This window comes from Juglans regia, chromosome 6 (assembly GCF_001411555.2).
Source record: "Juglans regia cultivar Chandler chromosome 6, Walnut 2.0, whole genome shotgun sequence".
NCBI lineage: Eukaryota > Viridiplantae > Streptophyta > Magnoliopsida > Fagales > Juglandaceae > Juglans > Juglans regia.
This window is the reverse complement of record NC_049906.1, coordinates 37,116,524-37,188,612: the sequence shown is the minus strand read 5'-3', so window position 1 is coordinate 37,188,612 and position 72,089 is coordinate 37,116,524. Positions and strand designations below refer to the sequence as shown.

At 33.5% G+C, this 72,089-nt stretch overlaps 3 protein-coding genes across 3 annotated transcripts; all 3 read right to left on the bottom strand.

The window, feature by feature from the left end:
• Positions 1-26,987: 26,987 nt before the first annotated feature.
• Positions 26,988-29,287, bottom strand: LOC109012919 (class V chitinase-like). The gene is made up of 2 exons (XM_018994822.2): positions 28,103-29,287; positions 26,988-27,310 (listed from the first exon to the last, which is right to left on the bottom strand). The coding sequence occupies exons 1-2, from the start codon at positions 29,205-29,207 to the stop codon at positions 27,273-27,275; spliced, it is 1,143 nt and encodes a 380-aa protein (XP_018850367.1). The 5' UTR covers positions 29,208-29,287; the 3' UTR covers positions 26,988-27,272.
• A 19,828-nt stretch (positions 29,288-49,115) lies between these two features.
• On the bottom strand, positions 49,116-51,223 carry LOC109012974 (class V chitinase-like). The gene is made up of 4 exons (XM_035690815.1): positions 50,467-51,223; positions 50,119-50,204; positions 49,794-49,976; positions 49,116-49,232 (listed from the first exon to the last, which is right to left on the bottom strand). The coding sequence occupies exons 1-4, from the start codon at positions 51,221-51,223 to the stop codon at positions 49,116-49,118; spliced, it is 1,143 nt and encodes a 380-aa protein (XP_035546708.1).
• A 5,045-nt stretch (positions 51,224-56,268) lies between these two features.
• On the bottom strand, positions 56,269-57,954 carry LOC109012920 (class V chitinase-like). The gene is made up of 2 exons (XM_018994823.1): positions 56,848-57,954; positions 56,269-56,610 (listed from the first exon to the last, which is right to left on the bottom strand). The coding sequence occupies exons 1-2, from the start codon at positions 57,893-57,895 to the stop codon at positions 56,570-56,572; spliced, it is 1,089 nt and encodes a 362-aa protein (XP_018850368.1). The 5' UTR covers positions 57,896-57,954; the 3' UTR covers positions 56,269-56,569.
• Between the last annotated feature and the right edge of the window lie 14,135 nt (positions 57,955-72,089).

Sequence of the window (72,089 nt, the reverse complement as noted above, 5' to 3'; positions counted from 1 at the left end):
TATAAATCTATTTTATATATTATATATATATATGAAAATTTATAAAAAAAAATATATGATATATATTATTATATATGAATATTAAAAAAAAAGCACCGAAATATTAATAATAAACTAATATACTTGATATATATATATATATATATATCTCTAATCTCTTATACTTGATATATATATTAATATATATAAATATTAGTTATACTAATAATTATATTAGTATTAGTTATTATTAATACTATATATTATAGTATTATACTAATAGTGATATTAATACTATATCACTATTATAGTGATTAGTATAACTATATTAGTATTAGTTATAGTGATTTAGTATAACTATATAATATATTAGTATAAGTTATAATACTATAAGTTATAACTATAGTCTATATTAGTATTAGTATTAGTTATAGCGATTAGCATAACTATATATTAATATTTGCTATAGTGATTTTAATTTAGTATAACTATATAATAGTATTAGTTATTATTAATACTATATATTATAGTATTATTCTAATAGTGATATTAATACTATATCACTATTATAGTGATTAGTATAACTATATTAGTATTAGTTATAGTGATTTAGTATAACTATATAATATATTAGTATAAGTTATAATACTATAAGTTATAACTATAGTCTATATTAGTATTAGTATTCGTTATAGCGATTAGCATAACTATATATTAATATTTGCTATAGTGATTTTAATTTAGTATAACTATATAATAGTATTAGTTATTATTAATACTATATATTATAGTATTATACTAATAGTGATATTAATACTATATCACTATTATAGTGATTAGTATAACTATATTAGTATTAGTTATAGTGATTTAGTATAACTATATAATATATTAGTATAGTAGTTATAATACTATAAGTTATAACTATAGTCTATATTAGTATTAGTATTAGTTATAGCGATTAGCATAACTATATATTAATATTTGCTATAGTGATTTTAATTTAGTATAACTATATAATAGTATTAGTATAAATATTATTATATTACACTAGCTATATCACTGATAGTATTAGTATACTAATGTCTAATACTAATATATCACTATAGTTAATAGTATCACATAGTAATATAGTATTAGTAATTAATACTATAGTGCTTTATATAGTAATTTATATATAGGCTTAAAGTGGTTTACTAATAGTATTAGTATTAGGCCATAAATCTAATTATTATACTAATGTATATTAGAATTACTAATATATTTATCAAAATGAATATGTTGAGAATTTATTAGGTCAAAAAATATAATTAATACAAGATATTGTTATATAAAATTGATATGAATAATACTTTAGTTATTATACATTAGTATTATATGTTATTATAAATTTATAGATTAGTGTTTATCCATTAGTATATGTATTACAATATTACATGTTGATGTTATTATGCATCTTAGTGTTTATAGTATATTATATATACATTAGTATTACATGCTATTATATTTATACATTAGTAATTTAGAACAACATGGTAGTAATATTGTAAATTTTTAGTAGTATGATATTTACATATAGGTATGTACTAAACTATTATTAGTAAATTTAGTCTATATATTATAGTATAAATATATTATTTAACTAGTATATTATTGAGTTTAACTAATTATATAAGATATAGTTGTATAAAATTTAAATAATTAATATATAGAAAAACACATATATAGTAATTTAGAAAAACACATATTTTGTGCATAATATATAAATTATATTATGCACAAAATACTATACAATGTAGTATATATATTATACTATAAGTTAAGTATAGTAGGAATCTTACGTTCGAACGTTTGAAGTTAACGTTCGAACGTTAAACTAAGAGGCGGGAATTTTCCCGCTCGATGTTTAATATCTGTGTGATTATTCAGACGTAAGGACGTTTATACTATACGTTCGAACATCAAATCCGTCAACGTTCGAACGTTAGTTAAATTAGTGCGGGAGATTTCCCGCTCAAATATGGTAACACTTTCATGAAATGTACGTTCGGACGTTTAAGTAGTATGTTCGAACGTTTATCTATAAATCTACGAACGTTCGAACGAAAAATTGTGATACATTCGAACATATATGAGGAAAGTGCGGGAACTTTCCCGCTAGATTTTATGTTATATCATAAGAAGGGTACGTTCGAACGTGTATTTTAAACGTCCGAACGTTCTGGGCGGGAATAATTTTAGAATTAACGTTCGGACGTTTGAAGTTAACGTTCGAACGTTTAAACTAATAATTTTAGAACTTAATCAGTACGCGCACGGGAGGATGCCCATTATTTCTTCTTCTCCCGTGCGCGCAACAGAAAGAGAGAGAGAGAGAGAGAGAGATTTCGACGAGAGAGAGAGAGAGAGAGAGAGTTAGAGTGAGAGAGAGTTGAGTTAGAGAGTGAGAGAGAGTTGAGTTTTGGTAAGATAATATTTTTATTTCTTGTCTTTATTTAAATTTTATGATATTTATAGAATGTGTTTTTGTTATAGAATATTTCTAATAAGTTTGTGTTGTATTTTTTTGAAGGATTGCTTGTTTTGGGAAGTTTGAAGATTTTGATTTGTAAGAGGATATTGTGAGTGCTAGGTATATTTCTAAACTTTATCAATATGTTGTTGTGATTTGATGCTTACTCTTTATCATATTGTGATTATTGTTTGTATAGTTTGTAAATAGTTTGTGAGTTATTCTAAATATGTTGTGATATAAATTTGAAATATTGTGTTTATTATTAAAAATATATTGTCATTAGGCTTTGTTTCCCTACATGTTTATTGCTTACTCAAGTTTAGAAATATGTTAATACATGTGGCATGTTATTTTGTGAATATATTGTGAGTTATTGTGATATGGACTTGAAATATTTAAATTATTATTTGTGAATGATATGAATGAATATGTTTACATTGTTACAAATATATTGTCCTTAAGCTTTGTTAATACATATGGCATGTTATTTTAAAGTAACTCTTTTTATCATATTGTGATTATTGTTTGTATAGTTTGTAAATAGTTTGTGAGTTATTTTAAATATGTTGTGATATAAATTTGAAATATTGTGTTTATTATTAGAAATATATTGTCATTAGGCTTTGTTAATACATGTTTATTGCTTACTCAAGTTTAGAAATATATTAATACATGTGGCATGTTATTTTGTGAATATATTGTGAGTTATTGTGAATATGTTGTGATATGGATTTGAAAAATTGTGATAATAATATTTGAAATTAAGTAATAACAAATAAAAGTAACTCTTTAAGAATTATAATAATTAAAATTATTGTATAACCATTGAAATTTAAGTATGATAATTAAATATTTATAATAATATTTGAAATTAAGTAATAACAAGCATAAAAGTAACTCTTTAAGAATTATAATAATTAAAATTATTGTATAACCATTGAAATTTAAGTATGATAATTAAATATTTATAATAATATTTGAAATTAAGTAATAACAAGCATAAAAGTAACTCTTTAAGAATTATAATAATTAAAATTATTGTATAACCTTTGAAATTTAAGTATGATAATTAAATATTTATAATAATATTTGAAATTAAGTAATAACAAGCATAAAAGTAACTCTTTAAGAATTATAATAATTAAAATTATTGTATAACCATTGAAATTTAAGTATGATAATTAAATATTTATAATAATATTTGAAATTAAGTAATAACAAGCATAAAAGTAACTCTTTAAGAATTATAATAATTAAAATTATAGTATAACCTTTGAAATTTAAGTATGATAATTAAATATTTATAATAATATTTGAAATTAAGTAATAACAAGCATAAAAGTAACTCTTTAAGAATTATAATAATTAAAATTATAGTATAACCTTTGAAATTAAGTATAACAATTAAAATTATACTTTAAGAATAATGATCTTGTACACAACGAGGGAATATAATCTTGAAGAAATGTTGAAATTTCAATTTAATTGCTTGACTGTCATAGTCTCTTCGGCCTTGAGAGTTGTCAAGGTCGGACAGTTTGTGACGGTTAAGTAATTAGACTAAAATTTAAACATTTCTTCAAGATTATTCTCTCTCGTTGTGTACAAGACACGAAACGTAGGGTCACATAATCTTCCATCCCTCTTTAGTTTAACAATATAACACTACTTGAAGGTGACATTGTTAATTTAAACAACATGGAGATATTGTTGTATGATTTTTTGCTAGATGCGTGTGACATTGCATAAATACCCTTAGACCCGTTTGGGAATCAGTGTACATTTATGTGTCCACTGATTCCTGAATTGTCCAGTGTGGACAGTTTGAGATTATATTATCTGTATTACACATTTTTGTTACTCGCTACTTTCCACGTTTAATATGAAGTTTCGGTATCTTCTTCTATTGTTCTTCGGGTATACTGTTCGTAGGGTCACAATCCCGATATTTGAACATGTATACTTGGAGAATTATGGGGAGGTGCTGCCGGAATTTCTACTAACGTGGAAATTAGTAGAGTGACGAGATTTGTGTAATATGGAGAATATAATCTCGAATGGGATAGGACCAACTACCTTATCAAAAAAGTAATGAGAATTGGAGGCAAGACATGCATGTGAATTTTCAATGTACGTGTTATTAATATCTGGATGTTTTTAGAAATGGACAAAAATTGGATGCGTCTGGACGATAGACTTGGAAAGGATTACGTACCCTATGCATGTGGAGTAAGAACTTTCATTAATTTTGCACGGGCCTCTGCTGATAGTCGTGGTTACATTAAGTGTCCATGTCGAGGGTGTAAAAATTTGTGTGCGATAGGATTGGATGAAGTAGAGCGTCATATATTTGTGAACGGTATGGATCTGGGGTATACGCGGGTACTGCATGGTGAGCCGTATGAAGGGTCAGCAGATGTATTGGTCGATCATCACAATTATTTACGGCACATGGATGATGATTATGAGCATGATGAGATGGAGGAGATGTTGGGTGACATTGGAGCTGGGATGTTTATGGATGAGGTTAACGACAATGCCTCAAGTGGTGGATCAGGGACTGATTGTGAAAATTTTCCTTCACTGTGGGAAGATGCAAAGCGCGAGCTTTACCCAGGTTGTACAAAACATTCCAAAATGTCGTTTATTGTGCGGTTGCTTCACATAAAATCATTGTGTGGGATGTCGACGAAAGCAATAAACATGGTATTGGACTTATTTAACGAGGTGCTTCCCGAAGGGTCTGCATTGCCTAAGAACTTTTATGAAGCGAAACAGTTGAGAAAGGGATTAGGATTTGAGTACAAGTCCATACATGCATGCAAGAATGATTGTGTATTGTTCTGGAAGGAGAACGAGGAGATACAAGCATGTCCTGTATGTGGAGAGTCGAGGTGGAAAGGTAAGAAAAACGTGCCGGTTAAGGTGTTGCGGTATTTTCCCTTGAAACCTAGGTTGCAAAGACTATATATGTGTAAGAAAACAGCTCATGATATGAGGTGGCACGAGGAGAAAAGAGTTAAGAATGACGGGTATATGAGGCATCCAGCTGATTCACTTGCGTGGCAGTCTTTCGATAATCAGTATCCAGAGTTCGGGTTAGAAGCTCGGAACGTGCGCCTGGGACTCACAACCGATGGATTCAACCCTTTTGGGAATATGAGTACAAGTTATAGCACTTGGCCCGTTGTATTGATTCCGTACAATCTTCCACCATGGAGGTGCATGAAGGCGCCAAACTTTTTGTTAACTTTACTCATCCCTGGCCCTAGATCACCTGGGAATGATATTGACGTATTCATGCAGCCGTTGATTGAAGAGCTGAAAGAGTTATGGGAAACAGGGGTTAGAACTTATGATGCATCTAAGTCGACATCTTTTCAGATGCATGCTGCGGTAATGTGGACCATAAATGATTTTCCGGCGTATGGGAATCTTTCCGGCTGGAGTACAAAAGGGAAGTTAGCGTGTCCGACGTGTAATAAAGAAACTGCTAGTGAGTGGCTAAAATTTTCTCAGAAGTTGTGTTTTATGGGTCATCGACGTTATTTACCAGCAGATCATGCATGGAGAAGAGAATGTGCCAAGTTTGATGGGAGAGTAGAGGATAGGATTGCACCAAAAGAGTTGTCTGGAGAAGAGATAGTGGAACAACTGCAACATGTTAGAGCGAACAATTTTGGCAAAGGTCGGGGAAAGAACAAGAGAAAACGAGCCGTATCAGAATTGAATTGGACAAAACGTAGTATTTTTTTTGATTTGCCGTATTGGTCGTCATGCAAGTTGCGACATAGTTTGGATGTAATGCACATAGAGAAGAATATTTGTGATAATATACTGGGTACATTGATGAGTATTAACAAAAAGACGAAAGACACGATCAAGACGAGGAAAGATCTTGAGAGAATGAGAATTAAACATAATCTGCATTTGCGGGTGGAAGGCAACAGGGTGGTCATGCCGCATGCATGTTTTACGATGACGAGGGAGGAGAGGATTGATTTCTGTAAATGGTTGCAAGGTGTGAAGTTGCCAGATGGTTATGCTTCAAATATTGGTAGATGCGTGAGTCCTGATGATTGGAAAATCAATGGATTGAAAAGTCATGATTGTCACGTATTTTTGCAGAAGTTATTACCTGTGGGAATTCGTGGGAAGCTGACATCTAATGTACGTGTCGCCATATCTGAACTATGTATGTTTTTCAAGGATTTGTGCGCTCGGGTAGTAAATCGAGATGTGTTGTCGAAATTGGAAGAAGACATTGCTACTATACTATGTAAATTCGAGCAGATCTTTCCACCATCATTTTTTGATGTCATGGTCCATTTAGCAATACATTTACCGCGAGAGGTACTTCTGGGTGGACCGGTGCAGTTCCGTTGGATGTATCCAGTTGAAAGATATTTGGGTCGATTAAAGCGCACTGTTGGGAATAAAGCCAAAGCTGAGGGTTCAATAGCAGAGGCTTATATACACGATGAATGGTTAACATTTTGCTCTCTATATCTTCGTGGTGTTGAGACACGATTTAGTCGTCAAGAGCGAAATGCTGATCTTGCTACTCCGCCTCCTCGTGAGCTATCAGTGTTTTCCCAGAATGTACGACCCTTGGGTGCACAAACAGGTTACGATTTAATTGATGGAGAGTTGGGTAAGGTTCGGTGGTATGTGCTAAATAACTGCCGAGAGATTGATGATTATCTTAGGTATGTCATTTAATTTATTTGAATAATTATAGTTGTCTTTAAATTAATTAGAATTGTTGTGCTCAAAATATACTTTTTTTGCAACATGTTATAACAGTGACCACATGGACAAACTTAGAACGGAAGGCGTAGAAAATATAGAGGCAAGACACGAGGAAGAATTTCCCGGATGGTTTGAAGAACGTGTATGAACTAAAATTATATATATGTTATATTGTGAAATTTTTAACTCTGGATAATAAAATAATAAATATATACTATTTCAATTTTTAGATTTTGGAACAACGTGCTCGTGATCCCGGATCAATTTCTTCTGAATTGTATGCATTGGCCCGTGGTCCCTCAAATAGAGCACTTCGATATACTGCATGCACGGTTCGAGGTTATAGATTCCATACTTTGGACCGTGAACGTAATAGAAAGACTCAAAACTGTGGTGTGTTGGTCGAGGGGAGTCATGGAACAGATGATATTGACTATTATGGTGTCATACGTGATATTATCGGATTGAAATATCTGGGTGGGTCTGTAACATATGTCTTCAAATGTGATTGGTGGGATCTAGGCGGTGGTCGGGTTTCGATACATAGGGATAATCACTTTACGAGTGTCAATACTGCATCTAAATGGTACGAAGATGATCCATTCGTATTGGCTTGTCAAGCTACCCAAGTCTATTACTTGATTGATCCAATGAAAAGTGCTGATGAAGATAGTGGGGAGATAACTTGGCGAGTCGTACAAAAATTTGTTCCTCGAAATATATATGAAGCAGGAACGAGTGCAGATTACGAGAATAGTGGAGATGAAGATGACAATCCGATTGTTGAGGCATACCAGGAAGATGGAGAGGGTATTAACTTGTTTGTTGACCTCGGTGCACTCGAGTTGCTCCCCTTGTGTAGAGATGATGTCCCACCCGTACATCTCGACCCGTCTGTATTAAATGATCATTCAATTCAAGTCAGTTTGGAGGAAGATGAAGAAGACGAGTCAGAAGATGAATACGAATCAGAATCCGGGCAGGAGGTGGATAAAGATGATGAAGAAGAGGTGCATGATGATGATGAAGATGTTATTGATGGAGATTCTGAAACAACTATGGAAAATTCATCTGAAGAGTAAAAGTACTAAATATTTTATTTATATAGGTGACTATAAAATATCTTAAATTTTCATAATTTCTTCTAATTAATTTTCTTTGATATAATTAATTATTTTAAAGAATGCCGCCAAAACGACAACGAAGAAATGTGCCTCCGCCAAGTCCAAGTCCTGAATCCATTGAGGACTCCCCACTCGAGGAATCCGTTCCTGAAGATCAAGCTAACACAGAAGAGAACAACAGCCAGTCGACACCTACCAGTAAGGAAATATTGTCGTTGATAATTATATATATAGTTAATACTTTTTTCTCAATAACTATATAATTATAATTATAGTATATCTATTATTATCATATAGTTGATGCATCTGCACGTCGCGGTCGTGGCTATACACGTGGAATCTCTCTTGAAAAAAATAGAAGGCACGGTAAACTGAAGGTCACAATTCCTGATAATTCCACTGGAGGAGTGGATGATAGTGCAGCAGCGCTTTCCTCCTATATTGGCACAGTAGTTCGAGCTTATGCTCCATTTTATGTGCGCTCATGGCGAGATGTTCCGAATGAGATTAAGGAGCACATTCGAAGTCGTGTGCTGGTGAGTTTACTTTTCAGTACATTTTTTTCACTTAGATTAATATATTATATTTTTTACCTGATTCCCTTGTTAGGATGAATTCGACCTCGACTTTGGCCGTAGCGAGGATTTGAGAACCGTGAATGAGTTGATGGCTACACTATTCCGACGTCACAAAGGACGATGTCATGACCACTTCAAGAAGTTTGAGACGTTGGAAGAGGCTGCGCAGTCTCCTTTTCAGCAGATGAAGTTAGATGATTGGAGAAAGTGTTGTGATCTTTTCGCATCTCCAGATTATCAGGTATTTTACATTTATATCTTTTAATTATTTACATTTATATTCGTTTTATACATTATATGTATACATATTACAATTAACATTTTTAATATATTTTGTAGCACTTGAGTTCTACAAATGCACAGAATAGATCCGTTCTGACTGTCCACCATCGTTTTATAATAATTATTTCTCGTGCTTCATAATTATTAAGTTTTAGTTGGGTTACTTTTATGATTTTTAGTTTGCAAAAATTATTCTTTGAGCGCTTTCTTAAATTAAATATTGTTGTTTGTTTAAGTTTCTACTCGAATTAAATTTAATTATTATCGGGTTTGAATAATTATTTTAATTATAATCATTGTGTTTGAAATATTTTATTTCACTAGCTGTTTTAAAACTGTTTCCGTTGCATCATTTTGGTGACCCAAGATTTGAAGATTGGACCTCATTTCTTTCCCTGTATTTTTCCTTTTCTTTTTTCTTTTTCTTTTCTTTTTTTTTTCTTTTTCCTTCTTCTTCTTTTCTTTTCTTTTCTTTTTTTTCTTCTTCCTTTTCTCTTCTTCCTCCCGCGCGCTACGGACCCTCTCTCTCTCCATTCCGCCGTTGTTTTTTCGTCCGCCCGTAGCGCCGCCGTCGTGCCGTCGTGTGAGACACCTCCCGGCCCATTCTCTTCCCCTCCCGCCGGTCATCAATCCCCACCAATCCCAGCCCCTAACTCGCTGCCGGTAGCCCCCACGAGTCCCTTGAAGCCGCGGCGTTCCTTGTGCTCGCGCGCCGCCGTCGCGCCACCACCGGCCACCATCTCTTCACTACTTCATCCCCGACCTCCCAGCTACCCAATGGACCCAACCCTAGCTCCGATCAGTCACCGGTGAAGCCCCACCAAGTCCATTTCCGATTTGTGCATCTTTGGCCTAAAACCACCCATTGCGCCGCCACCCACGGCAAACCACCACCACCATTGGCTTCACCGACCTCCCTAGGCCCTACTCTATCAAATTTGGGTCTTCGTTTGTCACTGTTGAAAATTGGGTATCTGTGACCCACGGCCACAGTGTATTTTACACTGTTCGACGGCTATTTTTCCACTTCAAGCGCACCCGTGATCCTTGAAAAATTATTTTATAGCACTGTAAGTATTTTCCAAAGATTTCTCGTGAATTTTATGTATTTTTACACTAACCAATTTCACTACATTTATTTGGCATGCCGGACTGAGTCCGAGGAGTTCGGGAGTCGGATGGATTTGTGATTGGAGTTGTTGGTTGATTTGGTTAAATTGGATATTGGTTGTTGATGGGTTTTTTTGGTTGAATTTGTTGGTATTGTTCATTGATGGTTGTTAGATCAGTGTTGGAATATGTTCATGTCATTATTTCATGCATAATCATGTTTGTAAAGAAAACTGGATTTTCGTGTATTGCATTCATGCTCATGTGTGATTTGAAAGGTCATGATTTTATGCGAGAATATTTTTGGGTGCGTGTGTATCATGAACCCCAAGTCGAGATGGGGTATTATCTCGGTGGAGCTTCTCTGGTCACTCGGGAGTGCAATATACTGAGTGACGTCCCCTGGATTGTCGCTGGGCGACAATGGGATCGGACGAGAGGGTCTCGTGCCGACTCCGTGGTCCTTCTGCTGGTGGGGACTAGAGGATGCTTGGCCACGTACGCGCTGGGTGCGGAACTGGGCATCGCTCGTTGTGTAGTGGATGTACCCACGAACGTGTTGGGCGCGTAAGTGGGCATCACTACGAAGCCAGAGTGTGCGGATGACCCATAGGGGAGATCATGGTGCATACACTAAAAATGAACTATTTTCTGGGAAAATAGTGTGTGTTGGATTTTGTGTAAACCATTTTCTGGGAAAATGTTTTACGGGTATGTTGGCCAACTGGGATTTTGGCGTGCGTTGGAATTATTCATTTTCGGGAAAAATGACATTTTTGAGAATATTGCATTTTTTATCATATGCATGCATGTTGGTTGTCTTAAATGCATTTTATTCCTGAGGTACTATCTGGGATCCCTCGCTCAACTACTTTATTTTTAATGCATTGTATTTTAATTTTGGGATGACTGTATAACTATTATTTAAATCTCTATTGATGTTTACATTGGACTTAAATTCTGGTACTTAGTTGACTATCCGCTGCGTTATTTTTGTTGTACACCGTTGCATGTACACACACTGGCACTTCGTTGGGATGTGTGACCGACCGTGTTGTCACCATCCGGGCGTCTCGATCCCCGTGTTTTTATTTAAAGGGGGTTGGGGGCGCCACAAGCTAGGTGAAATGCTCAATATTATATTTTCGGGTGACTTGGGAAAAAGTCTTTCGACAATATTTAAGTCTACAACTACCATCATGTCCATGTTCAGATCATATTATATTGTAAATGAATTAAAAGTTTACTTTAAAAATGAAGTAGTAGGGACTGTTTCCTTTGTCTTATAGCTGATCTAATTCCGCGTATGCTAGAATTAAGTCCAAGTAGTCGATCGTTGATAAGTCCAAATACTCCTTGTTATTTTTATTCCATGATGTCAATTATACTTACATGTTTAGCATTGATTTATGATGCATATATCATAAATGATATTGTAGACTTTTGCATGCATGCATGCATCATCATGTGGACAAGAAATTAAGCCTTGATGTTTATGAAATGGACTAATTCAAGAGTACCTCTCATATTATAAATTTTTGATATGCGACTACTCGTGAATTAGTTGTGTATACATTATAGCCCTTTTTCTCGGCAGACATTATGGTCGGAAAAAGTATGTATCATGTCATGAAAACATCATAAGCATTAATTCACAATTCATAAAAGTAGGTCTTATGTTGCAATCCATCCAACCACAATATTGCATGCATCATGAGGCCGATTGATCTAGATCATGATTTGTTAACTCTAAGTACTATATATATATATATACTGATCACATAAAACCCACGATTTCTTGGACATTAAATCGTTCTGGAATTAAGAGCAAGTTGCTAATTAAATAATTTCTTCAGAGAACTATATATATATATATATATATATATATATATATATATATATAAGGTGCAGTTCTTTAATTTCAACTTAAGTTGGATAAGAAAATTAATTATCTAGTTTTATTTAATTTTTGTAATATAATTGTAAACGAGATTTGCAGGTGTATCATCGAGAAATGATATTCTTCATCCTTGATTTTGTCACTCACAGTCATATATTTAATTACGTAGTGCGTTAATAAGTACTGATTTTATATGTCAACCACTTAAAATTAGAACAAGCAACTTAAAATCAAGGATATAAAGAGTAGCGTTACTCTTAATTTCTACACAAAAGAGCATTCTTTTTAAGTCACTATAAATTATATTAATACTAAATCAGGTATAGGGTATTTATTCAAAAAAATATAAATGTAATTGATTAATTATATAGAAAATAAGGGTATTCATTTATGTAATTTTAAGTTTGGACATAAAAATTTATGTACATTAATATAATTATCATGTCTACAACTGCCATGTCCATGTTCAGATCATTTAACAACGGACGTACGTACCCTTCGTAGCTAACGGTACGTGTTTTTACTTGCCATGCATTAAACCCCGACGTACAGTTTTGCATGGTAGATCGAGAGACGTCAGGCCAACATGCAGATAATTTGGCTGCTTCGACTGTGGCCGTGCGTTCTTGCTGGCTTGGACTCCCCGCCTAAATTAATTAGGTGATCCCTATCTTTTTGGAAAATAACCCAAGAAAATATCATCTTCAAATTCTTTTTTCTTTTCTTTTGTGCAAGGCTTCATTAAACTATATATGAATTTCTCTCAATTGATCATCATTTTCATTTACAGACGTACGTACGACGGCAATAGTTATATATCTTTGTATTAAAAGCCAATATATATGTATATATATATATATATATATATTGATATTCTAAGAATTTTGAGTGAACTAAAAATTGGAAAATGGAAGTTATAATTAGCTAGTCATGATCTAACAGTTTTGCATCGCTTTCTGCATTTATAGTAGTTGTGGGGAATTATTTATACCTTCGAAAGGGTTTGTCATGTTGTCTAGCTAGTTCGTGTATTTGTAACGTTCCTATTTAATATTATTGATGGGGGATTGATTTAATTTGATTGTCATGTCGACTTTATCATTAATAAGCATTGAATAAGTCTTAAATATTCGCTTAAATTCAACTTGTTTACACTCTAGTCGATCTCAATAATTGTATTTATTGATACAATGTTAGAATAATAGAAGATGATTGTAAAAGAATTTCTTCATTGATATTCTTGTACAGGAATGAGTGTATTTATACAAGATGAGTAACAAAATAAAATAATTGCTTTTATTACAAATAACCGTAGAGAGTTGTAAATAATTTTTCTACTGTTCCTTTCTAGACTTTTCTTGTTGTTGCGTGGTGTCCTGCTGTTGTATAAGGCAATGAGCTTGTAACTGATTGTCTTCATCCGTTGTGGTGCAGGGAGTGCACACCTACTGTTTGTGAAAAGGCACCATAAGGTCTTGTAGTCTAATACTCAAATCTCAATATATAGAGTCCATCATCCACGCGTGATGCACACTTTTTGTCAATGTTGAACCATCAATACAATCCCGGATTCTTCAAGCCTCTATAATTAATGTTCACACATGTGGTATTTATATAAAAGTCTTATATAATTTTTTTTTTTTATTTCATCTGATAGCCTATCTCGTTCTCTGTCAACCTTGTGAAATCTATATCCACGCAATACACGTGTTGAGTATTCAATGGTTTGCTTGGATGGTCCACGTGCCAAAGGATACAGTTCATTAGACGTAAACATCTTCTGCATTATCACCATATCTCGATACCAACCTATATTAATAAATTTAATAACATCAATTAACACAACCAGAAAAAAATCTATTCTAGTGATTATTACATTCATATAGACTAAGACATTATTTTAGTAATACCATTTGCTCAAACCAAGTGAAGAACTCTTCTTCGTACTTCTTTTTCTACATCAGTTTATTATACCCTCCCCTTGAAGTTAACGAATGCATTTGCTGCACATGTTCAAATATTGCATAACATTACATATTAGTTATATCTTTTGAGCTTTAACTTTTTTATATAAGCACATATCACTAAGCTCAAGTATGTCAATTTCTGTGCAGTTATTCAATTCATACTATCGACAGACTCTATCAAACTCTCGTCCACATAAACCATAGCCCTTTTGTGCACCTATGTGACGTACGTACACTTTCAGAAAACACTGAAAATAATGATGTAAATCCCACATATCTAACTTCATAATTTCGTTCCGAATGTGAGAATCTTGTATCAATCCCATGGAAATACATAAAACAAAATATATGTCATTACTTATCAATCAATCAAACCATCCAGATGAGCATTATTCTCCACAATTCGCTTAAGTTTCCACAAAAATCATTTAATTGGAAACATTCATTTATACTAGACCGGTTTGATAACTAAAGTCACACAAGGCAGTTGTGTAGCCAAATAAACCATTACATCAAAGAATGATATTAGTGGATATATACCTTCCAACTTACATAATATAACTACAATATCAGATTCCATCCTTACTAATATATCAACTTTCAACGTTCTTCTATATATAAATGTTCCTAAACACAATCGTGCAAACACACTAAATAATTTATGGATGTAAACGGCAGTACTTTTATGCAAGCTGGTGTTCCAATTAGGTCATTTCTTTTAATTTTATGCAAGTCATTAGTGCTTTTTTTTTTCTTGATAAGAAAAACTTTGGGGTTATTAGTAATTTATACAATTATTTCGTATATTTTCGGTTAAGGATTAATTGGTCATCTATTTAAATGGGTTATTTTGTCGATTGCAATTTATGCAAGATGTTCCTATTGGTCATTTCATTAAATCTTATGCAAGTCATTGGTGATTTTTTTTTTCTTGATACGAAAAAGTTTTGGGTTATTAGAGATTTATGTAATTATTTCATTTATTTTGGGTTAAGAATTAATTGGTAATTTATTTAAATAGGTTATTTTTTCCATTGTGATTTGTGGAAGGTATTCCTATTGGATCATTTCTTTAAATTTTATGCAATTAGTGATTTTTTCCCGTCACTTAAGAATCCCATCAGTTCAAAACAAATTGTCTTACCAAATAAATTATGCTACAAAACAAAATTGGTTTTTTTTTACCTCAATGTTTATGACATATAGAGTTTAATGGATTTTTATTTCTTGGTTTTTTTCTTATTAGTGATTTCTTATTGGAATTCTATTTTTTGGATTAAAAATTAATGGTTCATTTTAATGGATTATTTCTTATTAGTGATTTATGCTAGGTGTTCCTATTTTTTGGATTAAGAATTAATGGGTCATTTTTGTAAATGGGTTATTTCTTATTAGTGATTTATGCAAGGGTATCCTATTTTTTATTTCCAATTATTGAATGTTTTTATTTCTTGGTTATTTCTTAATAGTGATTTCTTATTGGATTTCTATATTAATGGGTCATTTTTTTTAAAATGGGTTATTATATATTAGTGATTTATGCAAGCGTTTCCTATTTTGGATTTCCAATTATTGGATCTTTTATTTCTTAGTAGTGCATGTTTTTTATAATGTGGGCTATGAGTACTTTTTAAATTGGCGTTTCTTTAAATGGGCTATAAGTTATATATTAAGTATCAAGATTCCTAACCTTCTCCGGCCCACAAATCACCAACTTCTCCCAACATTCTCAAATTTAATTCAAACAAACAACCAACTTATCCATGCAACTTCTCACATAAATAACCAACTTGACAAAAATGTTATTCACATAAACACATAATGAAATCTAGAGCATGCTAGAACATTCGTACAATAGTATCCCAACCTTCTTCATTCTAGTTCACAAATAAACAATCAAGTTCTCCAACTTTGTCACAAATAATAGTTATTTGTGACATCAGAAAGGTAATTCAAAAATGTCACAAAAATATTTTCTAAGCTACCCATTTGTGTAATCTTCAAACATATTGACACAAAACCAATGCATCATTCACATACAATGTGGCGCCCCCAATCCCCCTTATATAAAAACACAGGGATCGAGACGCCAGGATGGTGACAACACAGTCACACATCCCAACGAAGTGCCAGTGTCTGTACATGCAACAGTGTACAAAAAAATAACGCAGCGGATAGTTAACTAAGTACCAGAATTTATTTACAATCAAAACATCAATAAAATTTAAGTAGTAGTTATACAGTCATCCATAATAAAATATAATACAATAATTTCAAATAACTAAGCGAGTGATCCCAGATCACTCCTCGGGCGAAGCTGTCTCCTCAAACTCGCCCTCCTCCTCCTCATCTGCATCAAAATCTACCTTACCACAAAATGGTATCGCAGGTAAGTATAACCCAAAATAACCACGTAATATAAAATGCATTAAATGCAACTAACATACATGCACATGAAGAAATATGCATTTTTTCTCAACCCATTATTTTCCCCGAAAATGATTATTTTCAACACACGCCAAAATTCCATTTTGGCCCAAAATATCCGTAAAACATTTTTCCAAAAAATATTTTACACAGAAATCCAACTCACACTATTTTCCCAGAAAATAGTTCATTAATTCCATATGCACCATGGTCTCCCCTATGGACCATCCGCACGTCCTGGCTTCGTAGCGGTGCTCAGTTCCGCGCCCGACGCGTACATGGCCAAGTACCCACACTACGCAACGAGCGATGCCCAGTTCCGCGCTCAGCGCTTACGTGGCCAGACATCCTCTATTCTACGCCAGCAGAATGACTACGAAGTCGGCACGAGACCATCTCGTCCGATCCCATTGTCGCCCGGCGACAATCCAGGGGACGTTACTCAGTATATTCCGCTCCCGAGTAACCAGAAGAGCTCCACCGAGATAATACCCCATCTCGTTTTGGGGTATTGATACACACGCACCCACAATCCAATTTCACATGAAATCACAATTTTTTCCAAATCATGTATGAACATGAATGCAATACACGAAAACCCAGTTTTCTTTACAAACATGAACGTGCATGAAATAATGAGATGTACATGTACCAACACAAATCCACATCCCTCAATAACCAATAACCAATCCAATCAAACCAAACCAAACAACTCCAATCATAAATCCATCCGACCCCCCGAACTGCTCGGACTCAGTCCGGCATGTCAAACAAATACAGTGAAAAGAGTTAGTGCAAAAATACATTTAAATTACGAAAGTTTTTTGGAGAAATACTTACAGTGCAATATATCAATTTCTGAAGGATCACGAAGCTGCAAGAAGTGACGTCTGAGCAACGCAACAGTGTAAAATACACTGTGGTCGTGGGTCACAAATACCCACTTTCAAACGGAGCCAAACGAAGACCAAAGATTGATAGAGTAGAGCCTAGGGAGGTCGGTAGAGCTAGTGGTGGTGGTGGTGGTTGGCCGTGGTTGGCGGCGTGGGCGGCGGTAGAAGACTAAAAAGCCCAAAACGGAAATGTGGATAGTGGAGCTTCACTGGTGGCGGATTGGAGCTGGGGTTGGGTCCATTGGGTTGCTTGGAGGTCGAGGATGAAGTGGTGAAGAGATAGTGGCAGGTGGTGGCGCGACGGCGGCGCTAGAGCGAAAGTGACGCCGCGACTTTGAAGGGCTACTGGTGGTTAACGGCGGTACGAATGGAGGTGAGGTTGGTGGGGTGAGGTCGCTGGCGGCAGGGGAACCAAATGGGATGGGCGGTGAAGGCCACCGCCTGCTCACGGTGGCGCTAGCGGTGATGTAACGAACGGAAAGAGAGAGAGGAGAGCGATGTCGCGCGGGAGGGAAACCAGGGAGAGGAGAAAAAGAAAAAGAAAAGAAAAGAAGAAAAGAAAAAGAAAAGGAAAGGAAAACTAGAGGGAAAAGAAATGAGGTCCAATCCTCATAACTTGGGTCACGAAAATGATCAAACGGAAACGATTTTAAAACAGCTAGTGAAATAAAATATTTCAAAAACAGTGATTAACATGAAAATAAATAATTAAACCCAATAGTAAGTTAATTTAATTCGAGAAGAAATTTAAACACATCAAAATAATTAATTTAAAGAAAGCACTTCAAAAATAATTTTCGTAAATTAAAAATCATAAAAATACCCCAATTAAAAATCCAATAATTTTAAAATAAGAGAATAATTTTTTGAATCCATAAAAATAATTCCTTCAGTAAAAATACACTAAAATACGAAGTGTTACATTCTCCCCCCCTTAAATAAAATTTCGTCCTCGAAATTGGCAAGGTCAACATTAAGACTAAGATAGGAATAAGATTCAACTAAGAGCAGACTTAAGAACATACCTCCAAAATAGTCCGGTAAGGCCACTCTATAAGCAACAAGCCCAACCTTCTCTACGATCTGCAAAAGGGTCAACATATCTTGGGTTAAGTTTTCCTTTCTTACCAAAGCGCTTAACGCCTTTCATAGGAGAGACTTTGAAATAAATCCAGTCACCAACTTCAAAGGATAAGTCTTTTCTTCTCGTATCTGCATAACTCTTATGGCGACATTGTGCTTCCGCCATTTTAGTCCCTATAAACTGAACTTGATCATTCATTTCTTAAATTATCTCAGGCCCAAACAATTTGCTCTCGCCAACTTCATCCCGACACAAAGGCGATCTACTCTTCCTTCCATACCAAACTTCATATGGGGCCATCTGAATGGAGGAATGAAAATTGTCATTATAAGCAAACTCAAATAGTAGCAGATGATTCTCCCAACTTCCACGAATTTCCATGACACAAGACCGCAACATAACCTCAAGAGCTTGAATAGTATGCTCTGATTAACCGTCTGTGTAACACCCCATATTTTAGTGTATTTTTAATGAAGGAATTAATTTTATTTATGCAAAAAATTATTTCTCTTGCGTCATAATTATTAAATTTTAATTGGGTTATTTTTATGATTTTAGTTTGCGAAATTTATTTTTTGAGCGCTTTCTTAAATTAATTATTGTTGTGTGTTTAAATTTCTTCTCGAATTAAATTAAATTATTATCGGGTTTAATTGTTTATTTTAATTATAATCATTGTGTTTGAAATATTTTATTTCACTAGCTGTTTTAAAACCGTTTCCGTTAGATCATTTTTGTGATCCAAGATGTGAGGATTGGACCTCATTTCTTTCCCTACATTTTTTTCTTTTCCTTTTTCTTTTCTTTTCTTTTTCTTCTTTTTTTTTTTCTTTTTTCTTTCCTTTCTTTTTCTTTCCTCCCGCGCGATCTCTCTCTCTCCTCTCCCTTCCGTCGTTCTTTCGTCCCCTCCCAGCGCCGCCGTCCGCCAGCGGTGGTCGACACCGCCTGGCCCCTCCGCTTCCCCTGCCGCCGACGAAGCTACCCCTCCGATCTCAGCCTCCCTTGTGCCGCCGTTAACCACCACCATCCCTTCAAAGTCGCGGCGTCACTTTCGCTCCAGCACCGCCGTCACGCCACCTCCGGCCACCATCTTCTTACCACGTCATCCTCGTCCTCCCAGCAACCCATTGGACCCAACCCCAGCTCCGATCTGTCACCGGTGAAGCACATCCAACTCCATTTTCGTTTTGGACATTTTTGGCCTAAAAACACCCCTTGCGCCGCCACCCACGGCAAACCACCACCACCACTAGCTTCACCGACCTCCATAGGCCCTACCCTATCAATCTCGAGTCTTCGTTTGCACCCGTTGAAAAGTGGGTATCTGTGACCCATGGCCACAGTGTATTTCACACTGTTCTGCAGCTGTTTTTCCACTTTGGGCGCACCTGTGATCCTCCAGAAATTATTATATAGCGATTTAAGTATTTTCCAAATATTTCTCGTGAATTTTATGTATTTTTACACTAAACCATTTCACTGCATTATTTGGCATGCCGGACTAAGTCCGAGGAGTTCAGGGGTCGGATGGATTTGGGATTGGAGTTATTGGTTGAGTTTGTTGAATTGGATATTGGTTGTTGATGAGTTTTGGTTGGATTTGTTGTGATCGCTCATTGGTGGATGTTAGATCAGTGTTGGTGCATGTTCATGTCATTATTTCATGCGTAACCATGCTTGTAAAGAAAACTGAGTTTTCGTGTAATGCATTTATGCTCATGTGTGATTTGAAAGGGTCATGATTTTATGCAAGAATATTTTTGGGTGCGTGTGTATCACGAACCCCAAGCCGAAATGGGGTATTATCTCGGTGGAGCTCCTCTGGTTACTCGGGAGCGGAATAAACTGAGTAACGTCCCCTGGATTGTCGCCGGGCGACGATGGGATCGGACGAGAGATTCGTGCCGACTCCATGGTCCTTCTGCTGGCGAGGACTAGAGGATGCTTGGCTACGTACGCGCTGGGCGCGGAACTGGGCATCGCTCGTTGCGTAGTGGGTGCTTGGCTACGTACGCGCTAGGCACGGAACCGAGCATCGCTACGAAGCCAGGACGTGCAGATGGTCCCTAGGGGAGGCCATGGTGCATAGGTTAATAATGGATTAAATTGTCTATTTTCTGGAAAAATAGTGTGTGTTGGATTTTGTATAAATCATTTTTTGAGAAAATGTTTTACGGATATTTGGGCCAACGGGATTTTGGCGTGTGTTGGAAAATTATCATTTTCGGGAAAAAATTATGTTTTGAGAATATAGCATGTTTTATCATATGCATGCATGTTGGTTGTCATAAATGCATTTTATTCCTGAGAATTGTTTGGTTTGTACTTACCTGCGGTACCATGTTTGGTAACGCAGATTTTGATGCAGAGAAGGATGAGGGCGAGCCTGAGGAGACGGTTCCGCCCGACGAGTGATCTGGGATCACTCACTTAACTACTTTATTTTGATGCCTTGTATTTTAATTTTGGAATGACTGTATAACTGCTTTTAAACCTCTACTGATATTTAAATTGTATTTTAAATTCTGGTACTTAGTTGACTATCCGCTGCGTTATTTTTATTTGTACACCGTTGCATGTACACACACTGGCACTTCGTTGGGATGTTCGACCGTTTGTCACCATCCGGGCATCTCGATCCCCGTGTATTTATATAAGGGGGATTAGGGGCGCCACAGGTGGTATCAGAGCCGAACGGCTCTGGGTAAACCATATGTCTCTTAGGATAGTACCAGAAAATTATTTTATTATTTTAAAATAATAAATTTTTGTTGAAGTGGGGTAAGTTAAGTTATTTATTTTATATTATGAGTTTATTGTTATTTTATTTTATGTTAATTTACGTTATTTGATTTTATTTATGCTATTGGTTTAGTTGGTATTTACTTTTGGTTGAGTTTGGTTTTATCTAGATTTAAGCGGGATTGAGGATTGCTTTTGGCAGGAAATTGGTGAGGTACTAGAAAATTTTTCTAAGTTGTGATTTGACATTATTTAATTTAAAATATGTGGTTTTTATTGGGTTTATTTAGTATTGTATACTACTTGTTTATTTATTTATCTTATTGTTTTATTTTATGGTATGTTATTTTATTTGTTTTAATTATTTATTGTATATTATGAGTTTATGATTATTTTAATTTGTGTTAAATGAACGTATTTATGTTATTTCATGTTATTATATTTTTATTATGTTGCATTGGATCGTGTTTGAATTGTTTAATTTAGAGTATTGTTTTATTGGCTTATTTATTTTATTGTATAATAATAATTTTGTTGTTTATTTATTTTATTGTATAATAATTTTGTTGTTAATTGGTTTTATTGTATAATAATTTTATTGGCTTTATTTATTTTATGGTATAATAATTTTGTTGTTTATTTATTTTATTGTATAATAATAATTTTGTTGTTTATTTATTTTATTGTATATTAATAATTTTGTGGTTTATTTATTTTATTGCTTAATAATTTTATTGTTTATTTATTTTATTGTATAATAATTTTGTTGTTTATTTATTTTATTGTATGTCATTTTAATTTATTTGTTTTATTTTATGGCGGATTATTTTATTGTTTTATCTATTTTATTGTGAACTACTTCATTGGTTTTAGGCATTTCGTCGTATGTTATTTTTATTGTGTGACCGTTTGTCACCATCCGGGTGTCTCGATCCCCGTGTTTTTATTTAAAGGGGGTCAGGGGCACCACATATTTCATTTATTTTGGGTTAAGAATTAATTCGTAATTTATTTAAATTGGTTATTTTTTCCATTATGATTTGTGGAAGGTATTCCTATTGGGTCATTTCTTTAAATTTTATACAAGTCATTAGTGATTTTTTCCTGTCACCAAATAAATTATGCTACAAAACAAAATTGGTTCTTTTTTACCTCAATGTTTATGACATATAGAGTTTAATGGATTTTTATTTCTTGGTTTTTTCTTATTAGTGATTTCTTATTGGAATTCTATTTTTTGGATTAACAATTAATGGTTCATTTTAATGGATTATTTCTTATTAGTGATTTATGCTAGGTGTTCCTATTTTTGGATTAAGAATTAATGGGTCATTTTTGTAAGTGGGTTATGTCTTATTAGTGATTTACGCAAGGGTATCCTATTGTTGATTTCCAATTATTGAATGTTTTTATTTCTTGGCTATTTCTTATTAGTGATTTCTTATTGGATTTCTATATTAATGTGTCATGTTTTTTAAATGGGTTATTATATATTAGTGATTTATGCAAGCGTTTCCTATTTTGGATCTTTTTATTTCTTAGTAGTGCATGTCTTTTATAATGTGGGCTATGAGTACTTTTTAAATGGGCTGAGGAATGGTGGGTTAGGTAGCTGGGAGGTCGCCGGTGATATGGTGAAAAGATGGCGGCCAATGGCAGCGTGACGACGGCACTGGAGCACAAAAACCACTTGGCTTGAAGCCGTGCGTGGAGACTAACGGCGGCGAGGGAGGAGCTGAAAATGGAGGGGAACGATCGTCGACCAGAGGGGAAGAGAATGGGAGGGGTGGTTTTGCACACGGATGGCGCACGGCAATGCTGTGGGTGGTCGAAAAAATGGACGGGAAGAGATGGGAGGAGAGCTTCGCGTACTGGAGGAAAATGAAGGGGAAAAAGAAATGAAGAAGGAAAAGAAAAAAGAGGAAAAAGGGAAAAAGAGAAAAAGAAAAAGTGAGGGAAAGAAATGAGATCCAATATTCACAACTTCGATCATAAAAATGATCCATCGAAAATAATTTCAAAACAACGAGTTAAATAAAATAATTTAAATGTAGTGACTAAATAAAAATAAAATATTTAAATCTAACAATAAACTAATTTAAAATAAAGAGCAATTTAAATAATGAATAATAATGAATAATAAGAAAACACATTGAATTAACAATTAAAAATCTTAAAATAATACCACGTAAATCATCTAAAATTTAAAACAAAAAAGCTCATAATCTTAATAAATGCAGTAATTACTTAGTCAAAATACACGTAAATACGAGATATCACAAAATGTATATTTAAACAAGAAACACCCAAAAATCAGAACAAAAATCCTAGCAGCCATTTGGGCATTACTTATCACAATAGCGATTTCAGAATTTGAAAGTCATAGACAGCAAGAAACAGATTAAGACCCACAGAAACCAAAAATCCCACATCAGAAAAAACCCACAAAAACACCCAACTATCTTTACCTTCGAACCCAGTTTTTCGGTGCTTGTAGAGTGAGAGCTCCGACTTGTCACAGAGAGTGAGTTGTGAGAGTGAGTGAGAGTTGTGAGGGTGAGAGTAGCGAAGAAGAGTTTCTGAGTTTTTAGGTGAGAGAGGGGCCAAAGGGTTTTTGAGTTTTTAAAACGGGTAACGGGTAATACCTGTGGAAAAATAGAAAACGGGTCCCCAATTTCGATACTAGTTTTATTTTATTTTTTCTAAAACGGGTCAGTTTTCGAGTCGGGTCAGAAAATTGGACAGTCCAGGTTTGCATAATTTTCTTCACCCCTAATCAAAAGGACCTCTCTTTCCACAAATTATCACAATAGCTAAATCTCTCATATCAAGAAAATCTACAAGCATGGAAAGAAAAGACTAACACTAAAGTGGAAAAAGATCGGCAAAAACTACTCACAAATCAAATTTGCATATCTTTTGATGCAGCAGTCAGAAACTCCTTTTCTTTGGCCTCAGTAGTGAGCAGAAACTCAAAAGATGAAGTCATCGAAATCTGGATTGAGGAAAATTTTACTACAATCCCGGTGGTTGCAGAGGCACTAGAGGCAAAATTAGCTTTCAAAATGGTAGAACATCTCAACTATCCCTCCATCTCTTTAGCTGGAGACTCTCAGTTGGTGATTTCTTCTATTTATAAAGAGGCTGAAGAGATCTGGCAAATAGCACCAATCTTAGACGACATTGCAAACTCGTTGAAATCTCACAATGGCTGGAGATTTAATACGATAGATCGATCCCAAAATCAATTTGCGCATTCAGTTGCGCAATGGGCAGCTACAAACTTTGTTTGGTAATATTCCGTTAGACATTATTCCTACTACTATTCTATGTATTGATAGTGGAAAAGACCCCCCTTAGATATTTGTAACACTCTTTTAATTTATAATATGCAAGCTTGTTTAGAAGGAAGGTAGTTAGATAGAGATCACTCATGATCATGTATTAGGAAATTGGAAACCTGCTAGCATAATTGGGATGGTTTGCTTAATGGGGCTTGCAAAATTCTAACGAGTTTCATTTAATGTGCAACACATAAGTCCGTGTCTTACCATAGTACTACGACCAATTATAACTTTAAGAAAGAATAAAATTCCAATCATTTAATTTTAGTATATATAGCTGATGTGGAAATTAAGCTTAATTAAGATCTATATAACCAGTGGTATACTGTTGGGTGTGTAAAAAAAAAGGATTTATAAATAAATTTTCTTAATTTTAAAAGCATTTAAATTATAATCAGTAAAGAAATACGTGCCGGATATACTGACGTACTGATTATTTTTTTATTTTATACGAGATTGTAAAATTATTTTTTTTAATAAAATAAATTTAACATATCATATTTGGCCGCAATAATTTATAAGTTTTATTTGAATGAAATCACTACGTAAAACTTAGCACCTAGTACTCATAAAAATATTATTGAAGCCGTGCTGCTAATTACCTGCATTTGAGAGAGTCCATTGGTCGTCATCGGCCGCGGCCAGATGCCATGCAATGTAACCGCCCAAGCTTTTTCACCTAAACGCCTCCCCAACCTTAGTAGCGATGCTATAAATATCGTAATTAGAGTAATCATATACACACAATATATTGCATAATACATTGCACAATAAAGTTATAAAATAATAATATTTTTGTAAAATAATATTATTTTTATATGATGTTTTACAAAAATATCCATCATTTAAAATATAGTTATGTAAAGTATTGTATAAAATATTGTATGTAAATCATTTTCCTTAAAGATGATATAGTGCGCCTGGATTTTTCTGAACTCTAAGCTGGAGCCTTCATTTGCTGGATTAGCGTCTTCAAAGAAGTCATGTTGACGTTTGTCTGCCAGAATCCATTCATAGCCATAAAATGGAAGGCCGAGGACCAACTTATGGGTCTCAATTTTTACAGGATTAGGACCAATTCCATTAATCCAGTTATCAATGCCTGCACTTCCACACCTCAAGTCTACGTTTGCAGGATTACGTCACGCATGAACCGGTCCAGTCTGCTGGGGTGAGTTGGAGGGAGTATAGAAGTCAATGGCCAGTACGTACGTTGATCCAGTCCAAGTTGTCAGAAGGATCCTGAATGGGATAACTGAATATTGGGTCTGCAAGACCAGGAATGACCCGGTGGTGAAAGACCGCTGCAGTTAGAAGCAACTTTGTTTCTGTTTCCTTGGCCTCCTCGTCCAGGGTATGTCGCCAACTAGCGAGGAGTCGGCCAAGAAGGGTCGACAGCTGGTCGGGATTAATATTATTGGGGGCCCGCGGTTGCAGCCAGCAGAGGTCCAGGCCATCGTAATGGAACTTCCTGGCAAGTTTTATGGTGTCATTTATGAATCTTTTATGCCTATTTCGATCGCTAACCACGTAGGCAATGTCATCAGAACGGTCTTCACCACCGATGGATAAAAGGGCTTTCGAATTAAGCTTTTGATCATGGACGCGGTCTTGGGGAAGGTTTCGAATTTGTAAAATATTTTACGTTTCATTTGAACATTTATGTTCCTTTCAAACAGGTTTGAAAGAATCCCCGCAAATTTTAATTTAATTTCCTACCAAACTATCCGTTCAAACTTGTTCGAACGAAAAATATGTGTCATTTGAACAATCTTGCAACCTTCCCGTCAGATTTTCCTATCAAATCTCTCACATTCGAACAAACAAATTGTTGTTCAAAAGGTTTTGAAGTTTTCCCGACAAAATAAATTACTTACTCGACAAAATTATTATTCAAACAGATTATAAACCATTCGAACGGACATTAATTTCCTATTTGAACATATTTTGTGCCGTTTGAATGGTTTTAACTTTTTGAGATGACATAATTCTTCAGAAAAGATCTAGTTCAACGGATATTTAGCCGTTTGAACTAGTTTATAAAGTCATCCATATTTTGAGACATCTCCAATAATACTTTAAGGAATGAAATTTAGTTCGTCTCTAAAAAATTTCATACCTAAAACTAAAATTTGTTGTAGTGTCATGCATGGTGGATGGAATATAAGAAGAAGGGATCTAAAACAAAAAATTTAATAGCACAAAAGATTAATCTAAGAAAAAGGACAATGAGCGATCGAATTTCTTTAAAAAAAAAAAAAAAAAACTAAGACACCAACCATAAGGCTAATTATAGTAATACACGCTTCTATAATAATAATAATATAATTATTACACAGCGTACGTACACAGCATGATAGCCAGCTAGCCATTGGCCTTATTGTTGAGATAATACAAGCAGCTAATTATTGTAATATGTTACATGATATTGTACGTACATATCTGACATCATTGGCCTTAATTTATATTGGTAATACAAACATGACCTCTACATATTAATTTGTAACAAACACACCATATCTGATTGCTAGCTGACCATGCTGTTGATTATTCTTCCCATGCATAATACATGCCTTTACGGATTATTAATCGCATCATCCCATGCCTTGGAAGCTACGAAAAGAAAGAGAAATTATGTTCATTAGAACTAAATAGAAAATAAAATTTTCAGAAAAGAGAGCTAGCTAGCACATTCATGCGGACAGTACTAGAAAATTCAAGCATTAATTAATTAATATATATCATCATGTTATAATTAACGCTGTACGTAGGCGTTTATAATTAATGAAGATATGTAGGACTTATAAGTTGTATAGTAATGTTATATATAGTCGTGGAATGCACAAGTACCGTGCAGTCGCTTTGAAAAGTGAGATCTATTATTAAAAAATTAAATAATTTTTTATTTGAATCTCATTTTTATTCAATTTTTTAAAATGATTATGTAGTATTTATACAATTATAACTGTAACTATTATTTCTCTAAGATATAATATTAGATAGAGATCAGTCATCATGTATTAGGTAATTGGAAACCTGCAGCTAGTATAATTGTGATATATGCAGGTTTGCTTAATAAAATACCAATTATTTTTTAATATATCTATTATATATAGCTGATGTGGAAATTAAGCTTAATTCTATACCAGCGGTTACTGTTGGGTGTGTAAAAAATAGGATTTATAAATAAATTTTCTTAATTCTAAAAGCATTTATAATTATCATTAGTTATGAAATACGAGGCGGATATACTGAGGTACTGATCACTTTCTTATTTTATACGAGATTGTAACGACATATCATATTTGGCCGCAATAATTTATAAGTTTTACTTGAATGAAATCACTATGTAAACTTAGCAGCTAGTACTCATAAAAATATTATTGAAGCCATGCTGCTAATTACCTGCATTTGAGAGAGTCCATTGGTCGTCATCGGCGGTCAGATGCCATGCAATGTAACCGCCCAAGTGTTTTCCCCTAAACGCCTCCCCAACCTTAGTAGCGATGCTATAAACATCGTCATAACCAATCCAACTAGTCTCGTGACGCCAGTAGGAGGCACCATACGCGTCATCATTCACGCGACGGCCTGCATTAATGTTGATATAGTGCGCCTGGATGTTTCTGAACTCTAAGCTGAAGCCTTCATTTGCTGGATTAGCGTCTGCAAAGAAGTCATGTTGACGGTTGTCTGCCAGAGTCCATTCATAGCCATAAAATGGAAGGCCGAGGACCAACTTATTGGTCTCAATTTTTACAGTATTAGTACCAATTCCATTAATCCAGTTATCAATGCTTGCACTTCCACACCTCAAGTTCAGGTTTGCAGGATTACGCCACGCATGAACTGGTCCAGTATGATGGGGTGAGTTGGAGGGAATATAGAAGTCAATGGCCAGTACGTTGATCCAGTCCAAGTTGTCTGAAAGATCCTGAATGGGATAACTGAATATTGGATTTGGGTCTGCAAGACCAGGAATGACCCGGTGGTGAAAGACCGCTGCAGTTAGAAGCAACTTTGGCTTTGTTTCCTTGGCGTCCTCGTCCAGGGCTTCTCGCCACCTAGCGAGGAGTCGGCCAAGAAGGGTCGACAGCTGGTCGGGATTAATATTATTGGGGGCCCTCGGGTCCAGCCAGCAGAGGTCCAGGCCATCGTAATTGAACTTCCTGGCAAGTTTTATGGAGTCATCTATGAATCTTATATGCCTATTTCGATCGCTAACCACGTAGGCAATGTCATCAGACCGGCCTTTACCACCGATGGATAAAAGGGCTTTCGAATTAGGGTTTTGATCATGGACGGCGTTGGGGAAGGTTTCGAATTTTTTCCCGACGTTGCCAGGAGGGAAAACGATCACGCTCTGCTCGATGTTACCAGCAAACCCATCACGATTGACCAGGGCAAAGCCAGCATAGAGATGATTGAAGAGGCCGGCATTTATAGTTCCATCGAACTCGCGGTTGCCGGCCATTGCAGGAATCCAGTATCCGGCTTTCACGCCAGGCATTGGATGAAATTAATTAAGGAGAGTTCTTTTTTGTTGTTGTTGCTGGCCTGTGTCTTGGTGGAACTGGCAGTAGTACTGGTGGTTGCATATATGCCATCTATACCTCTATATATATTTAGAGAAATGATACTTGCAGTCGTGAGCGTGCAGTCGCCGTGCAGTCGCTTTGAAAAAAATGAATAAATAAGGGACCCACCTGAAAAGAAATTAATTTTTTAATAGTGGACCCCACTCTTTTTCAAAGCGACTGCACGGCATTTACGCATTCCACGACTGTATGTAGCATTACTCATATATTTATACCCTTTTCACTATCCCATATAAAATTAAACAAGGCACATTAATTAATTCACAAACCCCAACCACCACCATTAATTACTTCGAGCTGGGACGTACAGACACTTTTTTTATAAATTATTTAGACCAAGAGGATTAATATGCATTTTGTTGATGTGACGTCATGCTTCCACGTATGCATAACGTGGATGGGGCAGAATTTTTAAGTAGAAAAAGTTACTTTACCTCTTCATTTTGACCACTCTTAACTATTGGTCAATTTTTATTTTTTTTTATTTAATAATTAAAAAAATAATTTTAAATGTATTAATATATTCTTTTATATTATTTTAAAAATATTTAAATATATTAAAAAAAGTGAAAATAAAAACTAACGGGCGGTACGCTTTTTAAGTATGCATTTGAATTATCATTCAACAACATTGTTGTATATCATGACGGATCGAGGATTTAGATTCTATATAGTATATAGAAGGAAAACTTTATATACACTGTTATTTTATTTTTATCTCATTATATAAAATGTGATATATTTATCACTATTAAATAACATGGACCCTAGCTAGCTTGGATATCTAATTTGAGTAGTGTTAGGCTGCCGTGCTGCCTAGCACAAATTTATCTTTTCATTTTTTTTAATTTTTTTATTCATAATTTTTTATCATTTTAAAATATTTTTTCCTAATATAAAAAAATATCAATACACTAATAGTTACTTCCTTAACTATTAAGTAAAGAAAAAATTAAAAAAAAATTAAAATATATAAAGTGTCAAAGTAGCATTTTCCATCTAATTTAGCTAATTAGTAGTAAATAAATAAAAATATAAAGAATGCATTAACAATAAATAAAAAATTAGATATTCTGTGCAAACCCCTAAACAGACTCAAGAATCTATCCACGGTGCTCTTATTACATATTACCCCTTAAAGAAATGGTGCTGCATGGAGCAGCTTTCTTTCTCCAGACGCATTCGTATGTTTGTTTCTTTCCTTTTCTAAGTTCTCTTCCACATTTATGATCTAGATCTAATGTTTCTCTTATGCTAGGATCATGATGGTTTGATGGCATATGACCTGGTCCTCAAAATGGAAAATTAGGGGTGGAACTCCCCTCCCCCGGCCCTTTGTATAAAAGTAAAAAATAAAAAAATCTCTTATGCAATTATTTTTTTTATTGCACCTCATCATGTGTGAATGATACCTAGAAAATCAAGCTGTTAATTATAAATCCATGGCAAATCCTTAACGTGAAAATTAGAGCCCAAATCATGATCAACAAGAGGTTATCCGTTATCTTAGCTAGGATTGAAAATAAATAATTAGTAGGCTACCCAAGATTGGTTATAAAACTCGAGTTTTACTCAATTAATTTATTAATCATTAAAATTATAGATAAAGTTAGAATATATAATATAAAGAATTTATTATGTCAAAATTAAATATATAGTTCGTAAACAAGCAGCTTGAACTCTCAGCTTGTATACAAAAAATGGTTGTTCCTAAACATAAAATATAAGTTGACGGTAAATTAACTCGAATTCAATTCTTATTCATATAAGAATTAATTGAATAATTCTTAACTATAATTCGCTTAAATTCAAACTTGTTCCCAGTCTTGATATCTCAAATTACATAGAGTCTACTTCGTGCATGCATTAGTCAATTTGTAACTTTCCTAGCTATTTGAAGCTGATCTTCCAGCTCCCTTCAACCTGAACGATGCATTCTGTTTATGTACCGCATTATAAGGTAATAATTAAAACAACAAGCACTTAAAATTAGGGATGAAGAGGAGCATTACTCTTGCTACCCAAAAGAACATTCTTTTTTAAATCACCGAAATTATATCACTAAAGCAGTTTAAAGGTATTCATTTAAAAAAATATAAAAGATAATTGAGTAATTAAATAGAAGATCATGTTTGGGACACGAGACCTATCCATATATGGGGTTTGTACGCCGGCATGAAGCAATATTTTATTACTGTTCATTCATTGTTCCTAAATAGTAAATAAATAAAAATATGAACCATGCATTAACAATAACGAAACAAAATTATATACTCTGTGCAAACCCCTTATAAACATGACCAGAAAATCTACCCGTGGTGCTCTTATTACACATTACCCCTTAAAGAAATGAAGCTGTATGGAGCAGCTTTTGTTTCTCCAGACTCACCCGTATGTTTCGTTTCTTTTCTTTTTTAAGTTCTCTTCCACATTCATAATTTAGATCTAATGTTTCTCTTGTGCCAGGAGTTTGATGGTCTAGTGATAGCATATGACCCGGTCCTCAAAATGGAAAACTTGGGTTTAAAACTCTCCTCCTCCAACCCGTTGTATAAAAATAAAAATAAAAATAAAAATTCTCTTATGCTATTATTTATTTTTTATTGCACCTCATGTGTGAATGATACCTAGGAAATCAAACAGTTAATAAATCCATGGCAGATCCTTAACGTGCAAATTAGAGCCCAAATCATGATCAACAAGAGGTTATCCATTATCTTAGGATTGTGATCAATAAATAATTAGTAAGTTGACGATAAACTCGAATTCGGACTCAATTCTTATTCATATAAGAATTAATTAAAGAATAAGTCTTAAGTATAATTCGCTTAAATTCAAACGTGATGCACACTTTGTGTCACTGTCGAACCATGAATACAACAGCCACGGATTATTCATGCCTCTATAATTTATGTTGACAAATTTGGTATTTATCTAAAAGTTTTCTTATACTAAAATTAGTATATGCTTAATATATATAGATACATGATAAAGTGGTTTAAAAATTAGTCCAGATCATTAATTTAATGCTACGTACCAACCCACCTTCAGCTGCATGATAATATCTGCATTTATAATTGTGGGCCGGGAATTATACCTACGATTGAGTTTGTCATGTTGTCTACTTCGTGCATTCAATTTGTAACTCCCTTCAACCTGAACGGTGCATTCTGTTTATGTAGCGGTAATAATTAAAACAACATAATGCACTTAAAATTAGGCATGAAGAGTAGCATACTCAAAACAACATTCTTTTTTAAATTACCGAAATTATATCACTAAAGTAGTATAAAGGTATTTATTTAAAAAAATATAAAAGATAATTGAGTAATTAAATAGAAGATGTTCGGGACTCGAGATAAATTCATTGGGTTTGTACGGAATCAGAAAACGTTTTAATATTGCTATTCATTGCTCATAAATAATGCATAAATAAAAATAAGAACAATACATTAACCATAATGAAAAAAATTTATAGAATTTGTGCAAAACCAGAAACAGACCCGAGAACAAAAAAATTACATAAATTATATTATATATAATATTATAATTTGTGCAAAAATTATAATATTACAAGGCCCATTAAAAAAATAAAAATGATATTTACAATTATAGAATGTGCAAGCGTCGTGCAACTAATTTTTTCGAAAAAAGTGAATAATACAAAGTCCATATAAAAAATAATAATTTTTTAATAGTGAATCTCAATCTTTTTTAAAATGATTGTCATGCGGTGGCATTCAATGACTGTATCTAACATTATTCTTAACCAAATGAAGCAGATTGTGGCTTTTTTTTCTCTAGACTCTCCCGAATGTTTTTTAAATTCTTTTCAACATTTATCTAGATTTATATTTTTCGCATGCAATTTTTTTTTTTTTTTATTGCACCACATGTGTTAACGACACCTTGAAAATCCAAACTGTTAATAAATCCAAATTCTTAAGGTGCTTATTATTAGAGTCCAAATCATTCATTGATAAGTGAAAATCAACAACGTACACAGAAGAGGTTATCTTACGACTGTAAATAAATAAGGCTACTCAATAAATCGCTTGAGATTGATTTAATCAAACTCGAGTTTAACTCCAATTCATTTATTAATCATTAAAATTATAAATAAATTTAGAATATATAATACCAAGAACTTATTATGTCAAAATTAAATAATTCGTAAACAAGCTTGAACTCACTTGTATAAAAATAAATTATTGCTAAAAATAAATTAATACATAAGAATTAATTGAATAATGCTTAACTATAATTCGCTTAAATTCAGACTTGTTCACAGTCTTGTTATCTCAATACATAAGAGTTGCCATCATTCACGTGATGCACACTTTGTGGTACTGTCAAACCTACAAAAAAAAAAAAAAAAAAGGCCCATTGGTCTTGTCGGGTGCCATTCTCATGCTACACCCTCGGTCAGCTTGTCGGTGAGTGTAGCACGGCTGTAACCGTAAGATATGAATTATATCTCTTTTGCCTTCAGTTTTTTCAAATGTATATAATTTAATTATAAAGTGCTAGCTGGCTATCTAGCAAGGTGAAACGCTCAATATTATATTTTTGGGTGACTTAGGAAAAGTTTTTCATGTCCATCGTGTCCATGTTCAGATCATATTATATTGTAAATGAATTAAAAGTTTACTTTAAAAATGAAGTAGTAGGGAGTGTTTCCTTTGTCTTGTAGCTGATCTAATTCCGCATATGCTAGAATTAAGTCCAAGTAGTTGATCGTTGATAAGTCTAAATACTCGTTGTTATTTTTATTCCATGATGTATGTCAATTATACACTATAAAAAAAATAGATTTTTGCGACTAATTTATTACAATAAAAGACTATTCGCAATAAATTTTAGTTATAAATAGTCAATTTGTTAGATTTAACAGATCGCAAATAAGCTATTTTTTTGTAGTGATACTTACATGTTTAGCATTGATTTATGATGTGTATATCATAAATGCTATTGTAGACTTTGCATGCATGTATGCATCATCATGTGGACAAGAAATGAAGCCTTGATGTGCATGAAATGGACTAATTCAAGAGTACGTCTCATATTATAAATTTTTTATATGGGACTTACTCGTGAATTAGTTGTGCATACATTATAGCACATTTTCTTGGGAGACATTACGGTAGGAAAAAGTATGTATCATGTCATGACAACATTATAAGCATTAATTCACAATTCATAAAAGTAGGTCTTATGTCGCAATCCATCCAACCACAATATTGCATGCATCATGAGGCCGATCGATCTAGATCATGATTTGTTAACTCTAAGTACTATATATATACTGGTCACATAAAACCCACGATTTCTTAGCAATTAAATCGTTCTGGAATTAAGAGCAAGTTGCTAATTAATTAATTTTTTCAGAGAACTCTATATATATAAGGTGTAGTTCTTTAATCTTCAACTTAAGTTGGATAAGAAAACTAATTATCTAGTTTTATTTAATTTTTGTACTATAATTGTAAACGAGATTTGTAGGTGTATCATCGAGAAATAATATTCTTTATAATTTACGATTGTAAATATATTTTTTCTATAATTAATGATGACAAATTTGGCATTTATCTAAAAGTTTTCTTATACTAAAATTAGTATAGGCTTAATATAGATACATGATAAAGTGGTTTAAAAAATAGTCCAGATCATTTAATGCAACCAACCCGTGCCTTCAGCTGCATGATAATGATCTACTTCGATTGACTTTGACATGTTGTCTACTTCGTGCATTTAATTTGTAACAGCTTTCTTATTTGAAGCTGATCTTCCTCCCTTCAATTAACCTGAACCATATATAATGTCTATTAATTTTTTAATATTGTCGATGGGGGATTGATATTGGTTATCATCCACATTAGTCATTCTGTTTATGTAGCGCATTACAAGGTAATAATTAAAAAAACATCCGCTTGAAATAAGGGACGAAGAGTTGCATTTTTCTAAGGACTGATTTGAATTCAGGAATGAAATAAGATAATTTTAGATGAAAAATAAAAATTAAAAAAAATATTATTAAAATATTAATTTTTAATAATATTATTATTATTTTAAAATTTAAAAAAATTAAATGGTTTATGAGATGATATGAGATAAAAAATTTTCCAAGTCCATACGATGTCTTACTACTCAGAAGAACATTCTTTTTTAAATCGCCGAAATTATATTACTAAAGCAGTTTAAATATATTCATTTAAAAAAATATAAAAGATAATTGAGTAATTAGATAGAAGATGTTTGGGACACGATCGAGATAAATTCATTGGGTTTGTACGGAATCAGAAAACGTTTTAATATTGCAAATAATACTTTTAAAATCGTGGAATGATGGGGATACGTTCCCTACTAATTAAGCTGTTAAAATAAAAAAATAAATAAAAAGGTGGTTTGAAAAAAGAGTTGCACTCCTGTGCCGCTTGCAGTTTACCGCTGCAAGTGAATGTTAGTGTAAAAGTTGTGTTTTTTTAATCAATTTTTTTATTTATATTTTTTAATCATTTTAAAATTTTTTTAAAATATATAAAATATATATCAATATATTAAAAGTTAGTTCTTTAATTATTGAGTAAAAAATAAAATAAAATAAAATTCACTAAGCAGTCGAATGGAGCGGTAACAGGCCATTAGGAGCGGTAACAGGCCATTAGGCGGTAGAGTAGTTTTTTTCTTAAAGAAAAAAAAAAAAAAAGGAAATGTTAAGTAGCTCTTCAAAATTACTACTCAAAATTACTAATAGAATTTTGTTTTCATTTCTTTTGCTCAAAGGTACTGCTAATGCATTTGTTTTCATTTTTCATATATATGCGAACAAAATAAGAAAGCAAAATGAGGCTATATTATCATTTTTCATCCCTACTAATTAAGCATGCACAACATTCTTCGATCGACCTACATAATTTCTAAGAAATGCTTCATGCTCTTAGGAATTAAAAACAAAAATGAGAAAATGGATAACTGTAAGGAATAAATCATCTTCAAATCTTTTTTTTTTCTTTGACAAAGAACATTATGTACATATATATATATATATATATATATATATATTTCTTTAATTTGTGCAAGGCTCCATTAAACTATATTTGAATTTCTCTCAATTGATCTACAGTTTCTCACAGGTCATCTTTTTCTTTGACAGACGTACGTACGCCGGCATTAATTTAATTGGGATCATGTGAAGTAATTACCTCTGTATTAAAAGCCAATATATATATATATATAATTATTTATTTTCTAAGAATTTTGAGGGAACTAAATATTGGAAAATGGAAGTTATAATTAGCTAGTGGGTCAAGATCTAACAGTTCTGCATCGCTTTCTGCATTTATAAGTGTGGGGAATTATTTTTAACCTTCTATTGCATGGGCTTAATTGTCATGTTGTCTAGCTAGTTCGATCGTGTATTTGTAACGTTCCTATTTGAAGCTGATCTTCCTCCCTTCAACCTACACGATAATATGCCTATTAATGTTTTAATATTATTGATGGGGGATTGATTTAATTTGATTGTCATGTCGACTTTATCATTATAAATAAACAGATAGGTCATTGAATAAGTCCAATAAAAAAACTTAATTAGTTTTAAAAAAATTATTAAAGTTAATTTACACCGATCGGGTAAATTAGCTCCTTGATCCATTCAAGATTATGCATGGTATCATATATATATATATATATATATATATATATATATATATATATTTATACATAATATCAATTCATGCAAGCTCAAATGGCACCCCCTGAATCAATTAACTACAATATTTAATACTCCCAAAAACTCGATGCAGCTGGAAGTAATTAACTTGAAACCCAATATTGTGGGAAATGCTTTAATTAATTCTTATCATACGTACGTACTCTTTGGCCATGCATGCTCAGACGCGTGGATGACATATATGAGAGAAACTAATCAAAGAGCCCAACTCATTAAATATTGCACATATATATATATATATATATATCAAGTGTCATTAAATTTTGCACATTGATTTTTCTTATTTCTAGTGTGAAAGTACTAATCATGCGTGATTCACACTTTGTGGCACTGTCGAACCATTTATTTAAAAGTCTTATATAATTTTTTTTATTTCATCTGATAGCCTATATTATTCTCTGTCTATCATGTGAAATCTATATCTACAAAATACACGTGTTGAGTATTCAATGGTCTGTCTGGATGGTCCACATGCCAAAGGATACAGTTCACTAGACGGAAAAGTCTTCTAAATTATCACCATATCTCAAGACAACTTACATTAATAAATTTAATAACTCAATTAACACAGGCAGAAAAAATCTATTCTAGTGATTATTACATTTGTATAGACTAAGACATTATTTTAGTAATACCATTTATTCAAACCAAGTGAAGAACTATATATTCTTCGTACTTCTTTTTCTACATCAGTTAATTATACCCTCCCCTTGAAGTTAATAAATGTATTCGCTGCACATGTTCAAATATTGCATAACATTCCATATCAGTTATATCTTTTGAGCTTTAAGTTTTTTTTTACAAGCACATATCACTAACCTCAAGTATGTCAATCTCTGTGCAGTTATTCAATACATACTATCGGCATCAAACTCTCGCCCACATAAGTCATAGCTCTCTTGTGAACCTATGTGACGTACGCTTTGAGAAAACACTAAAAATGATGATGTAAATCCCGAATATCTAACTTCATAATTTCGTTCCGAACGTGAGAATCTTGTATCAACTCCATGGAAATGTATAAAATAAAATGTATGTCATTCATTATCAATCAATCAAACCATCCAAATGAGCATTATTCCCCCCAAATCGCTTAAGTTTTTACAAAAACCATTCAATAGAAAACATTCATTTATATTGGACCAGTCTGATAACTAAAGCCTCACAAGGCTGCTGTGTAGCCAAGTGAACCATTAGATTAAAGAATGATAGTAGATATATACCTTCCAACTTATACAATATAACTACAATATCATATTCCATGCTAATATATAAACTTTCAACGCTCTTCTGTAAATGTCCCTAAACACAACCATGCAAACACACTAAATAATTTATGGATGTAAACGACGGTACTTTTATGCAAGCTGGTGTTCCAATTGGGTCATTTCTTTTAATTTTATGCAAGTCATTAGTGCTTTTTTTTCTTGATAAGAAAAACTTTGGGGTTATTAGTAATTTATACAATTATTTCATATATTTTCGGTTAAGGATTAATTGGTCATCTATTTAAATGAGTTATTTTGTCAATTGCAATTTATGCAAGATGTTCCTATTGGTCATTTCATTAAATCTTATGCAAGTCATTAGTGATTTTTTTTTTCTGGATAAGAAAAAGTTTTGGGTAATTAGTGATTTATGCAATTATTTCATTTATTTTGGGTTAAGAATTAATTGGTGATTTATTTAAATAGGTTATTTTTTTCATTGTGATTTGTGGAAGGTATTCCTATTGGTTCATTTCTCTAAATTTTATGCAAGTCATTAGTGATTTCTTCCTGTCACTTAAGAATCCCATCACTTCAAAACAAATTGTCTTACCAAATAAATGGGTTATTTCTTATTAGTTGCTATCCTATTTTTGATTTCCAATTATTGAATGTTTTTATTTCTTGGTTATTTCTTATTAGTGATTTCTTATTGGATTTCTATGTTAATGGGTCATTTTTTTTAAAATGGGTTATTATATATTAGTGATTTATGCAAGCGTTTCCTATTTTGGATTTCCAATTATTGGATCTTTTTATTTCTTAGTAGTGCATGTTTTTTATAATGTGGGCTATGAGTACTTTTTAAATTGGGTATTAAGTATTATGATTCCTAAAATAGGGTGTTAAGTATCATGATTCCTAACCTTCGGCGGCCCACAAATAACCAACTTCTCCCAACATTCCCAAATTTAATTCAAACAAACAACCAACTTCTCGTTGCAACTTCTCACATAAATAACCAACTTGACAAAAATATTATTCACATAAACACATAATGAAATCTAGAGCATGCTAGAACATTCGTACAATAGTATCTCAACCTTCTTCTTTCTAGTTCACATAAACAATCAAGTTCTCCAACTTTGTCACAAATAATAGTTATTCACGAATAACTAACATATTAGAAAGGTTATTCACAAATGTCACAAAAATATTTTCCAAGTTACCCATTTGTGTAATCTTCAAACATATTGACACAAAACCAATGCATCATTCACATACAAGCTTTAACAGCCCATTTGTGTAATCTTCGAATATTAAGACACAAATAACCACAAGTAAAACCAACATTCAAATAGATTCATATATTAAGACTAATAACAACAAACCACAAGTAAAACCAACATACAATCCCATATACTCCAAAAGATAATACCAAAGCATACTAATATTACTACCATAACATACTAACCTTTGAATATCTGAAGAGGACATGATTACAATTTACAATAACAATATTTTTAAAAAATATGGGATATTGCTTCATGCCAAGCTCCTCTTAGACAATAATTAATGGACTTATGTTGCAAATTACACTATTAATTGTAACATCTATATTCAATACCATAAGGAATGGGTGATGAATAATATTATTGGGCCTAAATTAATATTAAAGGGTCACTATTTTTAGAAGCCCAATTGAGGTCTATTGGATAATTATGAAAAGGCCACGTCCCAAAATTTGTTTTGGTGGATTTCGCGTTTTTATCGAATTTGACAATTGGATGAAAGCTCATTTAATATTTATGGACCAGGTAAGTCCAATTTAATTGGTATTACGCCCACAAACTTATTTAAAAGCGTAAAAGTATTTATTGGACATGTTGGGCTCATTATGGAGTTTAAGATCAGCTCAATAGAGTTGTTAAGCAACTGAGTCTATAAAATTATATAAGGGTGTGCAAAATTAGACAGGACTAATTGTTGTTGATCGGAGTCCTAAACCGGCCAAAACCGGTGAACTAGCTAGCCAATGATAGAAAATAGTAGAAACTGATGTCAGTCAATTCTATTCCAGTGTGAACGAGGTTCAAATCACCAAACCAGCCAATATATATATATATATATATATATATATATATATAAATGTATAAATATATGTTATTCTTATGTAAAACGATATCGTTTCACTTAAGTGAGTTAAACTACTTCTAAAGTTTAGAAAAAAATTAATATGAAACCAGACAATGTCATTTTGAGTTAGGGTTTAATAACCCCAACCCTCCGTGCCCTCTTTTTCATCTTGATTCTCTTCGGCACTTCTCTCATGTACAGTCAAACCTCTCTTAACAATCCCTCTCACAACCGGTGGAGCTCAATCTCTCACAACAGTTGCCACCGCCATGGCGCCATCCGTGGAAAATCTTCCTTCTTCGTAGATGATTCCAAACTTCTCGCCGAGCCCCAACCTTTCAGGTGATGCTATCTCCTTCTTTTTAACTTTCTCTTTCAAATCATATAATGGATTCCAAACAACCCTTTACAACAAATACAATTCAAATGTGAAAATAAATCGGGTTTTGGGGCAAAAAACTTGGTCCCCACCCGCCTATGGTGTTTTCTTAGTACCTATTTGGGATTAAACTAGTATTTTAATGATGATTTCACTTGGCAGATTAATTTTAAACAGATTATGATTTTTGGACTTTCGTAGGAGCTCTTTTAATTTAAGCCACAACTGTTAGGATTAATGATAAGTAAATACAACAACTAGGTGGTTGTATCTAACAACTGTAAGATAGTAATAACAATCTGCAGGTGGTTGCATTGTATCTTAAGATGAGTTAACATTGAGACACACTACAACAAATTTAATTTTTAGAGACAAAATTTCTTAGAAACAATTTTTTTTGTCTCTAAAAGTTATTTTTTGAGACAAAACGTAAACATCGTCTCAAAAACTGTAATTACTAAAAATATAGTTTGAACTACCACTTTATAGTTCGAACGGTAGTATCTAAAGACGAAATAGTTCATCCCTAAAAATATTTGCTCTAAAAAAATGCGGCAATCAAACTTTTTGTTGTTTGAACAAAATTCGAATATAAATTTCTCAAATAACAACTCGAAAATCAATCCCTAATAAAACAAGCTATTCCCTCCTTCCTTTGTTTTTCACTCTTGTTCTCCCGCTCTCCATTTTCCTCTCTCTCTATTGTCATCGCCGATGCTCTAGCCTCTAGTCACCACCTTCGTCTCCGACGTCCAGCTAACCACTAAAGTAAGCTTTCCTCCTTTCTCTCATTCTCCCACGCCACTTTCTTATCTCAGTCTCCTCTCTCACTCTCACTCTCTGTGTCTCGGTCTACTCTATTATTGCCACTATCTCCTTGCGCCACCAACATCGTCTGCGTTCACCATGTCACTTGCAGTAAGCTTTGTTCTTTCTATCATTTTCTTCTATTTCTCCCTCAAAATAGAAGTTATTGCTTTGCTTTTGTGAATTTCTTATGTTTTTCAATTATAAATTTTGGATTTTAGGGCTTAGCAGGAGAGGAGCATGCTTAGCCGGCTATGCATGGATTTGGAGATTTTTGTGCTTACGGGCTACTCTATTATTGCCACTGGCTCCTTGCGCCACCATCATCGTCCGCGTTCACCAAATTACCTGTGGTAAGCTTTGATCTTTCTATTATTTTATTCTATTTCTCCCTCAAAATAGAAGTTATTGCTTTGCTTTTGTGAATTTGTTGTGTTTTTCAGTTATAAATTCTGGATTTTAGGGCTTAGAATGGGAGGAGTATGCTTGGGCTATGCATGGATTTAGGGATTTTTGTGCTTATGGTTTGATCTGAAATCATCAGCAACAAAGGAAGACCATATGGTATGTTTTTGAACCCTATGTTAAAAAAAATAGGAACTTTACCTTTTCCAAAAACATCATCTACTGCCTTAACCAATTTTCCTAGAAAATCCTAGTATTATATGAAATCTCTTTAAGCCTCCTATAACTGATAGTATCTTGAAACTTCTAGTTATTAATTTTGATTTTGTACTAGGAGTTCCCTTGGATTACCTTATCTATACATGGTTGTAGTTGGTGGGGTCGTGTATGCGGGATTTTACTCTCTAGAGGTTTTTGAAGGGCTTCCTTGCCTAGATGAGTTTCCACTTCAAAAAGAAAAAAATTCTTGTTCTTTACATTATTAATCTGGTGGAGTGGTGTGTATTTTAGCTTTTCTTTTCATAATTTAGAGAAATCTATACCATCTTGAAGTTCCAATTTTAAATGTTTTTGACCCTAGCTTGATGAATAACAACGATGCCACTTGGAGGTAAACAATGTGGTTGCCCAGAGTTGAACTTGATGATTTGCGATTTTAGAGTATGTTGTCTTAGCATTATTGATCTTGGTATGTAGCAGAAGCAGAGCCATTAAAATTTTTTCAGTCCTAAACTAACAAATTGATTTGTTCTGATTGTTGCAATATTTGATGGTTTTCAGGTGATTTTGAAATCATCAAGAGCATGATTGGTGAACATTAATACAGCCATTCCTTGCATATCCAATGATTTGCATTTTTGTTGTTGTTTATATGTTTTTTTAAGTTAGTAAATGGCTCAAGGCAAAGCTTTTATGTTAACTGAAATAATTTGAGTAGTGACTAAGTTGCCTCGAAGGCGTTTTTGATAGCATTGTGGTTGGGACTATATGTTTTAGTTTGTATGAGTACATAATCATATGAAAGACTTGGATCTTTGTTTCCATATCTTCATTTCTCTCCAAAGCTCTTCTTATAGAAGTTGCCAGACTAGTCTCTCCAAAGCTCTTCTTTCATAGTTGTTTATTTTATGAATTCCTATTTGTACAATTGTGCCCCTTTTCCTTGCTCAGTTGTTTATTTGAAGCCAAATCTATAAAGGCTTTCAATGGTTTGTTTGTTAATCACTTTGAGTAGTTGTTTTGAAATTAGAGTTGTTGGATTATATAATTATTACTAGTGTGGGGTTGATATAATTCAGTGGCCTGGAATTAAATGAAAGTAGTATGTTTTGCTTGAATTGGTGCAATTAGATTAAATAATTTAATTATAATTTGATTATCAATATATGGTGCAATTAATTTGCTTAGGGTCTTCATGATATCTATGATATTTTATGGGTCTTCATGATATCTATGATATTTTATACTCAATATTTTTCTAGGTATGGTTGATCAATTTTTCTAGGTATAGTTGATTAGTTAGGAATTTCTTTTTCTTTTTTGTTTGTTTGAAACAGAACATACATTCTTGTTATTACTCATTGGCCATCAGCCACTACAACAATTTTAGTACAAACATTCCTTGCATATCCAATGATTTGCATTTTTGTTGTTTTTTGTATGTTTTTTTAAGTTAGTATATGGCTCAACGGAGACCAAATTAAAGCTCAATGACATCTCTATTTTAGTAAATATATGCTGCATATAATATAATAAACCACATGTGCCAGCTGCATTATATATACAGATGTGGCATTTGGTCTAGTCTGCTGTGTTATCCATTAACATTTCAATGGCTGATTAAGATCTTCAGGTATACAGGGAGCATGATGCAACACCAACTTACTGGCTTAAGTTGGCTTAGTCATCTCTATGCTTCTTGGCTGTGTGAGCTAGAGTTTATCTCTTCTCCTGCTTTTAGTTTCAACCATTTGTTAGATTATACAAAATCTAGTTGATGATTTGTTGATCAATTAGAAAGTTGTGAAAAGAAGTGTTTTGCTTAGTGACCCCTAACCTCTGAATTATTGATACATACTTTTCTTTCAGATTTATTCACCTCACTTGGACTCACCTCCTCCACGATGGGTTCATCATGTTGCACACGGATTGCATCAGAATTAATTCAAGTTTTGTAATGGTTCACAGAGAAGACTGAATGAATACGCTTTTTATTTTGTGTGTCTTATAAATGACACCTCAGTGATGGTTTAGTACAATTTTTTATTTTATTTTATTTTTGTCTTTCGAACAATTATTAAGGACGAAATTTGTTTCATCTCAAAAAGAAATCCATTCGAACGGAAATGATCAATTTCGTCTCAAAAAATACTTTTTGAGATGAAATTAAAATTTCATCTCAAAAAACCTTTTGAGACGGACTTTTTGAGATAAATTAGAGATGAAAAAAATTAGTCTCAAAAGACTTTTAGAGACGAAACTGAAATATTTTGGTAAGAAATTTTTTTGTCTCTAAAGAGTGATTTTGTTGTAGTGACATATAGTACTTTAATTAATGTGATAGGTAAATTAGGTAGGCACCATATTTTATTTATTTTATGAATCTGAAATCGAACATGCATGGAGGTCGGCAGGTCGTAGACATGATTTCAGAGCAAAAAATATCAATTAATTATAACTCTTTTATAATTGTTTTATAATATTATATTAAATAGTGGGTAGTTTTGTATAATTGAGTTCATCTTTAATAAAATGATATGATTGTACTGACCGATTATAAAATGAGTTGTAAAATAATTACAAATAATCCATTTATATAAACATTGTAAGTAATTTTATATAATATCAATCACTTTAAATGAAAAACTACTTAAAATTAGGGGTGTTCAACCGGATCCGGATCCGGATATCCGGCCATAACCGGATCCGGATCCGGGTGCTAAAATCCGGGCGGATAACCGCCCGGATTAATCCGGATTTAATCCGGGCGGATAACCGGATTCAATCCGGATAACCGGATTAATCCGGATTTAATCCGGATCCGGGTAATAACCGGATTTAATCCAGGTTTAATTTTTTATTTTTTTTAAAAAAGAGTTTAAAACTTAAAAAAATGTTTTTATAGCACTTGGTTTTTTTTTAAAAAAAAATTCTGTTAATAAATTCACAAACAAAATCAATAAAAATACAAAATAAATAATATTGTTGTTACATCACAATGCAAAACATAAATTTACAAAAAACAAAATAAATAATAATAATACATCACAACTAATTAACTAAAATATAAATTTACAAAGAACAAAAGAAATAATAATACATCACAACTAATTAAACAAAAACATAAATTTACAAAGAACAAAAAAAAAAAATAATACATCACAACTAATTAAACTAAAACATAAATTTATAAAGAACAAAAGAAATAAATTTACAAAGATCAAAATTTATTAGTCTTCACATCTTGAAACTCCAAACAACATGATCTTGAAACATAAACAACATGATCTTCTACTCTCTCTTTCATCTCCTTGAGAGACTGTTGGAATTCTGGATTTCTGCAATCAATAGAATGACAATTACTGTAATCTCCCAAACTAAACATCAACCACATTTTAAAGAAGACAGTACAAACAAAATGGTGATGCAAGGAAAAAAAAAAAAACTAGTTTTCTTTAGCTTCAAAATAGGCAGTTCCTACAGATGCCCTATTATAAAAATTAGTTCAAAATTAGCTTACTATATATGCAGTTTCTTTTATTGAATTAGCTGTCTAGTCCCTGCAGTAGATAACAGTTGTAATCATCAATATCATTTGCCATCCATGATATTTTCATACATGTACAAATAAATGAAAATGTAGAGGACTACACAAATTACTACAGTTACATGTACAAGGGACTACGGCCTTTTATTATCAACTGCATCACAAGACACACCTTCAATAGTCTAACTAGATTCATTCTCACCTTGCAACAAAGCAACAGAAAACAAATCAATGCAACATGGACCCAACACATAACTACACAGGCAAGCAATAGAACAAAGTTCAATATTTTCCTTGCTGTTCTTTCTTCCCCTGTTTTATTCTCCTCACTGAAATTATTATAATGTTCCCTCTACAAAAAGAGCCAACATAATTGAATATTTTAAACTCTCTAAGCTTATGGATATTTATGGATATTTGGATTACTCTCTAGATGTATCCAAGTGTCTTTGTAACACTTGGTGGATACATAAGAAAAAATTGGTGTATGTCCCTAAATAATAAGCAAGGTAAAAAATAAAACAGATATTATGGCAGCAACAAGTGAATATATGCAGGCATTATGTATAAAATGAGCTGCTATGGGAACCAAATGCACATAATGCCACAAATGCTTTTGGCATTCTCTCTTGCTCATAGACATGACGTTTGCAGATCATCAAACACAATCTATCCACTGCATATTTTCATGTTCTTCAGTGGTGAAATCAGTTTTTGACAGATCTCATAGCCTTATTTCTCAAGTTTTAGAGGCCCAAAAGGTAGTAGAAACATTGCACTTTCATTTATGGATATTGTTAAGTTTCAAAACGACAAATTTACGCAAAAAGTGCAGACCTAAAGGAAATGAATTGATCTGTGGCACAACAAATCCACCGTCCAACACCAAGGTTTAGCCAATATTCGATTTTCTTTTTTATTAAAAGCACGGCTGATGAAAAAGGGTTTAAGAATATTAAATCTAAAAAATCTTGAGAATGCATATTTAGAGATTAAAATATTAATTTAAAAATTAGAAGAAAATACCTATAATATATGATGAACACTGATCAGATCATAAATTATAACAATTTAAGAAAAGGAAAAATAGTTGAAAATTTTCCAAACTCAAGTTGCTCGATGAGGATATATAGTCATTAAGATTAATAAACAAAAAAAAAATGATCAGATGGGCATATTTAGAGATTAATTTTATATATAAAAAATATATATAAAGATGTAAACAAAATGTAAACAAAAAATGAACGAGAAAAAAAAAGAAAGGAAAGGAGTAGAAAAAATTTACCAAACTCAAGCTGCTGAACGAGGATAGTCATCCCGAATCAAAACAAAACCACACAACCTCAACAAAACGAAAGAAAAAGGCTGAAAACCTAACACATGTTATGAAGAGTTTGAGTTGTAGTTGCATTGTGAGTTTGATAAATGGCCGGAGAGTCCAAAGAAAACCCTAAGTATAAATAAAGGTACCTTAAGAGCTTAGAGAGAGAGAGAGCCTTCGATGGTAGCTTCCGCGTGTCTCACCCAGATGTGCGAAGCTTCTCACTTCGAAGCTTGGAGAAGACGAGAGCTGCAAACCTAAGCGAGAGAGAAGCGGATTCGAGAACGGGGGAGAAGCGGATTCGAGAAAGAAAGAGATGCGATTTTTTCATTTTAAAGGACCCGGTTACGGATAACCGGGTCACATAATCGGATCCGGAATATTTTAACCGCCCGGGTGTAATCCGGGCGGATAACCGCCCGGATGCACCCGGATTTCCAGGTTTCGGACCGGATCCGGAAAAAAATGGGACCGGTTGAACACCCTTACTTAAAATATACCACATTAACAAACATGAAAAAATAAGAATAAAAAATAAAAAAATTAGAATGCATTCATGATTTTAAGTCACCAAAAATTATATCACTATAACCATGTAGTTGTATTCATGGAATGCGTCTATGTCATCTAAGAAAAAATTTATTTATCTATTTATTTATTATATTCTTATAATTTCATCATTTAATATTAAATGATAAGTTTACAAATAAAATATAATAAATAATTTTTAATTATCTAATATAATATTATAAAATAATAAAAAACAGTAATCATCATTTAATATTTTATATCCACCCACCTTCAGCTGCAATATTATAATGATCTATATCTACGTGACAAGAGCTTTTATTTCATTAATCGATGACTATAGACCGTCTCAATCACCATTGAAGGCTCTATATCATGACGCATGATCTGTAGTTGAAGTCATTCATATCTACGTCTACACGACGTGTCAGACGAGAAAAATACTGCATGCATGCCTTTGGATCGTGATCAATTGCATTCCACGTACGTACGGTCTGGCTCATAAATTCTTGGCGACGTGGCGTGCATAAGATGGAATAACCAAAAAATTTATTTTAAAGTGATGTAATTACAAACAGATTAAATAAAAATAAATATATAAATTAACGTCTCGTTTGATTGATAGATTCAATTGAAATTAATTCAGTTCAATATAATTTTAAGTTAAATCTAATATTTAAAAATCAAGCTCTTTAATTATTAAACTCATTTTAATTCAAAATCTTTTTATATGTAAAACTTACAACTTTTTTCAATTCAATATTTTTTTTACATGCGAGACTCATAACTTTTTTCAATTTCTTATAAATATATATAAATTCATCTTAATATTTAAACACATTTAAACTCATCTTATGTGAATCTTATAAAACTCACTTTATCATCTCAACTCACTACTATTTATAAGAAACTCAACTCAATTCAACTCAATATCTAAATACAACCTAAGTTAAACCGTATTATCTATGTTCAGACCATATATAGTAGTTTAGGATCATGGCCGAAGTAGTTATATATGATCTGTGTATTAACAGCTATTATTTATTGCTTTTCTAAGAATTTTGATAATTGTGAGAATGCCTTCGATTGGTTCATTTTGTTGTCTAGTTGATGCAATCATGGGTGCTGGTCCCTAGACAGCTCGGTTCAATATTTTTAAAGATAGATCATGAATTATATTATTGGACCGAAATTATTATTAATGGACCAATACTGTGGGAAACCCAATAAAGGTTATTGGATAATTATGTTGGATTCTTGGTCTTTCTTGAGTTCAATAATTATGTTAAAGCACATTTAATATTTATGGGCAAAGAGAGCCCTACCAAAATCTGATATTTTGGGCTTCATCACTTCATCCAGTAAAATGTTGCTACCTTTCAAGTCTCAGTGAATAATTGTCATTCTTGAGTATTCTTGGAGATATGTCAATGCAATCCAATTGATACCGTCTGATTTGGTCTATGTTTAATGCAATTAGGAACAAGTCAGTAATACAATTATCATGGGGCTAATGAGGATTAACATGCTAAAAAAAATCACAAATTTGCAAAGACACCATGTGCCACTGTTCCGTTGAAATTGCCTTTGTTCCGCTTAAGCTTAGAGGTGTTTGGCAAAAGTGTCATCGCTATGGATAACAGACTTGCAGCCTTCTATGCAATGATGCAAAATCTCATATGATGCATTTAACATTTTCTATTTACTCTCATTGAAGTCAGGAAATATCAAACCCCAAAGAGGTAGAAGTCCAAGCTTTTGTTTGGCATGTACTCGTAGATCAGCTTTTGTTCATCTCTTTCAATGCAAAATCCCAAAACTCGCACCAGATGTACTCGTATAACCTCATTCCTGAACTCCTCAAACCCTTGAGTAGATAGATGTCTTTGAAAGTTTTTTTAGAGCTATTTCTTGCCCATTTGGTAATACACCCTGACAAAATAAAAGGATACCCATCATAGTATCTGTCACTCGATAAAATACTTCTTAAATATCTTATTGATAGTGGTGGAGCAATGCCACAACATCAATGCTACTCCTGCTGAAAAATATTATTCAATGGGAATGATTTAGATAGATAGACTCATCTTTCTCCTAATTTACTCTTGTAAAAGTCGAAGCTCCTCTAATGATGTTGCTGGAAAAATGCTACGACATGAACTCTTTTTTTTTTTTTTTTGTTGCTTAACCACAATCTGAACACTGACAAAGTTTACCTTGTAAACGGGACCATAACCTCCCTCTCCAAGTTTATTTTCAATTGAAAGTTGGTCAGTAGCTGCCTCAATGTCTCTTAAACTAAAGACTAGCTTGCAGATTAGGAACATTGCTGTTGAAGTCTCCTCCAGCCTCTCTATGATTGACTTTGGACCCTGTATCTTAAGATGTAACAACCATTCCTATATTTAAAAAAGAAAACGAAACACAGGAAAATGGTGGTTAATTAATAATTAATCCTTATAATTCTAGATGGTGATTACATGTGGGAAAAGAAAAATTACCTTTTGATCTGTGCATTCTTATTGTTAAGTAACAGACTACAAGGCCTAGTAGAACAATGCTAGCAGTTGTCAAAATGATCACTAATAATCGCCTCTCGGACGGTCGATTGTTTTCTTCCTCTTGAGCTGATCATGTGATTCATTAAGTTAATGAGAGAGCAATCATTAAAATTAAACAAATATTTTTATACAGTTGAACAGAGGAGGCCATTTCAATCTTTCTTCTTGAGAATTTTGGGCCTTTTAAATTCATTTAGCCAAGATGATAATTCAATTCATATTCTGAATTCTGAATTTGTTTAAAATGCAGGCAACTGGATTAACGTCCCACTAGTATTATGCAGATCAGGAAGAATCAAATAGATAAAGTGAGTGCAACATCTCATACCTGCTCGAGAAAGCTCCCAATTGTCATCATATGGGACTTGCCACACAAAGTAACCAAGTAGCTTCATCTCCTTGACAAAAGAAACCTTAATTTTGACAACTTCAACATCATCAAAGCCAATCCAGGTCGATCCAACTATGCAGTATTGCACTACGTATGTAGCATTATACATTACAGTAGCTCCATATCTCTGAATGTAGCCCTTGATGTCCTTATAGTTCATGGATCCATCATCTGTAATGGCTGGACCTGTAGCAGGTGTGCCTATAGCACTGTAGTTGGGATTCTTTAACGTCCAGGCATAACCGTAGAAAGGCAAACCCAGAACCAACTGGCTTGCAGACAAGCCTCTACCAATCCATGCGCCAATGCCATAATCTGTGTTAAATTGACTTGATGGATCATACAAGGCTGCATGAGCACCCGTAATTTCTGACCACTCAGGCATATAGTAGTCGTAAGCCATGACATGCACCCAGTTCAAGTAGCTCCTGATTGAGTCCACAAGGAAAGAAGCACTTTCTACATCTGGGGAGTATTGAACTGCAGCAGTCAAGATCAATTCTTGCTGGCTAGAGTTCTTTGCCTCAGAATTCACGGAATCTTGCCACTCCTGAAAGAGTAATCCCATATTGGTCATGTCTGAGCTTGTATTTGCTGAAACCCAACAAAGGTCTAGGCCTTGGAAGCCGTAAAGCCTCGCTATCCTTATCGAAGAGTCGATGAAAGATTTTCTGTAAGATTCATTGGTAACCATCCTAGCTTCATGATCAAATCGATCCTAGCGCACATTCATGTATTTTCTCACTTCATTGCGCATAAATTATGTTCACATTCTTCTTGGTCTTCATGGATAGAAATGAAACCTACTAATCAAAGTCTGATATATAAGTACTCTATAATATTACAACAAATGTCCTGGTGCAATGGACATGAGGGTCAGTCCCGCAGCTAGGCATAGTTGGATAGGGCTTTGATTAGCACTGAGTTCCACTCTAAATTTCCTTCGGCCCATTATGAGTATCTGGTGAGGAAAACTTTGGACCACTACCCCATGGTGATTAATTTTGCGAGAATGGAGGAATTGAATGGTCCACACCCTTTCAGGTTTCAGAATATGTGGGTATCTCAGACAAATTTCTTTTCTTGTGTGAGAGAGGTTTGGATGTCTCCTGTGCGCTTGAGGGGTCTTTGGAAGCTTGCCGAAAAATTAAAGAAAACAAAAATGGCTCTGCGGGCTTGGAATAAGTCCCTTTTTTGGAAGGGTGGATTCTCACATTCGGGCTCTGGAGGAACGAGTGGAAACTTTGGAACATCAACTTCAGGCAGGTTACTCTGAAGATGTGGAAGTGGATTTTCTTGTGTCCAAAATTGAGCTTGAAGTCTGGGAGGGTAGAGAAGAAACAAGGTTGGCTCAAATTGCCAAGAAACAATGGTTACTTGAAGGGGATCAAAATAGCAAGTTCTATCATGCAGTTGTTAATCAAAGAAGATCCAAAACTGTGATATCTCAAATGAAGCTAGATGATGGTCGTGTTTTGGGGAATTTGGAAGAGGTTCATCTGGGTGTTGTTGAGTATTTAATGGAGTTTCTTACTGGGAGTCCAATATTGGATCAGGCGAATCTTACACCTTTGTTGAGTTGTGGCATTTCGATGGCAGAGAATAACGCTCTTTGTATGGCTCCCTCAAAGGAAGAGATAAAAAAAGCTCTCACTTCCATTCCAAGATACAGTAATCCTGGCCCTGATGGTTTCGATTAGGTTTTTTTCATTGCCTAATGGGATATTGTTAAAGCTGACATTGTTGAGGCGTCAACAGATTTCTTTCAATGTGCGCCTTTGCCCAGGTATTTTTCTTCCTCTTATATTGTCTTAATTCGTAAAGTGCAGCATCCTACTAGTTTTGATAAATTCCATCCGATTAGTCTTTGTTTGGTGGCTTATAAAATTTTCACCAAGATCATAGTCAAAAGGTTGACGCGGCTTCTTCCAAATTTGATTTCTATGGAACAAGGTGCATTTGTACCTGGAAGGAGCATTTTTGAAAATATTACCCTCGCCCAAGAAATGGTTCATTCTCTCCACAGGAAGACTTGTGGGGGAAATGTTATAGTAAAAATTCATATGGCTAAGGCCTATGATCGGGTGGATTGGGCGTTCCTTTTGAGGGTTTTGGAGTGTTTTGGTTTCTCTGCTAATTTTTGCAAATTGGTGGGGGAGAGTATCCAGTCACCTTGGTTTTCGGTGATGATGCATGGGACTTATAAAGATTTTTTTAAACCTTCTCGTGGTTTGCGTCAGGGAGATTCTCTATCTCCTTATTTGTTTATTTTAATGGAGGAGGTGTTGACTAGGCTTTTGCGAAAAAATTTCGATGAGGGTCGAATTAAAATTTTTTACCACCCTATGGGTGCTCCTATTATTTCTCACTTATTATATGCTGATGACCTTTCGGTATTTATGAATGGCAGTAAGAGTTCGGTGAAAAGGCTTATGGACACTTTGGGGACTTATGAGCATTGGTCTGGTCAAGTTATGAGCAAAGAAAAATCAGCTTTCTTTCCTTCGAAGTTGATTAATGTTTTGAGGGAGCGTAGCCTGGTGAGAGCTACTGGTTTTAAGGTTGGTCAGTTCCCTTTATCTTATTTGGGGATTCCTTTGGTTTCTGGTAGAGTTACGGCTCGCATTCTTGAACCTCTTGTGAAAAAAATTCGAAAGAAAGTGGCTAGTTGGAAGTTCAACTTACTCTTGCAAGGGGGGCGTCTTATTTTATTGTGTCGTGTTTTATCTTCTATGGCGATCCATATTCTCGCCTAGATCTAAATGGAGAGCTTGGAGTAAGATTTGCAAACCCACTAGTAAGGGAGACTTGGGCATTAGAGATTTAAAAGAGGTCTAACGTGCGCTTCATATGAAAATGGCTTGTCGTCACCTTTTGGTGGACAATTTATGGTCGTCCTTTTTTCGTGCGAAGTATATTAGGAGGAAACATGTGTCTACCGCTAGTCCAAAGGGATCAAACTTCTGGAGGGATATGATTTATGTCTTACCCAAGGTTTGTGATAATGCTAAAGCGTTGGTTCGAGGCGAAAATTCTTCTTTCTGGTATGATCTCTGGCTAGCTTCTGGGCCTCTCTCGGATATGGTGGATATTGACCATAATCAATATCTTAAAATTCAGGATTGTAGGCTGAATAATAATTGGGATTTTGATTTGCTAGTTGATTTGGTTGGTAAGAACAGGGTTGCTATCATTGGTTCTAATATTGTGGCTGGTAAGGAGGGGGAGGATATCTTTATTTGGAAGCCTAATACCGACAGTAATTTTTCTTCTTCTAGTGCTTGGGAGATAATTCGGGTTAAGGGTGAGTCAGTTCCTTGGATGGATTGGATATGGCATAATAGTATTCCTAAGAAGATTTCTATTTGTACTTGGAAAGTGAGATTTAAATGCTTTGTCGTTGATGTTCGAGTGCAAAACTGGGGGATTGCTTTAGCTTCTAGTTGTGACTACTGCAAGAGAAAATAATGTGAAACTTTAGATCATGTGCTTTGCCCTGAGGATCTGGCCAGACAAGTTTGGGAGATTGCTAGTACAGCTTTCGGAGTTTCTTGTATGCAGACTGCTACTTGGTGGGCTCGTGTTTCGTCTTGGTTTGCTTGTGCTAAAAAATCGTCAATTAAAGGGTTTTTGATTGATTTGGTGCCATGTCTGATTACGTGGAAACTCTGGCATAGCAGGTGTAAGGTTAGGATGGAAGGAAAACCTCAAAGTGCCCAAAATGTGTGGGTTGCTGTTAAGTTCTGGCTTCATAGGCTAGCGGGAGACATAAGCAAGACAGAGACTTTGTCTCTGGCTGAGGAGCAGTTTCTATCGTCTCCTAACCTGAAGGTAGTGCCATTTTTGGTTAGGAGCCATAAGCTGGTGACCTGGCAGAAACCACTTAAGAGGTGGTTTAAGTTAAATTGTGATGGTAGTTGTCGTGGTAACCCGAGGAATAGTGGTGGAAGTGGTGTGATCCGAGATGAGACGGGGAGAGTTAAGGGAGCTTTCTCGACTTGCTTTGGGATTGGCACCAATAATGAAGCAGAAGTCAAGGCAGTTAGAGAAGGTATTGCTCTTTGTAAAATGCTTAACTTGGTTAACATTATTTTTCAGAGTGACTCCAAGCTGGTCATGAATTGGCCCTGCAGCGGAAAGTGCACTGGTTGGTATTTATGGGATTTTTGTGAGGAAATGCTAAAAGATCTTGTGGGGCTTAATGTTCTAGTTCTACATCAATTTCGTGAGGGTAATCAAGTTGCAGATCTTCTGGCCCATCAGGGTGAAGAGGGGCATAATATTTGTTATGAGGATGAGCGGCATTTACCACGTGTTTTGAAGGGTATCATTCGGCTCGACAAAGTAGGTCTTCCTTGTATTCGTCTCTAGCCTTTTTTACATGTTTGATGCCCTTTTAGTTTCATTTGAATGTTTGTGCGTACTAACTTTGTTTTGCAGGTTGTTTAGGTTTTTATGTCTTTGCAATATATTTTTTGGAGTTTCCTTGGTCTTGTTTTGCATGTTGCAGGTTGTTTAGGTCTTTTATGTCTTTGTAGTGTAATTTTTTATGCTTGGGTTGGGGTTTTTTTTTTATATATATTTGTAACCCTCAGGTATCAGGTGTTGTAACTATGGTTTTCCTCCGCTATAAGTGAGGGTAATCAATAAACTTGGGATATCGTCATCTTTAAAAAAAATAAATAAATTGATGGTTTTTCTTTTTAATTATTAGCATGTTTAATGTGTAAATAAATAATTTTATTTTTTTACTTTTTGTTAAAAAATTATATTTTTTGTTCTTAAAGACTTGAACATTTATATTTTATTTAAAAAATTATAGTTGATAAAATGTGTTAGGCACGTAATAGAGTAGCCATTGTATTTCATAACATGAGGAGATTCCTCTTATTTTTCCAACCGGAGGGATGCCGGATCCCTGTATTCCTCTCAGACCAAATTGACCGGACCTAGCTTGTTAGCTTGAGAATCTTTCTTCGAATATCGGACCAAATTATTTGACACGTCAGTACTAATGCGGGAATTAAATTAAATAGGAACATATATAAACTCATTACTCACGTGCACCAAAGGAACTACTAATTACATGCATGTTCTTATAATAATTATGAGAAACAAATTAATGGGAAACGATCAAATTGGTAATTAAGATTGAGTTTTCTCTTTTTTGTTTTCTTAATTTTATTTATTGTCTATGGTGCATTTGACTCTGACGACTGATCATGGATCGAATTTGTTTTGCATGAAGTTGATAATTAATATTAAAGCCATTCGAATGAAATAAACGGCCGGCTGTATGTAGCTAGCTAGCTAGGTATGAATATTAAAATCAAGTAGCTATACAAATTATGGTGTAGTAATTATAATGAGAAATGCTTACTGGTATTTAATTGAAAAATCAAAAAATTGAATTAAAAAAATGGTTTAAAAAAATCGAATTAAAAATACTTAGAAATTTCTTATAAAACTCATAAATGTATTTCAGATTATCTTTAATAAAATCTTGATACTTCTAACTTAAAAGTTTGATACCAAAAAGTTTCAGAAGACTAAAATACATACATTTCCTAAAACCAAATATTATTAACTAACATATATATATATATATATATATATATATATATATATTATTTTTCTCTCTTAGCTCTTATTCCCTCACGAACCTCTTTCTTGCTAGATCTTCTGTTTTTGTTTTTTGTTTTATATCTTCATTAATTATGTTAGATGTGGGCAAACTCATAATAGTACAAAAGGAAGTACTTCCTTTTATAATACACAACATTCATTTATCGTACAGGCCATAAAAATGACCTTATTGGGGATAATACACGCTTCTTATATACTATTACACACAATTAACACGCGCGGCATATATAGCCATTGGCCTTATTGTTGATGATACAAGCGTCTATGTTACATATAATTGTAACAGAACATCTGTATATCTGATATCATTGGCCTTCATATTATAATACAAACACACCATATATAATATATTGCTGGCCATGCTGTTGATTATTCTTCACAATACTTGCGGCCATTACTGATTAGCCCCAGCCGGCGGATCGCATGCGTTCTTGGCTACGCGGACAAGAAAATTAAGCAAAGTTCATTAGAAAATAGAAAATAGAAAATAAAAAGAAAAGAGAGGTAGCGTATAAATATATATATATATATATATATATATATATTCATGCGAAACAGTAGTACTAGAAAATTCAAGCAATATGTCATGGAATTTGGCAGCTTATAATTGCGATCAAGATATGTAAGATACGATCGATATTGAATTCATGCAGCTAATTATTAATTAATTACCTGCACGAGAAAGAGTCCAATTGTCGTCGTCGAAGCCCACATTCCATGCAAAATAACCGCCCAAATTAGCCTTAACCGCTTTCTTAACCTTTTCAGAGATGCTCCTTTCATCATCATAACCAATCCAACTCCTCTTATCGTTATGCGAGTAGGTAGCAACATATATCCCATCCGTAACGGGAATGGTGTAATTACCCCTCGCTAGAGTCTCCTGGATAGTTTTGTAGGATAAGGGGAGTTTATTTCCTGGATGAGCCGGTGCAAAGAATCCACGGTTATTCGAGTTCTGACCTAGAATCCATTCATAGCCATAAAATGGAAGGGCGAGGAGTAATTGATTTGTCGCAACTCGATTATTTATCCAGTTTTGAATTCCTTTCTCTCCGCACCTGTCTTGCAGATCTTCAGATCGAGTACGCCAAGCATGAACCGGTCCAGTCTCCCCCGAAGAGTTGGAGGCCGGAGTATAGAAGTCAATGGCCAGCACGTTGATCCAGTCCAAGTTGTCTTTAATAGCCTGAATGGGATAATTGAAATTAGAGCGTCTAATGACCGGGTGGTGAAAGACAGCCGCAGTTAGAAGCAACCGGTCTTTCCTTGTATTGTTGTGATCTTCATCGATGGCAGCACGCCATTCATTCAGGAATGAGTCAAGGTCGGCATCGTCGTCGGACGAGGAGGGGTACAGCCAGCAGAGGTCGAGGCCATGAAAATCGTAATTCCTGGCTAGGGCTATGGAGTCTTGTATGAATTTTGCACGCTTATTTTGATCTCCCACCACTAGAGATAATATCTTAGCTGGAGAGGGGCCTTCACCACCGATGGATAAAAGAGTCTTCACGTTTGGGGATCCTCTTTGAACGGTTTCGGTGAACTTTTGGAATTGTACCTTGTAATCCTTAGGAAAGGTGACCCCGCCATCAGCAGGGCGGACCTCGGCAAAGCCAGCATAAAGATGTGTGAAGAGTGTGGACTCTATTGCTGCTACCGGCAGGGAACTTCGCGAAGACCAGTATCCGGCTTTCACAAGGCCACCACTAGAAGCCATTCGATCGAAGAAAGCTGAAGCAGGTGTAGTTACGTACTTGTATTTGTGGTGGTACGAGTAGTTGTAGTTGCTAGCTACGCATGCGTGCGTATTTATAGCCTTTTCAAACCCACATAGAAACGAGGCATATTAAATTCAGAAATCCTAAAGTCTATATTTTCAACTGGGCATTCGATTGGACTTTTTATTTATTTAATAAATAAAAAATATTTTTTAATAATACTGTAAAAAAAAATTTAAAAAAAATTTAAAATATTAATAATGATGTGATGACGTGACGTAATGCTTCCACGTGTGCATGACGTGGATTAGAAGAATTTTAAGGCGTTAATATTGACATTTTGAATTTGAAATTAGTTTAGAAAAGTTATACTCATTATCTCACATCATTTTTTATATTTTTATATCTTATTTTTTACTAAGTATTTAGTATATAAATGGTGAATAGAAAATTATAATTAATTTAAAAAGAATAAAATTAAAAATGTTTGAAATAAATATAATTTATAATATGTAAAAATGATGATAAACTGTAAAACCCATTAAACTAGGAGGGCTTACTAAATAAATAAATAAATATAATTTTACTTTATCACTTTACCATGCGATCGAGGACGTTCACTTTTTGAAAAGAAGCAAGGAGGTACAGTTGGATCTCATTTTTACCGCGTGATTGATGTGTCGTCTTATTTATCGATCACAGAATCTAAAATTGTTGATTCATTTTTAAATTTATGCTTTTGTAAGAGAGAATGAGAGAAGAGTACGAAAAAAAATTAAGGAGACAGGAAAAAAAAGATACAGAAGTCGCTTTTCATGGGTTTTGAAATTATATATATGCTCCAATATTATATTCGAAATAATTAACAATATGTTGGAGTCAATTTTTTTCTCTTAAGAAAGAAAATTACAGATTATTAATTTAGATAATTGAGACCAAGCAAAAGAATAAGACTTACTTTGGATAGTGAGATGAATTGAAATTGTTTGTAAATAATAGTAAGATTATTAAGTTGAAATGAGATGAGATGCATGTTTTTTAAAATTTTGTGTGTTTGGATTTAGAAGTGAGATGAAATAGTTTTAACTTTTTGAAGATTTGATAAATGTGGGTCCCACCAATTATTGTATAGTGTTTGTAATGATTTTGACTAATATTATTTTATAAATTACCTACCCAAATTTCATTTTTTATAATATATTTCATAATAATATTATATGATGAAAACATTTTTATAAAATTAAATTATTTTTATAAAACATCAAATAAATATATTTTTATTTACAAAATAATTAAATAATTAAAAAGATATTTACAGAATACTTTTTATAAAAACTATTTTGCTTAAAATCATTTTACATTTTCGGTAACTAATGATCATTTTGCCCAGCTTTTGAACTTATTTTTATGCAAACACCGTATACCATTGATGATTGAAAATTACTCGGCATAGAGCAAAGAAAATGTTTTGTCTATATATCTATTTTATAGTCTGTCTCATATAAAATCACTTTATTTTATAATTTTATTATTATAAAAATTACGTATGGACCAATCATATATTGAAATAAACATCTGTATAGACCTTGTAAAATTAGAGATGTTAATTTGTAAAGAAATGTGCTACAAACTTTCCCGTGCATGTAAATAAGTAATCTATCGTGAGATCGATTAAAAATATATATTTAGAATTATATTTTGTTTATAATGATTTTGTTTTATTTATAAATATATTTATAACTAATAGTAATTAATAAACTACCAACCCAAAAAGATAAATGGTGCCCTTAGACAATGTTGTTCGCTCAAGTGTGGCTTGAGCGAGATTCACACAGATGGTGAGCTCGAGCCTTTGTTCGAGTGTGACTCGAGTGAATATTCAATTTTTGTTTGACTCTTTTTATTTTTAAAACCACAAATACGACTAGACACATATGTTTTTCTTTTCAATGTATTTTCAATGTGTAGATAATTTTCATGACATGCTAAATAATGGTTATTTGTTAATTATTTCAAATAATTTGCATAACGAATTATCTAAAACTACACCAAAGAAAAAGATAATAAAACTAAGCCCTTGCACCCACACTAAAATAAAATTTTTATTTTTGATATATTATCAAAATTAGATGTGAAATATTATATAAATTTCAATAGATTCGAAATGTACTTGTGAAATGGTAATAAACTTGAAGAATCAAACTACACCCTTACACCCACAATATTTATTGCATACATGTCATCATGAACGATTTACCATTCAATGAACACCCATATCTAACCATATAGAAATGACATTATCATCCCCAATTGTATATGCAGAAATGACATTTTCATAGCAGAAATGTATTTACGGCAACATGAAATCGCCAAAAATACTTTTTTGCGGCGAAACTTACCCACTGGAAATACTTCATAAGGGCGATAATTTTAAATCGCTAAGAAAAAAAATAAGTTATTTGCGGCGATTTATTATGTTTTTGTGACGATGCATATCGCCGGAAATAGTAGTTCTCAGCGATTCTAAAGGTAAACCGAAAGGCCATTTCTGTCGATTTTTTGAACATTTTCGGCAGACTAAAATCGCCGAAAATAGTAATTTTTTGTGACGATTTTTTTCTATCGCCGAAATTGATCAAAAATGGCTTTAGGATTTCGGCGAACCTGCAGCGATTTATAAATCGCCATAAATGATCAAATGCAGCGATTCTGACATGTATTTGCGACGATTTTGAGTGTTGGAAAAGGCCAGATTTCTTGTAGTGTCAGGATAAGGTGGTGAAGTTGCGGCGTCACTAACCGCACGACCACTTGGATTGAGCCACGCGATTCTCCAATGCTCGAACAAGAAGTCGTTTGGAGCCGTCGTTCTAATAAAATTGTGTAATGTAAAAAATGCGGTGATCAGGAGCCATTGCCGCCCAACTGAATACTTAGGCATGTTTCTTAAAAGTTTAAATCGTGATTTCAAAACGCCAAATGTGCGTTCTATTATATTACGAATGGATGAATGTCGGTAATTAAAATAGTCCTTATACCCTCTAAATCTCCGTTGACTTTGATGGTCACTCCTTTGATATATTTCTTTGGGATATGGTGGCATAAATCATCGAGTACATTGAAACGCCAAATCCACTAGATAATAATAACATGTTAACCCATTTCAACCAAAAAATCAGTTACTTACCAACCATTCCCAGAAATATAACAAAGCACATATGAAGACAAACAATTAAATATTAGTTACGTTATATATATGTCTACCAATGGTTTTTCTTTTTTGCAGAATATGGCTCATCTTTTGATAACCAGGAAATAAGGAAAAGAAGGAACCCATGACACTTTTCGGATAGGCAGTAGAACTGTTATGGCCGAAGGCAAAGTTTATATCAATGCATTCGATGAGCTAATATGGGAGGAGAAGAGTCTTAGGTTCGTCTTTATTTCAAGAGGCTAGACCAACATCTGCACACTAAAGGGTAGGATATACCCCTCCGTAGTCCGAGAGTTTTACATGGAGATGTCCTCCATGCCTCGGGATGCATCATCTCAAGTCGTGACTGTACGTGGTGTTCATTTAGAGGTTTTAGCGGATTACGGATGTCATCATCGAGCTACTTAGGATTCGTTGCATATTTGGGGCATCGACTACAGTGGATTCTCAGGCTGAGGATGCAGCAGATGTAGGCACATTTGCATCATCTATTGGCCCAATCGAGTTTATGGCTAGAGATGTAGACCAGTCGGAGGGTAAGGGGGCTGATCAGCCTGAGGATGACAACCGTGATAAGGATTTCTTCATCCTCACTGGAAGATACCGCACACCATTCGAGAAGAAAAACACATTCTCCCAGACGTTGCCTCTACCAGTTTTCCACATGCATGTTGCATCTTATAGTTGCGACAAACATAGATCTTGTGGTGCATAAGGCAACCTTCAGTTGGAATAGCAAACAGTTCCTCATAGGAGTTGCACATAGAGAGTCCATCGACTTGCCACTGCGAATATTTGAGAGGATTCGTTAGAAGGAGAGCATCATCTCCACTGACAACCTCCCATATGGGGTGATCATTACTTGACTAGTACCGAGACGGAGAGTGTCACCCCAAACGTATGAGCGGTTGACTGAGCAGATGAACTCCCTCGACATGGCCTCACATCTTCGGAGCATTGGATAAGGAAGGGGGCGTCCTCGGCATGAGCCTCAGCTTACACCAGATCTTGTTCCTCCGAGTCTCCGACCCAGTTTGGGGCCGATGTTGCTCCACATAGTGGGAGTACTAGACAGCAGCCAATGGGTACATCAGTAGGGGATGAACCCCCTCGACATGGCCTCACATCTTCGGAGAATGACTGAGTCAGCCATTCACGAAATCTTGAAAATCACGTATCATGGTTCTAAGTGGCGAAATGCCACCATAGAAATGAAGTATACACTTCAAGAAACTTTTCTACGGTGACCATTTGACCAATGGCAACCCGTGGTGACCAAAAAATAGAGTTGAAAATCTGGCCACCACTAACTTCGTTTTGGAACAATTTCCTACTAAATCTTAAATAAAAAAAATATGTAAGAGGATAAAAGAGGGATGCCTACTTTTTGGTGATGGTAGTGGCGGGGTTTGACGGCGGCGGCGATGGTTTAGTGGCGGTGTGCAAACGGTTGAAGAAGAAGAACGGTGAAAATGAAGTTTCTCCGTTAGATTTGGGACTTATATACACGAAACGTTCGAACGTCATTTTTAGTAACGTTCCAACGTGGAAGGAAACGTTGGAACATGAGAAAATATATGTTCAAACATTTCTCGATTGAATTTCCAGAAATATATTAATAATATATTCTATTATTAATATATGTTATATATTATAATGTATACCATGACATATAGCATACTATATATAATATTATATTATAATATATATAGTATAGTATAGCAGATATATATAGTATATAGTATATTATATACTATATCTATAATTAATGTTGACACATTTAGTATTTATCTAAAAGTTTTCATATACTAAACTTAGTATAGGCTTAATATAGATGCATGATAAAGTGGTTTCAAAAATAGTCCAGATCATTTAATGCTACCAACCCACCTTCAGCTGCATGATAATGACCTGAATGATGCATTCTGTTTATGCAGCGCATCATAAGGTAATAATTAAAACAACAAGCACTTAAAATTAGATATGAAGAGTACTATTACTCTTGTTATTAAAAGAACATTCTATTTTAAAAAATGATAGAATTATTATTCTCTTACTATCTATTTATTACTCTTTTTATATTTAATTTTTTTAAAAGAAAATTATTTTATTTAATGGTTAAGGAATAGACTATTAGTAAAATTATATATATATATTTTTAATTTTTTTCTTAACGATTAAGAATGCTAAAAAATACTTAAAAGAAAATGATAAAAAAAAATTTCAAATACATATAAGTAGTAAATAGATAGTAATAGGGTAATGAGTAATTTTACATACAACCGTAAAATGCGTAAACGCAACATAATTGCTTTGAAAATGAGTGAGGTCCATTATTAAAAAATTAACTTTTTTCAGGTAGGTCCCATGTTTTATTCACTTTTTTCAAAGCAATTATGTGACGATTGCACAATTCACGATTACAAATATATTTTCTCTAAGGTAATAATCCTATCACTACCCTTCTTTTTTAAATCACCGAAATTATATCACTAAAGCGGTTTAAAGGTATTAATTTAAAAAAATATAAAAGATACTTGAGTAATTAAATAGAAGATGTTTGGGACACGAGATAAATTCATTGGGTTTGTACTAGGGCTGAGCAAAAATCTGACAATCTGACTCTGCTCCGACTCCGACAAGTCGGAATCGGAGTCGAAGTTTTTTCCCTATTGGAAATCGGAGTCAGAGTCAGAGTCATTGAAGAACTGACTCCAACTCTGCTCCGATCCGCCTCCGACACTCCGCCTCCGCCTCTACCTCCGACTTGGCCCTCCGACTCCGCCTCCGATTTTATACATATTTTATAAAAATATGTGTTTTTCTACATATTAATCACTTAAATTTTATACTACTATATCTTATATATATAATTAGTTATACTCAATAATATATTAGTTAAATAATATATTTATACTATAATATATAGACTAAATTGACTAATAAATAATAATAATTTAGTATATGACTATATGTAAATATCATACTATTACAAATTTACAATATTACTACCATGTTACACGTAAGTTGTAAAATGTACAAGTATAATAACATGTAATACTAATGTATATATAATATACTATAAACACTGAGATGCATAATAACATCAACATGTAATACTAATGGATAAACACTAATCTATAAATTTAGAATAACATATAATACTAATGTATAATAACTAAAGTATTATTCATATAAATTTTATATAACAATATCTTGTATTAATTATATTTTTTGACTTAATAAATTCTCAACATATTCCTTTTGATAAATATATTAGTAATACTAATATACATTAGTATATTAATTAGAATTATGGTCTAATACTAATACTATTAGTAATCCACTTTAAGTCTATATATAAATTACTATGTAAATTACTATATAAATCACTATAGTATTAATTACTAATACTATATTACTATATGATACTATTAACTAAAGTGATATACTAGTATTAGTATACTAATACTATCAGTGATATAGTTAGTATAGTGATTTATACTAATAGTATTATATAGTTATACTAAATTAAAATCACTATAACAAATACTAATATATAGTTATGCTAATCACTATAACTAATACTAATACTAATATAGACTATAATTATAACTTATAGTATTATACCTATACTAAACCACTATAACTTATACTAATATAGTTATACTAAATCACCATAACTAATACTAATATTTATACTAATTCTATTATAGACTATAGTTATAACTTATAGTATTATACCTATACTAAATCACTATAACTTATACTAATATAGTTATGCTAAATCACTATAACTAATACTAATGTAGTTATAGTAATCACTATAACTATATATAGTATTAATATCACTATTAGTATAATATATAGTATTAATAATAACTAATACTAATATAACTATTAGTATAACTAATATCACTACTAGTATAACTAATACTAATACTAATATACTAATACTATTAGTGTATTACTAATATTTATATATATTAATATATATATATCAAGTATAAGAGATTAGAGATTAGAGATTTAATATATATAATATTAAATCACTAACATACTAATAGTATGATACTATAGTATTAGTAATTATACTATAAGATATAGTAATAGACTAATAGTATATTATAGTAATACTATATTATATATAAAATAGTAATACTATTTTTTGAATCTTCGTTTCATATATGGTGCCTTTTGTTTTTAATATTCATATATAATATATATATATTTATATATCATATATTAGACTTTACCGATCATTAACGTACGTTTGGCATTTGCTTAGGATTTGAAGTAGTAGTCTGTGTATTAAAAACCATTAATGATTTACGAAGATTTTTGATAATTGTGGGGAATGCCTTAATTCGATTGGTTCATTTTGCTGTCTAGTCCGTGCATGCATGCATGTGTACTGGTCCCTAGACAGCTGGGTTGAAACTTACAGCTAGCTCATCCACGCATCAACACGGATAGCTATATATTAATAAAATTTAATAATGATATATAGCTAGTTAATTTTAACATAATCCATATCAATCGATCTTGGATTAGATACATCATGTATATTGTTCAGCCTATAGTGCAGGGGACGTGACTATTTATTCAAAATCCATCCATGGATTAATTAATCACAATGCATGCATCGCGTGGCTGATGAGGCTCTAGATCATGATTCGTTAACTCTAAATACTATTGACATAAAACCCACAACATCTTACAATTAAATCGTTTCTGGAATTAAGATCTAGTAGGTTGCTAATTAATTAATTTTGTCATAGAACTATATATTGGGACACGAGACCTTATATCCATATATGGGGTTTGTACGCCGGCATGAAGCAATATTTTATTACTGTTCATGCATTGTTCCTAAATAGTAAATAAATAAAAATATGAACCATGAATTAACAATAACGAAACGAAATTATATACTCTGTGCAAACCCCTTATAAACATGACCAGAGAATCTACCCGTAGTGCTCTTATTACACATTACCCCTTAAAGAAATGAAGCTGTATGGAGCAGCTTTTCTTTATCCAGACTCACCCTTATGTTTCGTTTCTTTTCTTTTCTAAGTTCTCTTCCACATTCATAATTTAGATCTAATGTTTCTCTTACGCCAAGAGTTTGATGGTCTGATAGCATATGACCCGGTCCTCAAAATGGAAAACTTGGGTTTAAAACTCTCCTCCCCCAACCCGTTGTATACAAATAAAAATAAAAATTCTCTTATGCTATTATTTTTTTTTATTGCACCTCATGTGTGAATGATACCTAGGAAATCAAACAGTTAATAAATCCATGGCAAATCCTTAACGTGCAAATTAGAGCCCAAATCATGATCAACAAGAGGCCGGTTATCCATTATCTTAGGATTGTGATCAATAAATAATTAGTTGGTTACCCAAGATTGGTTTTACCAAACTCGAGTTTTACTCAATTAATATATTAATCATTAAAATTATAGATAAAGTTAGAATATATAATACAAAGAATTTATTAGGTCAAAATTAAAAATATAGTTCGTAAACAAGCTCAGTTTGTATAAAAAAAATGGCTGTTCCTAAATATAAAATATAAGTTGACAATAAACTCGAACTCGGACTCAATTCTTATTCATATAAGAATTAATTAATGAATAAGTCTTAAGTATATTTCGCTTAAATTCAAACTTGTTCCTAGTCTTGCTATATATCTCAATACATAGAGTAGTCGCCATCATTCACGTGATGCACACTTTGTGGCACTGTCGAACCATGAATACAACAGCCACGGATTATTCATGCCTCTATAATTAATGTCGACAAATTTGGTATCTTTCTAAAAGTTTTCTTATACTAAAATCAGTATAGGCTTAATATAGATACATGATAAAGTGGTTTAAAAAATAGTCCAGATCATTTAATGCTACCAACACATGCCTTCAGCTGCATGGTAATGATCTACTTCGATTGAGTTTGTCATGTTGTCTACTTCGTGCATTTAATTTGTAACTTTCCCATTTGAAGCTGATCTTCCTACCTTCAACCTGAACCATATATATTAATGTCTATTAATGTTTTAATATTATTGATGGGGGATTGATATTGATTATCATCCACAGTAGTCATTCTTTTTTTGTAGCGTATTATAAGGTAATAATTAAAACAATTTCAACTTAAAATAAGGTATATTGAAGAGTAGCATTACTCTTACTACTCAAAATAACATTCTTTTTTAAATCACCGAAATTATATCACTAAAGCAGTTTAAAGGTATTCATTTAAAAAAATATAAAAGATAATTGAGTAATTAAATAAAAGATGTTTGGGACCATCCTCAATTCTATCCTTTCTCTTGGACTGTTCACTGTGTCGCGCCGTGTACGTCTTTGAACTGGTATTCTTTATCAAATCCTTTGTAATCCTCCTTTGCCCTAGCATGCATGACTAGCTAACGTTTTGTCCTCTGGACCGCGCCCACCCCTTACAGCAACCCGTCCTTCATCTCTTTCCTGCTTGGGCAAATAATCTTCATGAGTCTATTTCTCTCTGCCTTTCACCCCTTTCTCTCTACAACCAGATCTCATCAAGATTATCTCTAGGTCTTAGTTGGTCATCTCTCTTTCGCGGGTCCAAAGCATCATCCGTTTCTAGCTTTCGGCGGCTGGTGCTTTCCCGGTGGCCATGCAAGATTACTTCTTTGTTGCCTCCATGGCCCCTCTTCAGATATTCCTCATCTTTCCTTCTCTTGCTATGGCAATCAAATTCATCGGGTTTGTATGAATCTTGTGCCTCAAGTTTTTTGCCGTCTTGGGACAGCCATCTCTCTGGCTTGAATTCTAGGCAATCTTGACCCCAAATGTACTCCATCCGTCCAATTGCATATATGGAAAAGTCTATCACATGAATATTGTCTGTGTATTAATTGCATATATGTGAAGTAATATTTGTCTGTGTATTAAAAACCATTAGTCCTTATAAAAAAAAAAACCATTATTTGTTGGGAATGCCTTCGATTGCATGCTTCATTTTGTTGTCTAGTCCGTCCATGCATCACTGCATGCGCCATCATGAGGCTGATGTGATCATGATTCGTTAACGTCTCTAGCTAAGTACGTACTACTGACGTACATAAAACGTCCCACGATTTTTTCTTGAGATTTGTAATATTGACATGACAAATCTAATTTTCAAACTAAAAATTTCAATACTACTGCTTGATTGAAGCCATCTAGCTGGAGATCAACTAGTTTAGGCAAATTAAGCAGTATACATATATCGATCTGCTTAATTGCTATGAAACGTACGTACGTACTCGCTGCGAGGAACTAAAAGCAACTTAGGAAAAAAAAAAAAAAAACAACTGTAAGACATGAACAATTAGTTTCTTTAAATGTATATTATTTATAAAGTCTTTCCAAGTCTTTTTTGGTTCACTTAGGAAAAGTCTTTGATCTAAGTCTACAACTACGTATCGTGTCTATGTTCAGATCATATAATATATTATATATATATATATATATTATAGACATTAACGATTATAAATTAACGTACGCGGCATTATAAGTAGTTTAGGATGTGAGCGAGCTAGTTATCTGTTAATTAATTTTGTTGTCTAGTCCGTGCATGCATGCATGGGTACTAGTCCCTATCTAGAGTCCTATAGCTAGACAACTTGGTTGAGACTTACAAGTACTCATCGACGCATCAACACTGAACACACACACACACACACACATATATATATATATATAATATAGTGATATCGATCGGTCATGATCACACAATGACAAATTCTGAATTAATTAATTATCAAAAATACTCACAAACTAGTAAATTATTTATAGTCGTTCTCAACTCTATTGATGGGAAATTTTATCGTGTTTAGGCTCGGTAGTGTACATGGAAGTTCTGTCACAAGGCTGCTCAAGGGGAGTTTTGGTTAAGTGAAGTGAAGTGATGAGTTGAAGAGGAACTGAAGTGATTGTCGGGAGCAGTGAAGAAGGGTCGTGGGCTGGTCGTGGGTCATGGGCTTTAACACGCTTGGGCTTAATAAAGAAAAGGGCAATTAATAAATGGGTCTTAGGATTGTGTCATTGGGCCGTAGCCATAATATTGGATCTGCTAAGTCTAATTATCATTTTATTAGTTGTATTTTTTATTTTAGTAGTATTTTACTTAAAATTTCCTATTGGCTGGGAGCCATGCATCTAGTGGAGAAGCGTCTGCATGGGTTGGTTATAGTCCGTAGCAGAGGGCTGTTAGAGGTCATCAGAATATTTCCAATTGCTCTTTCGTGTTTTCATGGAGGTGCTCCCCTCGAAGAGATCAGTTGTGTTCTTACCTGTGACATTAATTCTATAACTTTCCAAGTATCCTATCAATTTCTCTCTCTTTTCCACCTTAATTTCTACACTTTATCTGGGTTTATTACAAGTTCTTTGGGGGTTTTAGTACCCACAATCAGTTTTTAAAGTGTTTGGTTTTAATATTTGTTATAGCCCTAAAAAACATATTCATCTACTATAAATAAGATGCTTTATATTAGTAAAATTTAATAATGCATGCTTGATAGCTAGTTTTAACATAATCCACATTGGTTTTGGATTAAGATACATATATGTGCATGCATGATTGTCCACCCTACTGCTTTCGACTGCTTCATTTTGTTGTCTAGTCCGTCCATGCATCACTGCATGCGCCATCATGAGGTTGATGTAGATAATGATTCGTTAACGTCTCTAGCTAAGTACGTACTACTGACGTACATAAAACGTCCCACTATGTGCATCCAGAAGCCATCTGAGATTTGTAATTAACCTAAGCCGGCCGTATACATAGATCAAGCAATATCAATCAGAGACATTTCTACGTCGGAATCGTTTAGGATCGACTATTATTTGTATCTTTATATCTCGAAGTGGATTGAGGAATCAATCTCTCAATTTCAGGCCCTATCGCATGCATGGAATAAGTACTTCTTGGCTGCTTGTGGGATCGATATTGGACCAAGGCTATATATTATGGCAATACCAAGCACACAATCCATTGGCTAGCTTTTATAAGAAAGATATATAAACTATATATATATATATATATATATATATAGGCGGGTCATGCATGTGGCGAAATACTTTTGTTTATAATTTTGTAGGTCTCCATATCAACAAAACTGGTTTTATACACTTCTGATCGGATTAAATCTATAGACTTGACGTGTTGAGGCGTATGATTAATTAATATAGAAACTATTTTAAAACTTGGTAAAGATGATTCGTGGTTTTCCAAAAAAAAAATAAAGTCACCAGCTAACTAAAGTACTCTCAGACAAAACTCCTGAGCAAATATATATATATATATATATATCGAGTTAAATTGAAAAATTAAGGGTAATCTAAGTATTCCACATGGCAGAAGTTCGTATGAATGGCATGAAATATGCTGGTATGGATTGCAAAAAAAAAAAAAAAAATTGAATCATTTTATGATTTCACATCATCTAGATGATCTGTCAATATCACATGAAATGCAGCCAACTAATTAATTATGTGTTTAATGTAAATAAGTCGATCCACTCAAGATTCCATATATTGATCTCCTTAATTGACATTCTCTATCATTCAGCTGAAATATATATATATATATATATATATATATATATATATATATATATATATAGAATCTATTGTTAAATGTGGCACCCGCAGCACCCATATGTGAGTGATTTGGCAGGAGATGCGACGTCGTTGGCATGTTGGCCGCTCGATCGGGTCATTCACCCCTCGCACATTTTGATAAGTGTGTGCTCACATAATTAAACACATAATTAAATAATGTGTACAGTTATATCACAGCAGAAAATAAAAAAATATTCATAAAAATCTAACTACCAATACCAGAGAAATTTAAATTGCATCACCATCCTAGTGTCTATAAGCCGCAGGTCTTCCACCCATAGACAAAATAATATATATTACAGTATTCCAAGCATAACAAAGAGCCAAAAATTAACATATAAATATCTTGGAGAAAAAATCTGAATCTTTACTCCTCATGCAGAGCCAGACCTCCATAGTCGTACCCATCCTTTGCATCAAAATCTACAGTTTTAAAGAGCGAAGCTTCAGGTGTGGATACCAAAGTGAGATTTTACAAAATCTCAGTAAGTAAAACTAAAGTCTAACACTCAAAATACATGCCAGCTGGAAAAGAAAAATTAAGATCAAGTTGCTAATTAATTAATTTTTTTTCTTGAGATTTGTATTAATATTGACATGAAAAATCTAATTTTCAAACTAGAAATTTTAATACTACCGCGCGCTTCATTGAAGCCATCTTGGAGAAGCAGTTTAGGCAAATTAAGCAGTATACATCGATCTGCTTAATTGCTATGAAACATACGTACGTACACGCAGCGAGGAATTAAAAGCAACTTAAAAAAAAAAAAAAAAAACAACTGTTACACATGAACAATTATATCTCTTTTGCTTTAATGAGTTTCTTTAAATGTATATTATTTATAAAGTCTTTCTAAGTCTTTTTTGGTTCACTTAGGAAAAGTCTTTGATCTAAGTCTACAACTAGCACTGTGTCTATATATGTTCATGAGATCATATAATATATATTATAGACATTACCGATTATTAATTAACGTACGCGGCAATATTATATAAAGTAGTTTAGGATGTCATGAGGTAGTTATCTGTTAATTTATTAAAAGCCATTAATATTGCATTTCTAGGAAATTTGATAATTGTGGGGAATGGCTTCATTTTGTTGTCTAGTCCCTATCTAGAGTCCTAGCTAGACAACTTGGTTGAGACTTACAACTCATCGACGCATCAACACCGCGTCGATCGGTCATGATCACACAATGACAAATTCTCAATTAATTAATTATCAAAAATACTCACAAACTAGTCAATTATTTATAACACTATATATATATATATATATAGTGGTTGAGTGGATCAAGCCTCTTGCAATTAGTCGTT

Coding starts and splice junctions, on each gene's coding strand:
- LOC109012919 (XM_018994822.2), bottom strand. CDS start 29,207: ATGCCTGGCGTGAAAGCCGGATACTGGATTCCTGCAATGGCCGGCAAC. Junction 27,311..28,102: donor ATGGACTCTCTCAAATGCAG/GTAATTAGCAGC, acceptor TTCTTTTCGTAG/CTTCCAAGGCATGGGATGAT.
- LOC109012974 (XM_035690815.1), bottom strand. CDS start 51,223: ATGGTTACCAATGAATCTTACAGAAAATCTTTCATCGACTCTTCGATA. Junction 49,977..50,118: donor GCATTGTTCTACTAGGCCTT/GTAGTCTGTTAC, acceptor TTTTAAATATAG/GAATGGTTGTTACATCTTAA. Junction 49,233..49,793: donor GTTATGGTCCCGTTTACAAG/GTAAACTTTGTC, acceptor ATCATTGCATAG/AAGGCTGCAAGTCTGTTATC.
- LOC109012920 (XM_018994823.1), bottom strand. CDS start 57,895: ATGGCTTCTAGTGGTGGCCTTGTGAAAGCCGGATACTGGTCTTCGCGA. Junction 56,611..56,847: donor TTGGACTCTTTCTCGTGCAG/GTAATTAATTAA, acceptor TTGTCCGCGTAG/CCAAGAACGCATGCGATCCG.